Source organism: Coptis chinensis, chromosome 9 (assembly GCF_015680905.1).
Source record: "Coptis chinensis isolate HL-2020 chromosome 9, ASM1568090v1, whole genome shotgun sequence".
Taxonomy (NCBI): domain Eukaryota; kingdom Viridiplantae; phylum Streptophyta; class Magnoliopsida; order Ranunculales; family Ranunculaceae; genus Coptis; species Coptis chinensis.
This window is the reverse complement of record NC_141464.1, coordinates 67,320,922-67,393,010: the sequence shown is the minus strand read 5'-3', so window position 1 is coordinate 67,393,010 and position 72,089 is coordinate 67,320,922. Positions and strand designations below refer to the sequence as shown.

General features: G+C 37.3%; 2 protein-coding genes, 2 long non-coding RNA genes and 1 pseudogene across 11 annotated transcripts; 1 reads left to right on the top strand and 4 right to left on the bottom strand.

The window, feature by feature from the left end:
* Nucleotides 1-16,327: 16,327 nt before the first annotated feature.
* LOC147477532 (uncharacterized) lies at nucleotides 16,328-19,856 on the bottom strand. Of its 6 annotated transcripts, XR_015208404.1 has the most exons (6): nucleotides 19,379-19,856; nucleotides 19,038-19,086; nucleotides 18,136-18,209; nucleotides 17,803-17,929; nucleotides 16,840-16,856; nucleotides 16,568-16,758 (listed from the first exon to the last, which is right to left on the bottom strand). It is a non-coding gene; the product is annotated as an uncharacterized LOC147477532 (long non-coding RNA). The 6 variants fall into 6 exon arrangements; XR_015208403.1 differs by having other exon boundaries at nucleotides 16,328-16,856; nucleotides 17,265-17,929; XR_015208402.1 differs by having other exon boundaries at nucleotides 16,328-16,856.
* A 13,655-nt stretch (nucleotides 19,857-33,511) lies between these two features.
* On the top strand, nucleotides 33,512-37,382 carry LOC147477531 (cysteine-rich receptor-like protein kinase 10; annotated as a pseudogene). Its single transcript, XR_015208397.1, has 7 exons — nucleotides 33,512-34,362; nucleotides 35,094-35,231; nucleotides 35,408-35,529; nucleotides 35,635-35,845; nucleotides 36,050-36,291; nucleotides 36,443-36,597; nucleotides 36,770-37,382. The product of XR_015208397.1 is annotated as a cysteine-rich receptor-like protein kinase 10 (transcript).
* An 11,440-nt stretch (nucleotides 37,383-48,822) lies between these two features.
* Nucleotides 48,823-52,513, bottom strand: LOC147477530 (uncharacterized). 2 transcript variants are annotated; one of them, XM_086584693.1, is made up of 4 exons: nucleotides 52,436-52,513; nucleotides 52,278-52,349; nucleotides 51,924-52,202; nucleotides 48,823-49,348 (listed from the first exon to the last, which is right to left on the bottom strand). In XM_086584693.1, exons 1-4 carry the CDS (start codon nucleotides 52,484-52,486, stop codon nucleotides 49,106-49,108), a joined length of 645 nt encoding a protein of 214 aa, XP_086440819.1. In that variant the 5' UTR covers nucleotides 52,487-52,513; the 3' UTR covers nucleotides 48,823-49,105. The 2 variants fall into 2 exon arrangements, 1 of the variants encoding a protein (XP_086440819.1); XR_015209279.1 differs by lacking the exons at nucleotides 51,924-52,202; nucleotides 52,278-52,349; nucleotides 52,436-52,513 and adding an exon at nucleotides 50,910-51,835.
* Nucleotides 52,514-52,720: 207 nt separating this feature from the next.
* On the bottom strand, nucleotides 52,721-58,890 carry LOC147477529 (uncharacterized). The gene is made up of 4 exons (XR_015207254.1): nucleotides 58,782-58,890; nucleotides 58,637-58,692; nucleotides 53,269-53,340; nucleotides 52,721-53,179 (listed from the first exon to the last, which is right to left on the bottom strand). It is a non-coding gene; the product is annotated as an uncharacterized LOC147477529 (long non-coding RNA).
* Nucleotides 58,891-67,791: 8,901 nt separating this feature from the next.
* On the bottom strand, nucleotides 67,792-68,454 carry LOC147477528 (putative 1-deoxy-D-xylulose-5-phosphate synthase, chloroplastic). The gene is made up of 2 exons (XM_086586030.1): nucleotides 68,287-68,454; nucleotides 67,792-68,151 (listed from the first exon to the last, which is right to left on the bottom strand). The coding sequence occupies exons 1-2, from the start codon at nucleotides 68,452-68,454 to the stop codon at nucleotides 67,792-67,794; spliced, it is 528 nt and encodes a 175-aa protein (XP_086442156.1).
* Between the last annotated feature and the right edge of the window lie 3,635 nt (nucleotides 68,455-72,089).

Below are 72,089 nucleotides of genomic sequence, written 5' to 3'. Positions count from 1 at the left end.
TAGAATGAGTGAAGAAAGAAGAAGAGAAAAAACTTATGTAAACAAAAATTAGTTGGTTCTTGAAAAAGAAAATAAGTTTCCATCCAAAGAAAAGAAAAGAAAAAAGAAATATAGAAATAAATAAAAACTCCAAAAATAGAATAAAAAGGAGTCAAAAGCCAAAGAAAAGAAAAAGAAAAATATGGCTAAGGATGGAAACAAAGTATAGAAGCAAAAGAAAATAACAAGGTTTTTCTAAGTTATATAATATGAAGACTCTATTATCTCGGACTTGTCCTTTTGTATATCCATTTCCTTCCTTCTCAAAACCATCTCCTAATCCCCGCGAACACCTAATAAAGACCTCTAGCTCAATTAGGAATAGGTTAGTGTGATAGTAAGTGGCGGATGTGTTTGATCGACTCGGCTTCCTGTTTGTCATTGAGATTGTAAGGTAAAGTGTGCTTGTTTGCTGCTTTGGAGTAGTGAAAACTTGAGTGGAAAAATCAAAGTGGTTTTTGTCTTGACATTTATGTGAGGACCTACTTAGGGGGGCTATTCGAGTTTTCTAAAAACGGACACGCTATTACATTTCATAGTATTACTCATTGTTATATGTTTATTTTAGATGATTGATTATTATGCATATATTAGCTTAGGGTTTTGATTTGGGTTATTCTTATGTATTTGCTAGTGAGATGTATAGATAGTTGAGACATGAATGAGGAAACAATAGTTTTATTTCTTAGTCGTTGTAGTATAGATGAAGTTTGTGAGTACCTTCACTAGAAAACTCTCCGAGGCTATAACTTCGTCCACTAGGGAATTCCTAGTGGTTTAAGGCCTTGTTGCATATGGTCAATGCAATCCGCACTTTCAATAAAGCGAGTAGTTAGAACTTCATTTTTGGTCACTTATTCTAATTTCTCATCTTTTGCTTGAGGACAAGCAAAATCTTTGTTTGGGGGTGGTTTGATAAGAGCCCAAAACTGTAGTTTTAACCCCTTAATAATCATCTTGTTAGACCAATTATGTGAATAATAAGTAAGAGTTAATACCGATTACGTGTTTTTATGCATTTTGAGGGCTTCAAAGTCCATTATGTGCGAGAAATGTGCGCTTTAGCGAGATAAAGGAGCAAAAGTCAGCAGAACTTCCGAATGCCATATCTTTGGACTCAGACCTCGGATTGAGGCCTACCTTATGTCAAAACGACCGACTCGGAAAGAGCTTCGCAATGGTCCAAGCCTTGAGCCAATCAGAGGAGCAGAAGTGGACGAAAAGTCTGTGGAAGCCAACTGCAGCTGAAGAGGCCTTTTTGGACTGAAAGAATTGGGTTTTGGGCCTGATTCTCTGGCCCAAAACATGGCTCCAAGCCCATGCACGATTTTTGGATCTGGATGTATAAAAAACAAAAGCTTGACTCAGGTTAATGGCAGTCAGGGGCAGTTAGGTTAGGAAGCTAATGTAATGGAGTTTAGGGTTTAGAAAAAGATAGATCTAGATTAGTTTTTAGATCTAGATCTAGTTTTGAATCTCCATTTTTATTAGTTTTCATTTCCCTTGTTTTAATTTAAAGTATTAAAATATTGTTATTGCTTCATTAGATAAATCAAGTAGTTTATTATTGATCAAATTGATTTTGTCATTTATCTATTGCTTAGATCTAATTTCATTTCTTGGTTGTTAGTCATTTTAAGTAGTTATTGATGTTAGATTTTAATTATTGTTTGTTAAATTTCATAAAGTTAGAATCTTTAGATTTAGTTGTCTTAAATTTATAATTAGTTTTAGTTTAAACACCAAACACATCACTCTACCTTTGTTCCTTGTGTTTGAATAATTGAATTCTATTTAAGTCTTGAAGGTTTAAGAGTGGAGCAAATCCTTACTCGTTGTATTGCATGATTATGTTTCGAGAGTAAGAAGAATTGATTTAAACGTAAGAACGGTAGGATTACGTATTAGTGTTCTTGTAGCATTAATATTTAGGATTCTATTGTTTTTACGGGTTATCACTTTCATGCAATCATTTATTCCCCTAACATTCTAACTACTAACTCTAATCATTGGGATGGATTATTGGCCTTTCTTCTTACCACTCCCTTTGTTCTTCCCCCTTCCTCTCTTCCCTGACTGAGGCTGCGTCTTTTGCGCTGCCTTTTGCTTCTGAGCTCTTGTTTGCATTGCAGACCTCTCCACTTCTTCTGTTTCTGGTCTAGGCGTTGCTACCTTATCCCCAAACAACTCTGGCTCAACATCGGAAATATCATCATCTTCCAGGTCTGCCATTCCTCAAAAATATTTCTCTCTGCACAGAATAAGTTTGCTTCAGGGTGTAGACCTCTCATTTGTTGTATAGGAATTTACATAGCACCTTGGGCCTGATCCTCAGAAGGATGGTCGCCAAAGTTACTCTCTACACATCCTGGGGACACTAAGTTAATATTACTGAGTGACAGGATCTCGTTCTGGCTCTGATGGGCCTGCTGCCCATTTTCCTCCATAATACATAGGCTCATATATCCACTGTCGTCATTCCCATTCACCAACCTTCGGTCAGAATTTATAATAGCAACTGCTAGAGCCTCTGTTCCTTCTCTTTGATTTTCCTGCTGAGTTTCAGTTACATTTCCCTCTTGACTCAGATTTTCTCCTCTTATGCTTTCAGTTGTTATTGTTTCACCACCATTTCGCTGAACTACCCTTTGTCTCCATACCCTAGTCGTTCTACCATTGCATTTATCTGCCGCATGCCCAAACTTGTTGCAATTTGTACAAGACTTCGGTTTCCATGGATATTCCAAAGGTATAACAACCTCCCGGTTCCCAGCCTTCACTGTTATAGCTTCTTTATATTCATAGTTCACAGGGAACTCAATGCAAAATCTTGCGTAAGATAATCTTTTCCTTTTTGCTGTTGCGTCGTCCATAAACATAGGCATGCCTCCCACTAAGCTCGCAAGGTACGAGAGTCCATCAAACATCCACATTTCTTTTGGTACATCCAACAGCTTGACCCATAGGGGGATGGACGCTACCTTGTTTTTGTAGTTATCTACCTCGACTGTCCATGGCTTAACTACAAACGCTCAACCCGCAATAAAGATCGGGCCTTCATCCAACACCATTTGGCGATCTTCCAAGCTCGTAAAACTCATATAGAAGAGTTCCTTGTCTGTAGTGATATCAAACGACCCTTTCAATTTCCACTTTTTCTCCAGAACATCCTTTACAGTTAAAAAGAACAATCTTTTATCCATAAAATACCCCACCAGATAATCATCCCATTCCTTTATACCTTGTTCTAGTAAATCCGACGGGAACTGAGCCACTCCATCAACAAAGATGGGAGAGAACGATTTAAAGGCCACTGTGGACTCTAAAGACCCAGACCGATCAAATAACGAGCTCCAAGAGGTGCCACGAGTATCCGTAGCCCTATTTGGGTTGCTTGAGGAAGCCATAGGCTAGTTTTAACACAGCGTCCTGTTTTAATCAGCAACAACCCAGATACCTCCTTTATACCTCTGCGAACTCAATCTATATGTAGAGGAGGATTTTACCAGCAGAGGACGAAACACCTTTAAACTGCCACTAATAAACTCTCTCTGTTGATAGAGGAGGATTTTACTATTAGTGGGAAGAAAGCAACGAAAAAACTAGATAAGAACCTACGAAGGGTTTTGTTTTGTCTAATTTTGGTAAGAAAAGATGACACCTGATCAAGACAGCAAACTATGTTATATTACTACCAATCGCCCTACTACAGGTCCCCATTAGCCAAATGTTAAGTACCTTGCAAGTTGATGCATTAACGCATTCCTTTTAAACTTAACACTTCATATAATTCAATGACAACAAAAATTTAAAAACTACAATGCAACAAAGCATAAAATATTTAATGAAAGAAAAAAAAATAAAAAACTCACTTTAAAATTGGTGTTGAAGCGTGCAATTGGAGGATGCAGTCTGCAAGAGAATTCGATTTTTATAGTGCAATTTGAGAATGTTGGAGAATGCGGTCTGGAATGAGGTGAATTTCGGTGCAATCATGTGGTGGTAATGTGGTGGGGTAACTTGGAAATTATAGGTGAAGGAAATGAAGGAGACAAAGGTAACTAATTGGCTTTCTCAGTTTCTCGGTTCTTTGGATACAAGTACATACCCAAATTGGGCCAGGGTCTGCCCAACACAATTGGGAGGGTGTCAATAGTAGGACCCAATAGAAAATTGATAAGAGCTCAAAACTGTAGTTTTAACCCCTTAACAATAATACTTTTAGACAAATTATGCAAGTAATAAATAAGAGTTAATGCTGATTACGTGCTTTTATGTATTTCAGGCATTGGAGTCAATTATGTGCAGAAATGTGTCACTCTGGCGAGATAAAGGAGCAAGGGTTGGTTACTAAGAAGTTCTGTGATTAAAGGCCAAGATTCAAGGAGAAAAAGCCTTTTTAAAGCCCAATCAAAGCTGAAAAGTCGAAGTCAACGCAAGCAGAAACAGTGCACAAAAGTCAACAAAACCTCTAAAGGCCATATCTTTGGACTCATACCTTGGAATTGGGCCTACCTTATGTCAAAACGACCGGCTTGGAAAGAGCTTTCCAATGGTCGAAGCCTTGACCCAATCAGAGGAGCAAAAAAGGAAGAAAAGTCTATTCAAGTCAAATCCAACTGAGAAGGCCTCTGTGGACTGAAGAAATTGGGTTTTGGGCTCGATTTTCGGCCCAAAATATGGCTCCTCAGCCCATGCACGAAAAAGTGGATCTTGTCTCCTCCATTTCAAGACACAAGAATTAACTCTTAAGCAATCTAGTTTTTAGGTAGCCATTAGCCAATAATTTTAGATCTAGTTTTAGGCTCCATTAATTAGTTTCTATTACCTTATTTTTAATTTAGTTATTGAATCATTGATACTTCTTCATTAGATTAATAAAAGTAGTTAGTTATTCATAATTTTAGTTTTGGTTTATTAAATTACTTAGATCTAAATTCAGTTATTGTTTGTTAATCATTTCTTAGTTGTTAATTTAGATTTGAATTCTTGATTAGATCAATATAGTAAAGTTATAATCTGTATATCATGTCTTGCTTAAATTCATATAGAAATGATAGTGTTATGAATCTAGGCTAAACCTACATTAGAGGGGGTTGAAAAAACCTTGATGAAAACTTGATTTTGATTAGCGTAGAATAGATGTAATAATCCATTCCATTTTAGAACACAATTAGTTCACCATGAGAATGAGTTTGATTGTTTCACATGCTAGTTGTTAGTTGGATAGAGATTACCATGAACAACTAGGGTTTAGAAAGACCCAATTGTTATGCGAAAGCATTTCAATTCGGATTACGATAATTCTTCGTTAGTAAATTAAGTCGAGTTAAGGTGGAATCAATCCCCCCTAATTCCTTATCATAGTATCAATTTAGTATTCCGTAGTTGAATTATCATATCTTGTTAGTATAATTTCCATCGTAGTATAATTTTCGTTTTACTCTCATTAACTTTGATATACTGATAATCTTAGTAAATGTTAATTCTAAAGAACTAGGAGTGGAACGAATTCTCTACTCCACTTAGTACAATAGCATCGAGAGTGTAGGAAACTTTGATAACCTAAGCGTGAAATAGTACTAGTTTTACTTGCGTTGAGTTTAATCGTTTATTCGAAAGTAAAACTACTCATTTTACTTTTATCAAATGGCGCCGCTGCCATCTTAGTTCCCTTTAGAATTGTTTTCGTTAGTATTGTTAGTCTTCCCAAAGTCTCATTAAACCCACCCACCCTTGTTTTATTCTAACTGTGGTTGTTTGCTTCAGAACTGAATTTTTCTTCACAAGAATACACGGAGCGCACCCTGCACCCTTGGTAGGCAAATTTGGAATGCACCCCGCGCCTAAAACACTGGACATCAGCCAAGCTTGAGTGCCCCCGCGCCCTACCAAGGCAATGTTCGAGTGCCCCCGCGCTGAAGCCTTTGGAACTCGAATTGGACTTGAGCGCACCCCGCGCCCTACCAAGGCAAAGTTCGAGCTCGCCCCCCACTGAAGCGCCTGGAACTCGAGTCAGACTTGAGCGCGACCCGCGCCCTCCCAAGGCTTAACCAAAGCGCACCCTGCGCCCTCATCTGAACTGATTTCCACGGGTTAGTTCAAATTTCCATTACTTCAAGTTATTCAGTGTTTCTAAACTTGTTACACACACTGAGCTCGAGTAAACAAGACGTTATTCATAAGCGAAGCAAGGAGGCATTCAGGTACTTCTTTCTTCCACTCCTCACATCTCCTGTTAGAGCTTTATACTAGCATATCAGGATTGTTTTAAGTGTTATCGTGTTTAGTTAAGATTGGTCTTAGCCTTGCATGAGATTAAGGTCAGACAGAAGAAAAACACCTAACGTAATCAACTGGCAACGTCAACAAACACGCCTTTCTAGTATACCACTCACTACACCTCTAGCTAGCATACCACACACTACACCTGATATAATGGCTAAAGAAAGAGAGTCACCTCTCTCTGACTTTTACAAAGCCTTGAACGATAGCCCAACATCTTGCATCGTTCTTGCAGACCCAGTGGGGGATTTCCGAATCCCTCCAAATATATTTAATTTGTTACCAGTTTTTCATGGGTTAGACCATGAAAAACCTTATCAGCACATGTGGATTGAACAAGTCCTTACCACATTCCACCATCCTACGGTTGGTGCTGAACAAATTAAGCTGAGGGTGTTTCCTTTCACCTTAGCTAATAAGGCGGCGTCTTGGTTAACTGCTGGCGCTAAATTTCGTGGACTCGTGGGCCAAACTTGTTCAACTATTTATGGAACATTTTTACCCACCACTGAAGACAGATGAAATGCTTTCCAAGATTCATTTCTTTCGACAGAATCCTCGTGAATCATTTTCAAAGGCTTGGAATTGTTTCACCGATCTTCTTATAGAGTGTCCACACCATAACCTCGCTAAAGACACGTTAGTTCGTGCCTTTTTCAAGAGATTGTTACACCACCACAAAGATGTGCTTAACATAATGAATGGGGGTAGTTTCCTCAGTAAAGGAGCCTCAGAGGCTTATAAATTTTTAGAAGATCAAACAAAGCGTAATAATAACTGGGGGGGGGGGGTAGTGACAATATCTCCCGTTCCGCTAGTTCTTCTACAACAGTTAAGGCAGCCGGTATGTTTGAGATGAAACCCGATCCCGAACTAAAAACTTTAATCGGATCTCTAACTAAAAAGGTAGAAGCTATTTCTGTTCAACAAAAGTCTATCCCCGTCATGAATGTCAACTCCAATCCATGTAATTTTTGTTTGAGTCCTGAGCATCCCGACTCCTATTGTCCTCTCGCTTATGAACAACAAACATCACAACAAGATAACATTTGCTCAATTAATAGTTATCCTATTCCTAACGTCCCTTGGAGACAACATCCCAACTTCAGTTGGAGAAATAATCAACAAGTAACACCTCCAGAGTTTAATAATCAAAATGTTAGGCCAGCAAACAATTACAACCAAGCTCCACCATGACAAGGACAAGGTCAAGGATAAGGTTAGGGTAATTATAATAATTATAACAATAATAATTATAATGCTAATAGAGGTATCGTTCTGGTTAATAATAACTATCACAACCCACCTGTTAATAATCAACGTGACATAGTTCCTGTGTAACAAATACTACTCCACAACCGGATCATTTCGACGCCTTTATGCAAACCCAATAACAGATTTTACAAGCCATCCAACTTTCCTTACAGCAGTTACCACAAGAGAAAGTACAACCAAAAGGTGTGTTTCCAGGTCAAGCGATACCTAATCCTAAAACAACAAACACAGCCTTTGAGGTAAACGGTAATACTAGTAACGAAAATGGAAACGTAGGTGAGCTAAATGCCATCACCACTCTCCGTTCTGGCAGAGTGGTTGATAACGCCGTAACTATGCTTATAGTTATCCCACCAGTAGTCCCTACACTTGATATTTTACTAGATACCGAAGTAGTAACTGAAGAACCTACATCTATAGAAGTACCAGTTAAACCACAACCTAAGAAACAAAAGGCTAAGGTTAAACATCTTGTTGGTCCATATGCTAAATTTAGAGAGAAACCACTATTTCCCCAGAGATTAGCTATGTTAAACAAGGATACAAATTTTGATGAGATTAGGGAGGTTTTTAAAAATCTAACGATAAACCTACCTTTTCTTGAAGCGATTAAAAAGTTACCTCACCATGCTAAGTTTCTCAAAGAGTTGTGCACTATTAGGCGTAAGACAAATATTTCTAAAGACGCATTTTTAACTTAATAGTTTCCAACGTTATCTGAAAATAATGGTATCATTAAGTACAAGGACCCTGGTTGTCCTACTGCACAATGCACCTTAGGAGATTCCCACACGACGACCGCGCTATTAGACCTGGGGGCGCGTGTTAACTTACTCCCGTATTATCTATATAAACAAATAGGTCTACAGGAGATGCAACCTACTAAAATGACGTTACAATTAGCTGATCAGTATATTAAATATCCTAAGGGGGTGGTTGAAAACGTGCTCGTTAAGGTTCAGGATTTTTACTATCCTACGGATTTTGTTATCCTCGATACAGAAGTCGCTAACGACTCTGTTCCGATCATTTTAGGGCATCCTTTCTTGGCTACTGCCAATGCGCTCATAAACTGCCACGATGGTTCGATGTCCTTGTCCTTTGGCCATCTTTCTGTGGAGGTAAATGTTTTTAGGGTTAGTTAGACTTACCCCCCCCCCCCCCCCCCCATTACTAGTTGCAATTAGTATTACCCCCATTTGAGTGATCTAGCGATTGATTTCTTCATCTGAAAAAAAAATCATCTCATAACCGTTGGATCTTGCAATTGGGGGCGTATCACTAATATTTTTGAAAACGGGGGGTGGGGGTAACACTAATTGTAACTAGTAATGGGGGGGGGGGGGGGGTAAGTCTAACTAACCCATGTTTTTAAAATGACGAAACAGTTCCCAGATACAATTCCTGATGGAGAGGTTAGCATGATCGAGAGTTTAGCTCATGATTATTTCAAAACCACATTTCCAGATAATCAGATGAACAAATTCCTTTCCTTTGGAAGTTCCAACTTCGATGAGAACTCCCTGGAAGTCAAGGAAGATTTCCTTCATCTCTTTTGCAACTCTTTCTTGCCACCTCGCGAGTCCCACCCTGCCAACATCCATTCATCCCTTGACACTATGACGGAAGATGAATTTTTCACCCTCTATCCCAGTGATTCTTTTGACCCACCTATTAAGGAATGTCTGGCATATCTCAAGACTTCTAATGATCTAGACCTGAGAGCTCTAGCTGACACTCATTCATTTTCCATCAACAATATTCCCCACCTTCCATCTTTTTAAAAGAACCTGAAGTTTGCACTTGACCCTCTTCCTTCTTCTGTGCTTAATGATTTTCTAAATCCTCCTAATACAGAAATAATTTCAAAGGGAAAGGCACTTGACACGTTCATTTTCAGAATTGAGACAGTTCCTACCTACACCATGAATGACTTTTGTGCTAAACCCACATTCTTATTTTTTCCATTCTTTCTTTCTAAAACTTATCTATAGCCAACATATCTTCCACAAAAATCCATTTTCTCATGATTATTCACTTGGGCACCCTCTCGGTCAACGATGAAGAAGAAGGATCATGCTCGGTTATGTTCCAGGTCTATCAGACTTCGCTATCATTTCACTAAGTTGCATCATAGAAAATCTTGGTGCTTGATTCTATTTAGGGGTACATTCCATGTTATTTATTTATGGAAAGACCCACAGCTCTTTAGGTTGTTGATATATGGCAAACTGCAGGGTATTATATATATCTAGTTATGTGTTAAAGTCTTGAGTAATTGACTATAAACGGCTCATTTTGATGATTGGTGCACTTCCTTTCATTTCCATATATTGGTAAGTGCACCATTCAGGTAACTGGGCCCTCCCTATGGAGTGTGTGGCTGTAAGTACCGGATCCTAAGTCCACGTTTAACATAATTCACGTATTCCACTCTTGCATGTTTCCTCGATTTTTGAGTCATGTTCCTCTATGGTGTGAATTATGCATTTATTGCTTTTCATTTTAGCTTATATTAATCCGTATTCATAAAAATAAATAAATATTAAAATCATAAAATAGTAATTTAGGAAGTCTCGGGAATCTGATTTTAAAAAACCCACATTTAAAACAAATTTTCTAAACTCTGTTCTATAAAATTTGTTTGGGGGTGGAATGTTGGTATTTCCATCCTTGATTGTTAAACTTACCATTTTTGTTGTTTATGCCAGTTAATCGTATTTTGATTTGGGTTGACATTTTCTATGAATTTAGATTTCATTTGTTCGCATAACTTACGTAATTCATGTACTCTAAGGCATTTTCCACCTTTTTATATGTCAACCTCGGTTAGATAAGAGTGTTTTATGGATCATTAGATTGGAAATTCTCTCCTAATTGTTTTCATATCTCATTCGCAAAAATCGGTCTGGTAACGAGTCGAGAATTTCAATTTTAATTTTGCGCGCATAAGGACAAAAATGGGTATTTAGGAAATTTGTTGTTTTGATATTGTTTTTATTATTTTTAGTATATTGGATATTAAGTTGTTAAATTCAGTAGGTAAATTTAAATTCTGTAGTTAATTGTTATTTGAATTTCTATTTTAATTTAAATTGGGTTTTGTCTAAGCATACGATGATTTTTTTGCGTAAATACCACCTTCCCGAATTGTTTGGGGGTGGTATTATTATTTTTAGCATCGCTTTTATCTGATCCACCATTTTAGAAGTAATTTTGTGATGAGTTGTTGGGAATGTTGCCGATATTGGCATGGCTTAGATTAGATATTGTGGTAGGATGAAATTTCAATGAGTTAGGAAGTTGCTATTCTAAATTCAATCTAAAATATATTAGGTTTGTTTTGGAATAATGAATCTAGGTTGTTTCCGTTTTAAGTTTTGGAAATATTTTGTTTCCGGCAATTGCCTTAAATTTTTTTTGGCAACTTGTTAATTCGTTTTAGAAACTAAAATCCTATATATACTTCTTTCATTCTACACTCAAAACCCACACATCTCACTCTCATCTCTCACCTTGAACCTCCAACTTTTTCCTTTTATTTTTCACTTCATCCTGCTCAGCATACACGGAGCGTGCCCCGCGCCCTATATAGGCTACTTCAGAGCGCACCCTGCGCTGAAAACACTGTAACTCGAGCAAGACCAGAGCGCGACCCGCGCCCTACCAAGGCTATTTCGGAGCGCACCCCGCGCCCTGACCTTCGCAGCCCCATTAATTTTCTGATTTTTTGTGAGTTTTTGCAGGGTTGTTTGCAGCTCTTCTAGAAAGTATCTATTGTGATGACATCCCCTCGTATCATACCGGAGCAGTCTTTTGAAGACTTGTTCCAAAGTGACACCTATGGTGTGTGGTTTCACGAGGTGATCATACAAGCAGGTTGGGAACCGCTAATGGTAAGACCTGATGAACTTTATTCTCTTGCACTTACATCTTATTTTTATGATAATTGTAAGTTCTTTGATAGACCAAATGGAGAACAAGTGTTCTCCATCACCAATGAGGATGAAACGATAGAAATTACCAGGTTCTTGTTAGCCTTTGCTCTCGGACTTTTTATGCCCGCTGAAATACAAGACTCATGGGCCTATTTGGTAGATAATACGTACCTCTATAACTATGAGGATTTGCATGAGCATTATGGGGTAGGAATATTTTGGATAGAGGACCAAGGGGAGTACAATGTCGCCCTTGGTAGCCTGTTCATGAACGTGGGCACTGTTATGTTTTGGATCATGCTAACCATTAGAGGGGAATGGCGTTATTCTTCTGGGAATGACGAAACTTGTGATATTTTCCTTGCTTTAGCTGGGGGACGTATTCTCTATGATATTCCCCAAACCTTAATGTCTAATTTAGCACAAGCCCATAGCATGAGGCATAAGTACCTTCTTATGCCTGTTTTAGTTTGCCGTATTATACTATGTTTCTTCCCTATTTTTTGGGCCCATTTCACGAATTGGGTTGGGGTCGACATTGTGAGACCCACAAATTGTATTATTCGATCTTTCCGTGCAATGACTTGGCCGGGGTGGAGGCTACAACCTCATTTGGTTGCCCCCTACACCCAATCTGACCAAGTGGCGCTAAACAGGTTAGCAATTGTAGATGATAAATGGCATGAAGCCTGGCAAATCATCATGGCGTGGCAGGATGCGAAGGAACCTCATTTCTTTATAAAAAAGGATGACGATGATGATTAAACGGGGGAGAGGAGGTAAGTTTTTAGTTTCAGTTAGTGTCTGCTTATGTCCCAAGCAATTTAATTCTTGTTATCCCCATAACGTGTGGAACTCCTATAGAGTTGCGTTAGTTTTTTTATTTTCTATATTAATATGTTTAACCTTATTTTGTAGATGTTCTAGAATTTCACGCGTTTCCATGGTATTTTTCTACCCTTTTTATTTAAATACTTTGATGACAAAGCATGCTTCTTGTTTGGGGGTGACATAGAAACACGTGTAATTAAGGCATCTGTTAGGATATAGATATGTACAATATGTACTTGTTTTCTAGTTAAAATTTCAAAAAAATAAAAAAATATAAATAAAAAGTTATGTTATACACTTAGGAATATTGGTATTGTTTTCTTTCTCTATGTTCTTAATAATCTAAAAGTCTCATGTTAGTTTTTGTATTAGAATAGTTTTTAGAAACTTAGGTTAATATGTAGGTAATAATCTTTGCATCTATCTATAAATATATTACATGAGTATCTATGATTGTTTGGCAGTAAGTTTCTGAAATCTAGGCTAGAGTACTTATTCTACAAATCCTGTGAGAATATAGTATAAAGCCTTATATGAGTGAAACATTTGAGAAATGACACAAGGGAGAAGTAAAATCCAGATAGAGAAATCACACGTCCACTTGCTTGATCATTATACCATATCCTAAGCGAGAATTTAGGCCCTCTTTGGATCGATATAGACAGAAATTCAAACCTTATGAAATTATTTTCCGCTAGTCACCCCTCTGAGCCTTTCTTTAGCCTTTCATAAACCGCAAATCCTTTAACCTTTTACAAAACAAAGTAAAAATAAAAATCAGCCTACCCATTCTTTGAATGAGTCTGAGAATAGAGATGAAGAATAGAAAAGAGAAAGACCTTGAAATCAAGAATTTGATTAGTCGCTTCAAATAAGAAAAGAAAGTTTCCATCCAAATAAATATATATATATATAAATAAATAAAAGAAAATAAAGAGTTAGAACTCCAAAAATAGAATCAAATGAGTCAAAAGCCAAAGAAAAAAAGAAAAATATGGCTAAGGATGGAAACAAAGTGTAGAAGCAAAAGTAAAGAACAAGGTTTTCTCTAATTACATAATATGAAGACTCTTTTATCTCAGACTTGTCCTTCTTGAATATCCATTTCCTTCCTTCTTAAACCATCTCCTAATCCCTACAACACCTAATAAAGACCTCTAGCTCAATTAGGAATAGGTTAGTGTGATAGTAAGTGGCAAATGTGTTTGATCGACTCCGGCTTCCTTGTGTGTCATTGAGATTGTAAGGTAAAGTGTGCCCACTACGCACTGGAGTAGCAAAACTTAAGCGGAAAAATCAGAGTGGTTTTTGTCTTGACATTTATGTGAGGACCTACTTAAGGACGTTATTCCGAGTTTTCAGAAATGGACCTGCTAGTGTATTTCATTGTATTACTCATTGTATATATGTTTATTCGTAGATGATTGATTATTATGCATATATTAGCTTAGGTTTCGACTTGATTATTCTGTCTTCATTGCTAGCGAGATATATAGATAATTGGGAGCATAAATAAGGAAACAATAGTTTTATTTCTTAGTCGTTATAGTATAGATGAAATTTGTGAGTACCTTCACTGGAAAACTCTCACGAGGCTATAACTCGTCCACTAGGAATCCACTAAGGGAATTCCTAGTGGTTTAAGGCCTTATTGCATATGGTCAATGCAATCGCAATCGGCGAAACGAGATTAGTTAGAACTCCATTTTTGGTCACTTATTCTAATTTCTCATATTTGCTTGAGGACAAGCAAAATGCTGTTTGGGGGTGGTTTGATAAGAGCCCAAAATTGTAGTTTTAACCCCTTAACAATAATACTTTTAGACCAATTATGCGAGTAATAAATAAAAGTTAATGCTGATTACGTGCTTTTATGTATTTCAGGCATTGGAGTTAATTATGTATAGAAATGTGTCACTCTGGCGAGATAAAGGAGCAAGGGTTGGTTGCTAAAAAGTTCTGTGATTAAAGACCAAGATTCAAGGAGAAAAAGCCTTTTTAAAGCCCGGTCCAAGCTGAAAAGTCAAAGTCAACGCGGGCAGAAACAGCGCACAAAAGTCAGCAGAATTTTTGAAGGTTGTATCTTTGGACTCATACCTCGGAATTGGGCCTACCTTATGTCAAAACGACTGGCTTAGAAAGAGCTTTCCAATGGTTCAAGCCTTGACCCAATCAGAGGAGCAAAAAAGGAAGAAAAGTATGTTCAAGTCAAATCCAGCTGAAAAGGCCTCTGTGGACTAAAGAAATTAGGTTTTGGGCTCGATTTCCGGCCCAAAACATGGCACCTCAGCCCATGCACGAAAAAGTGGATCTTGTCTCCTCCATTTCAAGACACAAGACTCTTAAGCAATCTAGTTTTTAGGTAGCCATTAGCCAATAATTTTAGATCTAGTTTTAGGCTCCATTAATTAGTTTCTATTACCTTGTTTTTAATTTAGTTATTGAATCATTGATACTTCTTCATTAGATTAATAAAAGTAGTTAGTTATTCATAATTTTAGTTTTGGTTTATTAAATTACTTAGATCTAAATTCAGTTATTGTTTGTTAATCATTTATTAGTTGTTAATTTAGATTTGAATTCTTGATTAGATCAATATAGTAAAGTTATAATATGTATATCATGTCTTGCTTAAATTCATATAGAAATGATAGTTTTATGAATCTAGGCTAAACCTCCATTAGAGAGGGTTGAAGAAGCATTGATCAAAACTTGATTTCGATTAGCGTAGAATAGATGTAATAATCTATTCCATTCTAGAAAACACTTAGTTCACTATGAGAATGGGTTTGATTGTTTCACATGCTAGTTGTTAGTTGGTAGAGATTACCATGAATAACTAGGGATTAGGAAGACCCAATTGTTATGCGAAAGCATTTCAATTCGGATTACGACAATTCTTCGTTAGTAAATTAAGTCGAGTTAAGGTGGAATCATTCCCCTTTAATTCCTTATCATAGTATCAATTTAGTATTCCGTAATTGAACTATCGTATCTTGTTAGTATAATTTCCTTCGTAGTATAATTTTCGTGTTACTCTCATTAACTTTGATAGACTAATAATCTTAGTAAATGATAATTCTAAAGAACTAGGAGTGTAACGAATTCTCTACTCCACTTAGTGCAATAGCATCGAGAGTGTAGGAAACTTTGATAACCTAAGCGTGAAATAGTTCTAGTTTACTTGCGTTGAGTTTCATAGCTTATTCAAAGGTAAAATTACTCATTTTACTTTTATCAAAAATCAATCTATCTAATAAAAAGACTTGGTGTGGAGCTCGCAAGGCCCCATATGACGGCTAACATTGTATTTCACAAGTTGTGACATGGCACTTTCAAGTGAGCTCAAGTAGAGTGATGGTTTAGCTAAAGGCTGCTCGGTGACATTGGATCAGACTTACACGTCAACAAAGGCTAGGTAAAAGGCTTAAAGGGGGTCTGTGTCTTGACTGTTCATCGCCGGGCAACCCCTAGTATTGAACAGCACCAAAGGCTTAATATAATACTGATGACCGCCGGGTGGAAGAGATTTTATATCTACCATAGCATCTGTAATTTCCGATTAGAACTTTTTTCCTGATAGCATCAATCCAATAATAATTATTGTTCAATTATGTAGGCGAGAATGATATCAGGGGAGAAGAAGTCCTTGCAATTTGATTTGAATATGATCAGGACTGCTACAAATGCTACAAATGCTTTTTCTAATGCTAATAAGCTTGGAGATGGCGATTTTGGCACAGTATGCAAGGTTACTAAATTCATTTACAAGGTCTGATTTTTATCAAATTTGAGATTTGAGAATTTTTTTGAAGGTTTATGTGGCAACTATATATAGTTTGATCTCTTAATACTAGCAAAATGGCACGCGCCTTGCGCCTGCGAAACAACAATTAGAATATCTGGAGAACATCTATCCATTTTTTTTATAAAAAAAAAGTAGAGAACAGAGACAGCACTTCAGCACAATTTCAGGAACTTTATTTCTGATTTGAACATGATACATCCAACTGAAATTGCAACACACTGTCTACCCAATGATTACCAAAAGGTGATGCAATCTTATAGGAAACAATAAGATCATTCATTGACTCCAATAAAAACAGGGCAATCCAAAGAGATCTACTACTCTATATTCACAATAGCACCATTTTCTTTTCTGGAGAGAATCATGCATTCCAACTGGTATGTTCAATTGATAGAAGGAAGCAAGTGAAGGAACTTGTTGAAAAACTTCTGAGTTGAATAGTTTCTTTTTACATTAAAATTAACCAAATAGCCGTTCTCAACCATCAATATAACAACGTTGCCAATCTGATATAATTTATTTGTTTAGCAACCCATCCATTCTAGCAGTATCAATTCTGTGACCCTTGGCTCGCAATTGGTTCTGGATACAATTACCAAATATTATGAATATTGTTTGAAGTTGGAGAAATTTAGGAAAACAACCTGAATCAGCTGGCACAACCTTTTCCAATTGGAATCCTGCAGACGGAAAAAATTCAGAAAACATAAATGTGGTATGCACAACTTGAAGTATGTTAAATAATAGTTGCTATGTAATTATGAAAATGAACGTGTTAATACCAGAAATCATTGTTAGTTGTGTTTTTGAAGCGAGTAGTACTTCTATACATACCACATTTTTAGTGTAGGTTCAAGGGAGATCTTAGACTGAACAATTAAGATCTTTATACTGTCTTGTGAAACACTTCTCAACATACCAACAACCACGACAGAAAACGGGTTCTTGCAGATTTATGGTCTACCCTTGTGATTTATTAATGGTTAAACCAAAACTCAATCTTATCGGGAGTTGCTTCATAATAAACTCGAACAGTAGGTTAACATTTTCTGATGGTTTCATTGGAATGTGTGGTATAAATTCCTGACCTATTTCCTGTCGCATAGCAGTTACAATTTCTCCATAAATTTTGTCTCTGGTAAATCCCAGAAAAATCACCCTTGTCCCACTGCACAAATCACTTGCAGCATCAAGGTTTCTCAATAACATAATTAGTGCTTCAACTTAAGTCGAAGCTTATGTGCTGGTAAGCTTCCTTGTAAATTGGGTATATCATCCTCAAATGAGTCAAAACTGAGAAAAAAAATTACTTCTTCTACAAGGAAAAAAATTAGAACACGCTCATTCAATTTATTGACATATTCAACTCAATGGAGTCAACAACACTCTTCCGACAATGTGTTTTATATCACTTGCATTATCGCATGGGTTACGAAAAATATCATGTATTAAATGAGTAATGGAGCCTTCATCTTCCTATGGGATTGTAATATCACCTAAAATTGTAAGCATATCATCGTTAACATATGGATCATCACCATTTGCAATGCTTAGCAGAAAAGCAGAATAAGAAGGATAACCAACATTTAGACATATATAACTTTAGAACAGATAAATGTCTCCTACCCATTCTTAGAAAAGTTCTGCCACCTGCATATGATTTTATGCCCACATGCAAACACCCTCCATTATCCTAGTGCCTGTTCGAGACTTGTATCCCCCAACCAAACTCATAGAGTTAACAATGTGTACCCTAATTAAGGGATATTAGTATTGACCAGGAATAACTCATAGGTATAAGTATAAAAGACCTAATTTGTTGAAAGGTAGAACTCTAAAAAAAATTAGAGTGCTATGGTTTAAAAGTATCCCAACACTCTAAGAATCCTAACTGGACTACAAAATGCTTTAGGAGAAACTTATAAAAGAGTTGATATGAAAAATAGAAAAGAAGACTACCTGCAGCCAAAAGTAACAATTAGCAAAAGCCATGCAGGATGCATGAATCTTCAGAGTGAATGTATAGCTTTTCCCTGCGAAAGAAGGTGGGGCGTTATTAAAAAAGAAAAAGAATAGAAGAGCATAAACATCATTTCATAATTAGAAAGAAAGCAATTAAAAAAATGACAGGACACCAAGACAACAAACTAACTACTACATATCTTAAAGCAAGTACAGTAAAATAAATTGGTGAAAGAAGCATAGAGATCCAAAAGAAAATGGAAGCTCCGTGTTATTAGCGAGTTCAACATTAAGAAAGACTGCATTTATTGAAGCACATAAATGAAAACCCCCAAAAATGTGGAATTCTTGAAAATGAAAAGGCCGCGTGAAGAGGCCCTTTCAACATTTTACAAATTGATTGACCAACACATCCCTACACACACGGAAAAAAACTTCAAATCAAAATAAAAATGGAAACATCCTTTGCACATATTCTTTGAGTAAAAGCTTAAGGACTTGGTGAAGTACAGAGAAAAGTTGGCATAACATAATATTGATATGCGTCACATAAAGCAAGCCTTTACAACTTGGTGATGAAAAGACGATCGCAACCTTTCTAAGAATTTTGAGGAAAAAAAGCACAGTATTGAAATTGAGAATTGAAGTAGGAAATTAATAGGCAAAGTAGTGAAATAAAAATAAAACCAACGTATTAGCCAGTGAGAAATTAAACAGAAGATTGATCAATGAATTTCATTATTAACAGATTTGATCAGTGAATTCCAATTTTTGACATATTAATATATCTTAAGCAGTGCATTTCTTAAGAATGTGTTCACCAAAGAATACGGTGTGTAATTCAACATAAATTACAATAGATAAAATCCACCACTGAAATGAAAAAAGATTTAACTTACATGATGCTAGAGTAAAGGGACTAATGTGGTAGAAACGGTTGTTCCTTTCCTGTCAGTAAAAACAACATTTTGTTAGAAAGAGAGAGAGATTTGATGATGAAATTCAATGTCTAAATATGTACACGAAATTCAAATAGGAAAGAAAAAAAAATGAAAAGTATGGAATTGAAAAAGTTAAAGAACAGAGTACGTTATAATAATTAAATAATTAAATGACGGAAGTGCCTTAAATCTTTAGCCAAATTCCAAAGATCGGTTTAGACTAATTAATAAACTGGATGAAGAGATAATCAGAAAAGAAAAAAAATCAAAATAACAGAGACAGCCGATGTAATACTCACACATCCTCCAATCTCAAACATAAGGATACAACTCTTAGAACCGCGTAAGACATCCAGTATGACTTTTGTCATTTGCCATTCTTGAGTGCTTTGTAAATAATGGAGATCCAAATGATGATAAGAACAAATGGAAATAGAGCGACCGGGAATAGATCGGGTCGAGAGAACCAAACTCTTCAATCTGCAACTAAATATGGAAGGCCGAGAGAAAAAAACCCATTAAAATTCAATGTGTTGCATTCGTTGAATGAAGGAAAAGCCTGACATGAGAGGGAGAGATGGAAGAGAGAGAGAAAAAGAGAGGCGCACTGTTTGGAAGGAAATAGTGGGGAAGAAAGCCCGCACCGTTCCAAGCCGAAGGGTAGCATCATTTTCGGGTAGATAATTTGGAAAATATTTTCGGTGGATAATAAGGAAATGTTTTTTATCATAACTTGTTGAACCAAAAAAAACGGGAGTTCGCTTTCTTATTAGAACTAAGAACTATAGCATTTTGGGTACGCTGTATGAGCGTGAAATTGAGAACTGTCTAATTAATCAAACCACAAAAACAAATCCAACAAAAGCCCAGTCAATATGGTGAGGTTGATTTTTAAAAAATTTGCAACGGAAGCTCACTCAAAATAAACCCAACCAAATTGCAACTGAAGCCCAATAGCAAAAAGTCCATCGAATTCCAACAGAAACCCAACCGCAATTGTTGACCAATTCAATTAGAGTTGAATATTATATTTACACAAAAAATCAGATTATAGCATTGTAGATAGAAAATATGAATGAAGGCAAATTTGGAAAACAAAAAATCCAGTCGACCCAAAAAACACTGTTGCTTGGGAGTTTTCTTTATAAAGTAAAGATAGATATACCGCATGTTTACAGGGTGAGCTTCTTTATGGGCAAGAAATAGCAGTGAAGAGGCTCTCTAAGAATTATTTACAAATACGTTCCGAACAGAAGCCTCGACAAATATAAAATATATATCTAGTTTGTCTCACTGACCTGCTATGCTTTATTTGTATCTCCTAGGATATACTTATACTGTACTAGAGGAGGCCTTCTATAAAGATGATGTAATGTACGTGTTTTGTTAATTACTTCGCTACTCCTTGAACTGTTCCAGCTAGAAAGGCAGATTTGGATTTGGAAAGGGCTACAAGATTGTAGGAGGGATTGCTCAGGGACTACTTTATCTTCATGAGAATTCTCAACTCTAGATCATCCATCCGCACCTAAAAGCTGGAAATGTTTTATTAATAATTAGATGAGAAGACGAATGCCAAAATTTTAGATTTCAGGATGTCAAAGCTTTTTGGAGTAGATCAAACTCGAGGCAATACAAGTACAATTGCTGAGACATTACAAGTATTATTGGCCAGGACCTCAAACAAGCATATAGCTAAATTTTAAGAATGTCTTCTAAATTTGATAAAATCATTGAAACCTCGGTGTTAAAAATTGATTAAAATCTATGATGAAATGCAGTGGATACATGGCTCCAGAGTATGCTTTCCATGGATTATTCTCAATCAAATATGATGTTTTTAGTTTTGGAGTTTTTCTTTTGAAAATTGTTAGTGGTCGGAAAACTAACAATTTTCATCTATTTGGTTCTTTAAGAGACCTTCTAAGTCATGTAAGTATGATTATTTTTTAGTTAACACTTTATTGGCATAGTATACAATGTACTATACATGTTTTTGCACTTTGGATACTATACAATTTTCCAAGCACTAAAGTACATTGTACTATCAAAAAATTATCACTTTGCGACTTGGAAGTATTTCCGGTCAATTTTTGTTGATGTGGCCACCGTCCTATGCCACGTGTTCGGCCATCTAAACATGTGGCATTTTTTGAAATACACGTGACCTGGTACCTCAATTTGAAAACTTGAAACACTAACTCTCAATTGCGAGTTTAACCTTCTTCCTCCCTTTGAAAACCCTAACTCTCAATTTGAAACACTAACTCTCAATTTGAATAGTTCAAAATGTCGTCCACCTCTATCAATTCGAATCATTCATGCTTTTGTGGAGAGCCATCTCCTTTGGTAATGTCAAAGACTGTTGAAAATTTGGGAAGAAGATTTTTTGGTTGTACAAATTACAAAACTCACGATTGTGGCTACTTTGATTGGGAGGACAAAGTTCCAAAATCAACAAAGCAAAGGTTCATTGATTTGTACAAAGAGGTTGACGGATTGAAAGAAAGTTTGGAGGAAGCTAACATGAAAAAGGTGGAGTTGCAAGGAAAATTAAATGTAATTGTTCACTCTGAGAAAAAGAAGAGAACATAATTGAAGAAAAAGGTGACAGCTTTGGAATGCCAGAATTATAAGATGAAGAAAACTTGTTTGATTTTGGTCGTTGTATTCTTGCTTTACAAGTATTTGTTTGGTTAATAAGTGATGTGCATTGTGTTTCTGTAATATTCTGTAACATGGCTTTTGTAATGTAATGAGTTGAATGAAAATGAAAATGGAATAAAATTGTAGAGTTCTCTGGTTTCTGTGTTTCTGTCACTGTATGTATGTAATGAAAAATGCATTTGATAATTTAACATAGCAAAAGCAAACATTAAGCATCACTACACTACATCATGACTTGATAATTTAACATAGAACAAGACAACCAGGCTAAAAAAACATCAAAACATAGAAACAAGACACAAGACACTGCCTAGATAAACCTAACAAACACACTTCAAACATCATTTCACTTCAACACATACACTAAGACATCACTTCTTAGACTTAGACTTCTTAGACTTCTTGGACTTCATACAAAACCCAGGATAAGCTGCAGTAGCAGCAAGACCCAGGATAACCTCTTGAACTTGTTGCTTGGATGGTGTTAGTGCTAATTCCCTCACTGCTGCTTCATTTGCAACTGCTGCTTCATTTACTGCTGCTGCTGGTAACCTTGGAGATTTCCTGAGCTTATGTTCGAATCCAGGTGGAACTTCTGGACTTGGTTCTCTAGGTCAACTTGCCTCTCCCTCTTCCAACAGCTCAATGATGCACACCCTTCCACAGTCATCATAAGGTTTCAGATTAATGGCATCATTCTCATAAACAACCTCCATGAATACTCTCTTCCCCTCCTTTGTTTTGATGAGGTCCCAAACTGCAACCAGTGCTCTTTCAAAAGTTTTGGGTTCTCCCTTACCCTCAACATGGATAATCTGACCCTTGGTCATTATTTTTTCGAATCTAAACCTATTGCATACAACCTCTACCCCTCTAGGATGGTTTTATAGATTGCATACCAAACACCATTAATTATCACCAACTATAAAGTCAAAAATTAAAACTATAACACTATTTACAAGACATTAGTCAAATCAATTTTCAATATGTTCATTAAAGCATTCTCCTTGACCAAAAAAAAAAAAAATTGTTTCCTTACATTCAAAATATGACACTTGTTCTTTGCATGACCATGTTTGAGAGAAACATACAAAACATGACACTTGTTCATTAAAGCAACAAGTCTGAAACCATTAATACACTCTTAAAACACCAAAATGAGCTAGATCAATTTTACCAAATAATTCATGGGATGTCTTCTGCTGTACTCTTTGTAGTACTTGATTCCTGAGTTCCAAGTGGTGTATTATTTGACCCTTGACTACTTCCAACTTGATCACTTGCACTTGAAGTCTTCCTTTGTACAACTCTCCTTTCTTGTGGTGGCTATATAAGAAATAAAGAATAATGAATAAAAACTTACCAAACTAAACTAAAGAATAAAGACATAAACTAAACTAAATTTTAAATTGCAGACACTTAAATGAATAAAAAACTTAAAGTAATAACTTACATGAAAATATTTTCTTCCAGTTGGAGGTAATATGTGTACTCCATCACCCATTGACACAGTTACTCTTGGTGCAAGTGGAACAACTAATCATGAAGCAGTCTACATAGTCATGCACAATGAATAAGCCAATGGACTCAAACTAATTTATTGAAAAAACTAAACTAAAACACTCACATTGATGTCAGCTTCTCCTTCAATAGTATTAGTGTTTACACCAAGTGGAACGGTAATTGGCTCACTGCTTCCTTTTCGTCTTTCTCTTTCACCCCTAGCCCTTGTACCTTTACCCCTTGTACCTCTACCCCTTGTACTTGGTTGCTGATTAGTTGCACTCTCATCTGTTAAAGTACTTGGCCTTTCATTACTTGGAGATGGTTCATTTGAATTCAAGGGTGTCAATCTTGAAGCAGTCTACACATAATGCACTATGAATAAGATAATGCACAAAACATAATAAATGAAAAATACATTAAATATATTAGAAGACTCACATTGATGTAAGTTTCTCCTTCAGGACTAGTGTATACTCCAAAGCCTATAGGGACTAGTTCCCTTCTTCCTCTCCCTCTTTGACCTCTACCCTTTGTACCTCTGCCTCTTGTACACCTACCTTCATTACCGGCATTCTCAGCTATTACATTAGTTGGCCCTTCATTAGTTGCATCCTCAACTGGGACATTATTCACTTCTCCTTTCTTCTTCCTCACCTAATGTTATATTAACATATTTAAATACAATCAAAACCACTTGTAAAAATAACTTATAAAAGTAAAAAAATAAATGCGTACTCACTTGTTTCTTTCTAAGTGGTGGGTCTGTAGACTTGCATGACCTTATGTTATGTTCTTCACTATTGCATCTAGAACAATGCATTTTCCTACCCTTCCTGCATAGTTGGTGAGAAGCCTTGTCTTCTGTCACTCTTCCAGTTCCCACTGCTACTCCTTCCTTCCTTCTATTCTTCTTGGGTCTGCCAGGCATCCTCCTTGCTATGGGAGGCAAAATAGTAGGCCTCTTTGTCCTATGCCACATGTTTTGACCATTCAAAGGCTGTAACACATGACTATATATCTTCTTGTACTCTGCCACACTATACCAACTAGATACATGCTGCAATGGATCAATGTTTAGATAATACATAACTGAAATGGCATGTGGACATGGGATGCCATTCATTTCCCACATTCTACAGCTGCATCTCATAGCAGTTGCATCCACAGTAAAGGCCTCATATTTGTTCTTCCTGGCCTCAAATGAGTTGCTTCCATTGTAATGTGCAGCCCAAAACCTATGATCTTCTTTATTTTTTTTTTCTAACTTTTGCATTATAATAGGACAAAAATCAGCCTTCCAGTTAGCCATTGCTGCAATCTTCTTTTGCATTCTAGCCATTACTTGCAATCTGATATCCTCAAGCATTTCTATGATGTTCTTTTCCCTTGCTTCCACTATTGTTGAGTTAAATGTCTCACATATGTTGTTGTCAACAGAATCCGAACAAGGAAACATACTAAAAAAAGCTCTTGACCACTGTCTTGGGTTTTGCTTCACCATGCAGTGGTGATATGCATCCTCAGAATACTTTTTCATTTCATCCATGTTTTGTTCAAACTTTTGAGGAGTTACACATTTGCTAGCCTTCCAAAACAGAAACTTATACTATAAACCAGGGAATGTCTTCTCGAAATTGGCATATACATGTCTGGCACAATTTCTGTGCTCAGCAAAAGGCAAATAGTCTTTTATCACTTGTACAAGACCCTTTTGCCCTTTTGCTGGTCACTAATAATAGTCAACCCAAGACCCTGACCCTCACTATAACCCAAGTCTTGCATCAGAAAATCCAAAAACCACATCCAACTATCTGAGTTTTCCACTTCTATAACTGCCCATGCTATTGGGAACATTTGATTGTTTGCATCTCTACCAATGGCTGCCAGTAGCTCCCCCCTTGCAAGCATTACCTCTTCAAGAAACATCCATCAACTCCAATAACTGGTATGCAACCACTCTTCCATGCATTTATAAGTGCAGCAAACCCTATATACATGCACTTGAACACTGCAGGTTCATTAGGTGTAGGATGAAATAATTCTATCTTAATAGTACTCCCAGGATTACTCCTTCTTAGTTCAAATTGGTAGTCCCATAACTTTGCATATACACCAGCCAACCTATTTTCCACTGCATCTAGAACTTTGCGCTTAGCTCTGCTACACTGACACAATGTCACATCAAGCTTAAACTTGTGCATAATATGCTCTTTCAAATCCTTCAATTTCATTTTAGGATACTTCAGTATCTTCTCTTCATATATCCTAGCAATCCATTTACAGTTAGCAATCTAGACATCAAATATCCTTGAACACTTATGTTCTTCTATATAAGACTTTATCTGGAAGCTTCTCTTGCTTGTCATCCAACTAGAATATAGTCTAAATGGGCAATCCTCAGCACATAATGCAAGGATTCTTTTCTGGTTGTTTAACATCAACCAAAGTTGGTACCCATGAGCAACTGCAAAATCCTTCAAACAATCTTTGAGCTGATTAGGGGATGCAAACACCATCCCTAGTCTTGGTTGTACATGAAATACATCAGTCTTGGGATCAAAACTAGGGTACCTAAACTTCTTGGTTTTTCTAATACCATCATCCTCATCAGTATCTGGACTTTCATAATCACTTGAATCTATATAGTCACTATCAACATCCCCATGGTCAACTTCATCATCACTAATAAACACATTATTGGCTTCATCAACATAAAGCCTATCCACTGCCACAGCACCAATACTGGCATTCATTGCTTCAACATCATCATCACCTTCAGCATTCATTGCTTGCTCAGCTCCAGTACCATCCACTTTAGGTTCATGATCACCATCATCCCAAATTGATTTCATTCTTTCAAGTCTTTTTCATTTTTTCCTTTCTTCTATCATTTTCCTAACTTCAATAAGCTTCTCATCATTATCAGACAATTCAAGCAAATCCTCAAACCTAAAATCTTCCTCATCTGATTCATTATCATCTAAAATACAAACCTTATCACTCTGTAACTGAGTTTGTATCTCAATGTCTTCTCCATTCTCTAACTCAACTACTTCAATATCATGCACAACACTTTGTTCACTTGAATCCACCTCAACATCATGTTCAATATATACCTCAATTCTATTCCCAGCCCTAGCTTCTTGCAGCATTTTCATAATGCTAGTATCATAAAAAATTAACATATAACCCTAACTGTTGGCTTGACCATAGTGCATTTTACTCACATTATAATACCCCAACTCCTCCACCATTGATTTTTAATCAAAATACCCTAACCTATCTGGATCAATATTGTCCAAGCACTCTATCCTACCACCAAGGTAATGAAGGTCTGGACTAGTAACAAATGAACCCCCATGATGGAGATTAATTACAACTGTTTCCACTGCAGTAATTTAGCAACAATATATCAATAATATAACAACAATCATAGTATAATATTCATGTATACTAGCCGACAACAATATGACAAAAAACAATATAAAAAACATTAACTTAAAAATAAAAAAACATTAACTTACTTTAATCTGGACCAGATTCCTATGGATTAGTGTTTTATATAGGTTAGGGTTTGTGTGAATTAGGTAATTTAATCTTAAAGACAACGAATTTTGGTCAATTAGGGTTTCTGATGAAATCCCCAATTTTTGGTATCAAAAAAAGAGGGAAAAGTTGGAGAGGAAAATGCGGGAAATGACATTCAACTTGTTGGCTATTCAGCTTGTGTGGCAAATGTCAACACATGTTTTTATGATAAATAAAATGACATGTCTCCACGTAAGATTATAAAACCTCCAAATTTGGCCACGTCAGCACATTTTGGCCAGAATATTTGCCCAGGTCGCAACCTGAATTTTTTTTGATAGTACAATGTAGTTTAGTGCCTAGAAAATTGTATAGTATCCAAAGTGCAAAAACATGTATAGTACGTTGTATACTATGCCAATTAAGTGTTTAGTTAACTTCGCATTTATTTATTTTTGTTTTTTACCAGTCAGTGACCGTTTTCTCCTCTATTATATAGTTATAAGCTCTCTGACAATTATACAATACTTGTGTAACCATTGCAGGCTTGGAAACTTTGGTGAGAAGGTAATGCTCTACAGTTGATCGATCCAACTTTGATGGATAGTTTTTCGGCAAATGAAGTAATGAGATGCATCCACATTGGATTGTTGTGTGTTCAAGAGAACGTAAAAGATAGACCACTGTGAGGGACATATATTGTCATCAATATATTTGCGACATGTGTCATTGTCATTTATCATATCTTGAGACTAACTTATTGGATCATTGCAATTGGTCATCTCAAGAGTCATGAGTTACCAAATGGTAACAAAATGAACATGAATACACAGATAGAGCAATAATAGCTATCAATGCAATACTAAATGTCATTAACCAATGGAGCACCAAAGTGGGGAGAGAATTCTATATATTTCCTCTCCACTCTCTAACAAAGGGGAGAGGAATTCTATGCTTCTTCTCCACTCTCCATCTCCTCTGTTCTCCATCGATCATTCGATCATAGAATCCAAACAATGAACTACGTTCGACTTGATTCCAGTTCGTCAGAGAACTGGATACGTAGGCAGTTCAATCCTTCAAACTCAGTCACAACATCATTCTCCCCAAATTTCCTACACACGTAAGGTTTGCCCTATTAGAACCTTTTCAACCACCATGTCGTCAGTTATTTTAATGCTCAACAGTACTCCGATCCCTTACCCTCGTATCTCCCTCAGCGCCTTCTTTTATCACAGAGACTAGAACTGGTGCAAAAGTATATATCCGAGACCAATCACTCCACGTTTTTCGGTATTGTATAAGACAATGATCTATTATCGAAAAAAAAAGTATAAGACAATGATTAGAAAGAAAGATTACTATTAAAGTTTTTTGCTAATCTAGAGCATCTTTAGGAGTGATATCAACTTAGCATCAAACACCAAATTTCCAATTTTGTGTTTTTTCAACTTTAGGAGAGACACATGTTGATGAAAAACCCAAAAAAATACCAAACCAAACACCGTACCAAATCTGCCAATATTTGGTTCCAGCTTTGGTGATGTATCAAATCACTCACGCGGTTTTAGAAAAACCGCACGGTTTTGCCAACACCGCATGGGCTTGGGCTGCTAAATGGGCTTCTATGGCGCGGTTTTTGCCAACACCACCTGGGCTTGGGCTTCTATTGGCACGGTTTTGCCAACACCGCGTGCGTTTTTTCTAAAAATTAGAACTGTGGTGCATAGAACTTAAGAAATTATGAATTGTGCATAGAAGTTAAGAAATTAAGAATTGTGCAATTGAAGAAATTAAGAATTGTGATCCAAAATCGAAAAAATTAAAGAAATGAAAAAATTAAGAATTGTGCAATCCAAAATCTATGATTATGATATAATATCCAGAATGATCCAAAACCTATCATATTACATAATTTATTTAGCTCTCTTCTTACGCCCCTTACCACTCAATGCCTCTCCTCTCTCTATTTGGATATTCCGAAGCTTCTCCTCTAAGTTCCTAACCTGATAAATCAAGATTTTCTCTGTCTGCACGAAGGTTAACTACCTCAGCCTGAAGTTCTTCATATCCCTGATGTTGTTGTCTGTACACCTGCTGAATATCCTCATACGCTTTTCGAGTCTCGTCATACGCACGTTGGGATTGCTGATATGTCTGAGAATATGCCTCCTCCCTTTCTTGGCTATAATGATACACGGCAGTCCTCATCCCATCAAACATACAAATCTGGTTCTCATATCTTTCCCGAATCTCAGCCTGAAAATCCAAGAAAATACATTGTGAGTACATATTATATATATAATGAATAAGAAAAATAAAATAACTAAACTCACCGTGGTATACTGATCAATTTGCGGCTCTAACTCATGGCAACGAGCACGAGGCACCTCAAGAATGGAAATGTAAGTAGCCTCCCCATCAGGTCCACACACGGCAAACATCTGAGGATTACTGGCAGACACAGGAGCTAGATGATATGCATTCAGAGGTTGTAGGTTGTAAACAGGCTGTGGCGGATGAGAAATACGTAGCTCCGTCTTATCCCTTCCAGGCCCACAAACTTGAAGTTGCTAGCCCGACCAATAGGGGGCAACAACGGACCCATGGAGACACGGTTCCACCATCTATAATACTGATCAGCAGTCTGCTCAACAACAAAAGAAGACGCATCTAGCCAAGGACCACCACTGGCATGAACTTCATGAACTTGAGTTCTACCCCACGACTTCGCATCACTAACATCTGGCATGGGAGCACATGGAACTCCATAATGTCCAGTCATCTGCCTCCAACATCTGTCGCCACAGTACCAAACTTTATAGTCACGTGCAGCAAAAACAACTCTGTGACGTGACAACACACAAGCATGCTGCACAACTGGATCGTCAAAGGCAGTAGACAAACGCCAAGGTCTCCACTCAATAGATGACAATGATCTAATATCAATCTGAGCACGAGCCATACAGACATTATTTCTAATCGCCTTATTTATGAGTCAAGTCGAAGTGAGGCCCTGACTAACTACCAAATCTAGGGCAAGTATCAGCAATCATGTCTATGTTAGGACAAAGAGTTCGAAAGTACTTATAAAACCAGATCTCTAAAAGTCCTGTGAATTCTGCAATCTGAGGACTTCTACTTCCAAATGTCTGTGAAGTTTTATCTAACACCGCTATCAATGTGGCATATACTGAGCTACCCAGGTCATAATCTCTCATAGCATGCAAATCATATACATAAGCATAATATCCCAGTCATACTGTAGAATGACCATTGGGAAACAGAACATGCCCAATAAAAAATATCAAAAAAGCCCTTACATACACATCAGCACCCTCACTACCAGGTAGAACAGTCAAAGCTAACTCCGCTCGTGTATCAGGATCCAAGAGGGGTTCCATATATACAGTCTTAATATGAGATAGCTTAATACTAGAAGAATCATAAGCATCCGCATCCAAGCGAGGAAAACTCAGAAGCATACTATCCATATTCTCATAATTTGTATGAAAATGTATCGGTTGGCCTATACCGATACTCAACCCAGAAATCATAGTGAAGTCTAGTGGTGTGAACCCTAACTCCGCACAAGGGAAATGAAATGTATGAGTTCTACTCTACCAATCTTTCTACTAAAGCTGTGACCACTGCCTAATCAGCCTTCTCATAATCCACATCAACCAAAAGACCCAAAGGTGTATACAAAATACTATCTCTAATGTGTACAAACTCATCTAAACTCTTAATAACCTTCCACCACTCTCTAACACCAAGTAAAGCCGATCTAACTCGGTAGTCAATAACATGCTGATATTATGGAAAAAAAATAATGCGTATAAGATAAATAATTAATTAGTCCAACTCAACTAATTAATTCATAATATTCAAAATATTTAATCAAAACTAATTAATTACCTCGAAAGTATTAGCCATCGCGACTTTCGACCGTGTTTTGTATCACGTGTAGAAGACACAACTTCCATATCAAGTGTTTCACCGGGTGCAAATTGCCAATCGAGTCGTTCATTTGATACTCCAGTACATAGGGATGTCTATTAGTCGGCGCGACATCCTCGGGTTCTTCTCCCCTATCGCCAATGTCGTCTGTGTACTGCCAATCATCACCCTCGAAAGGTTCAAAATGATCCATATAAAATTTCAAGAGTTTAGGTAGGTTTTTGTTTTTTTTTTACTAAGGAGAGGGTTTATAATTGAGAGAAGAGTTGAAAGTGATTGAACCGCGCGGCTTTGGTCCTGTTTATATAGAAGAAGCACGCGGTGTTCAGAACACCGCGCGGTTTTTTCAAAACCGTGTGGGCTTGGGACTGTCAGTTGGGCTTTAGTGGCGCGGTTTTAGAAAAACCGTGTGAGCTATATAGCGCAGTTTATCCAAAACCGCGTAGTTTGATGTCGAAAATTTGGTGTTGCTCCTAAAGATGGTTGGTGTTTTTTTTGTTCAAAATTTTAGTGTTTTTTTTTGTTGCTCTCCTAAAGATGCTCTAAGCTATCCTAACTGATAACAAATTCAGATTAAGATTATGCACATGTAAGACAAATTATAGAGTAATAGATGATGAAAGAGGAATCACCCTTTACTAAGGATAGGAGTGGATGAGCCATCAGCAAGACATACGTCATATTGATGATAAGTAGTCGATGCAGTTGATGTAAATAGATTTGAGTCACCCGTCATATGATCATTGGCCCCAAAATCAAGGACCCTACTAGGTGTTTCATGAGCCAACCTAGCATGAAAGGTTGTGGATGCACCCACGACAATTATAGTTGTAGGTGCACCAATACTTTTGTACAAGAGAATTTTGAACCAAAGATAGTACTTGGTTAACCTTAGAGCTTAGTTGACTAATGTCTGTAGAACCATGAGGATTAGTCATCTAGTACTAATCACTCCAAGAAATGCAGCTGCCAAATAACCAAAAAGATTATGGGTGAACTAGTGTTACCCCCCAGATGAGCCAATTAGGATTTCCCCCCCACTAGATGGGAAATTAGGGTCTTCCCCCTAAATACACTGTCAACTTGGTTTGACTGTTAACTTTCAAGTTAAACAACTGAAAATGACATAAATGCCCCCACCTAATTAAAATTGAACATTTTCTTTTTGAAAATAATGAGGGCATTTGTGTAATTTTCAATTATTTGACTTGAAAGTTAACGGTCAAACCAAGTGGGGGGGTATTACTAGTTAACCCAAAGATTATTACATACCCAAAACAAAGTGTAGAACGTCTCAAAAAGACACCGAGAACTCTGTTGCACTAAAAACTAGTATACTGCTATACAGTGGGGGCGTGAGCAGGGAGAGGGGAGATTGAGAGGGTGTGGAGAGGGAGAGATTGAGAGGGTGTGGAGAGGGAGAGAAGAGGGACGAAGAGATAAGAAATGAGGACAGACAGAAAGAAACCAACCAATTCACAATTTGGGCCACATCCCCCTCCCGACCCAGAACGTTCACTCCACTCACTTGATTAGCTGAAAAGACCAGCCACCAACAATGCTATCGGACCACCACAATTGCTATAAAAACACACAAAAAAAAGTTGTTATAGTGATAATTGGCTCGAGAAACAAGTATTGATTATGCCACCGGATAACCACGGAATCCAAAAAACAGGTTAAAAACCCTTCAAATGGATCAAAGCCAACTCAAACAATTCAACCAATAAGTCCGTGAACTATAATTAATTGCAGTTAATAAAAAAAGACGGAAACCAATGGAGCAACTGCTACTATCTCATTTATTTACTGAAGAACATGCAATCTTTGTGGGAGAATTGCTAGCGTCCTGACCATAAAGGGGTAGGACCGTTCTAGTCCGGTCAAAAACAAAAAACAGTAACTTCACAATTATTAAGCCGGTTGAAACTTAAGAGTATTTCAATAAGTCAACAAAATCACCAAAAACAAAAAAAAGAAACAAAAAAAAAAAAAAATAAAGAAGTAAACATAGGAAACGCAAACAAGTAACAACCACTCAACCATTAGAGTTTCTCTCCGGAAGACAGAGTGCGGGATCAAATACTCAAATCAATGAAATATGAACACGATTCGAAGAGCATGACCTTGCCATTTATAAAACTTATTGAAGTTTATAGAAAAATGACAATAACATGGGTTTTCTTACTTTCCTTCCTTCTTTTTGAAATTTTGATTCCACACATAAAGATTTGAACATTGTACACGGGGTGTTTTTTTCTTCCTTTTGAAATTTTGAACCAAACTTGTATGAGAAGGATGAAAGTTTTGATTTTGGCAATGGGTTAATTTTCTTTGGATCTTATTTGGCAGTTTTACATCAATTAAGATGTTTGATTATCAACCATAGCAAAAAAGAAGATCTGGAAAAAAGAAAAAATAACTACTTGAATTGAGAATTTAGGACATTGGTCATTCTTGATTATCAAATATAAACCAATATAGTGTTTGAGATAAGGAGAAGCGACACGAGAGTAGAAAGAGAGCAAAGTTTACTTTTTTTTTGTCAATGAGGAAGAAAGAGGTCGTCGGCGGTCGGTTTCAATAGATGAGAGAACCGGTCGGAAGTGGTGTGAGAAGATGAGAGAAGTTGGTCTTTCTTCCATTTACTTCTTTAATAAAAGAGAAACTGGATAATTAAGTAATCAAGTAGCTTTTCTTGTCTTTGACCGGGTAAGAACGGTCCTACCCCTTTATGGGGTCAGGAAGCTAGCAATTCTCCTATCGACATTATGGATCATACAAAATACAAGTATATCTATAACCCCCAACCCCTACAAACCATTATCACTGGTACATCTTTGCAAACCAGAAATCTCAATGGATTTCTTTGGTTTGTTATTCCTTGCCTTTTCTTCTACACTGGTACTACACTTGAATCTCAGTACTGCCCAACAACAAATAGTTGTACACTGTTTAGGAGGAAATTACACAACAAACAGCACATTTCAAACTGATCTCAGCATCCTACTTTCATCTATATCCAATAATAGCACTCTTACAAATAATACAAAATATTTTAACAACACCGTGAGAAGTAATTCAGATGGAGTTTATGGGGTTTTCCAATGCAGACTTGATTATACCTTGGAAGACTGCAAGAAGTGTGCGAAAAATGCAACTGAACTGGTCACAACTCGGTGCCCGATGAAGAAAGAATCAATTATTTTTTACGATGAGTGTTGGCTGCACTACTCCGATCAGCCTTTAACTATGCAGGATCAACCCACTGACTATTATTTTAACCCAAATAATATAAGCAACCCGGATCAGTTCAGTCTGTCACGGGACGTGTTGATGGAAGAACTAGTGCCTCGAGCTGTTTCTAATTCAAGTTTGTTTGCGGTTGGTGTATATGAGAATATATATGGACTTGTCCAGTGCACTCAAGATTTAAGTACAACTGAGTGTGGTAGATGTCTTAACAGATCTCTTTCTGAGATTCATACATGTTGTGATACGAGACGAGGTGGAAGAGTTCTTAAACCAAGTTGTAACATAAGGTTCGAGATTGACAACTTCATTCAACCGGAAGCAATCATTCCTCGAATAACAGCACCACCAAATACGAATACAACCAGCGGTAAGCTATCAAACTTATATTAAGCGAATTTTCATTCAACGGAATTTAGTTTGGTAACTTGATTTTCTGAGATAGGGCTTTGCTGCAAGCCTGCAATGCAGCTAGATAGCTTTATTGATGCAAGGTTATTTTGATATAAGATTATTCATTTAGTCATAACAAAAGGGTTCGCTCAGCCTTAATGATAAACTTGATTATCATGTGAAGTGATCGCTCATTTGTTGCACTTGTCACCAAGAAGTAGTAAACAAAGTTGTTTTCAAAGTGCACTAGCTCTATAAATGTAATATAACAGAAACATATTTACTCTATGTTCTAAAGTCTAATTCCTTTTGATTGAAATTGATGTTTATGTTATCTGAGCTGAAACGTTGAGATCGAGTTTTACCAATAGGTGCAGTGGCTTGCTTTGTGTATGTAAAGAGGACTGCAATTGAGTTTGTGAATTAGTAAAATGCTATGTCTTACCAAGTTGTGTAGGCCTTCATTCAATTCAGTTAGTCCAGTGAATAAATTGATTAGAAGAAAACGCATGGAGATGGAGACCGAAAGAGATTAAGGGAATTATATATTACAGAGTAGGGTGGTAAGGCACACCAAAGCATAACGTAACTGGGATATGCAAAGTATAGTATATAACACTCGAACAAACAACTAGCAGAATATTTTTGTACAGTAGATGTAAATTTTTGTATGTGTTCACTTAACCTATCTGTTTTATCTTTTCCCAGGACAGGGGAAGAAATCATCTAAAAAAAAATGTCGTCATTATAGCAGTTCCTACAGTAATTGCGGTGGTACTGCTGCTTCTATCCATGATCACCATTTGCTTCTATTTTGCAGAAAGAAGGGAATCCATATAGTCCAGGGTAAGCACAGCTTTGATTCTTCTTTTTTCTCAATTAGTTTGCGGGGAAATTAATGATCAAGAAACTAGTCAGCAGGACTATTTTCTTTATTTATTTATATAACTTTTTTTCTCATTGAAGTGTCTTCTTCTATATATTATTTTTATTATGATTGTTGTTGATGCTTACTTCGGCAGATGTGGATGAGATAAGTAGTGTTGAATCCCTGCAATTCGACTTTGGAACAATAAGAGATGCCACAAAGGACTTCTGCGATTCTAATAAGCTTGGGGAAGGTGGCTTTGGTCCTGTTTACAAGGTTATGCAATATTTTTATACTCAATAAGCTTAACAGGACTAGTTAAATGTATGCTAAAATATTTCATTTTGTACCCCCGCCCCTCCCCACCCCCTCTATCGACAGGGTAAGCTTTCTGATGGGAAGGAAATAGCTGTAAAGAGGCTCTCTAGAAACTCAGGTCAAGGGATAGAAGAATTTAAGAATGAGGTTTTGTTACTTGCCAAACTTCAACACAGGAATCTTGTAAGGCTTTTGGTTTCTGCTTGGAAGGAAATGAAAAGCTTCTCATTTACTTAATATGTACCAAATGCAAGCCTTGATCAGTTCCTATTTGGTTTGCTCAATATCTCTACTTTGTTCTCTTTTACATGCACACATATACTAACACGCACACACACACCACTTCATTAGCATGGATGAAACCAGAACACTCATTATTAATTCTATAAGGGATTCTATAGTAAGCCAAATGCATTTTAGTATCATTGGATGCAAGAGCAAGTTTCAAACTAATTTGTTATACCATTTGTATGTTCAGCTGTTGATCCGACCAAGCTCATATTTGGACTGGGAAAGACGCTATAAAATCATTGGAGGGATTGCTCGTGGCCTTTTATATCTTCATGAGGATTCTCGTCATAGAATTATTCATCGAGATTTGAAGGCTAGCAATATTTTGTTAGATGCCAAAATGAATCCAAAAATTTCTGATTTTGGCATGGCGAGGCTTTTTTTGGTGGACCAAACTCATGGCAATACAAGAAGAGTTGTTGGAACATAGTAAGTATAACAAATATGAACCACTTTGTTAATTTATTTGAAGAGGCATATTACATTTTGGAATCAAAATTACACCTTCGATTGAGTGCTCTAAAATAGGATGCATTCTTGGTTCCCATGCATCTAAAAAGAAAACTAATTGTTGATGTAGCGGGTATATGGCTCCAGAGTATGCACTGCATGGACAATTCTCAGTGAAATCAGATGTCTTCAGTTTTGGTGTCTTGGTTTTGGAGATAATAATTGGTCAGAAGAACAATTCTTTCTCACGATTCAGAACGCTTGAGGAAGGCCTTTTTAAGCTATGTGAGTATGGCCATGGTTTTTATTTATCCTATTTCTTTATTCTTTTTAACCTACAGTCCCTCAGTGTAAGAACAACAAATAGAGTTGAGAATACGAAACTTAAATACATTCTGGGACACAGTCCAAGATACCACCGCTTTTACTGAAATAAACCTATGATGAATTGCTGCAGGCATGGAGACAGTGGGAGGAAGGGACTGCTTTAGAGTTGATAGAACCGACACTGCGAGAACGCTGTTCAAGAAATGAAGTGATGAGATGCATACACATTGGCTTGTCATGTGTTCAAGAAGAAATAGCGAGACCTACTATGGCATCGGTTGTTCTAATGCTAAACAGCCACTCTGTCGCCCTTCCATTGCCTGCTGCACCTGCCACAAACACAGCTAATGTAAGCCAACCAATTCTGCCAGACCGACCTACTAGTGGTTCTATACCAGAGTCCATTAATGAAGCATCGATTACCGAGTTATACCCTCGTTAATACTCGTGCATGGATGAAGAGTACTATGAATTAGAATGAGTTGGCTATTTGTTATGGTTGCCTTTCAAAACGTATTTGTTGTAGTAAATTTTGCTTGTGATCCTATTTCCTTTGTTGTGTGCGATCTTCTTTCCTTTTTTCCTTGAATGTAAGCTAGGATATTTTAGCTAGTATATTTCTATATTGTAAGACGGAGCCATGATTCGGGGGGGGGGAGCTAGCCACCGCCTGCCACCATCCCCTCAACAATCATCATCACTATTTTTACGCTGCTGTAATCAATCACCATTGTTCATCATCATTATTGTTTTAGAGTGGAGCATTGAATATATGTAGAAAGCAGTGAAATTGTAGGATTTTTTTTTAGGGTTAACGAATATTAACCCCCACTAGATGAGCAAATTAGGATTTCTCCCCACTAGATGGGAAATTAGGGTCTCCCCCCAAATGACCGTGTTTTTTTAATGATGAATAGATAATCACTCTACTCAAACCCAGTAACATCTCACCTTTATGATTTTTCATTTGAAGTCGTGATGGTACAACAGTACACCAGATAAAATTGCTAGCGTCCTGACCCCATAAAGGGGTAAGACCGTTCTAACCCGGTAAAAGACAAGAAAAGCTACTTGATTACTTAATTATCCAATTTCTCTTTTATTAAAGAAGTAAATGGAAGAAAGACCAACTTCTCTCATCTTCTCACACCACTTCCGACCAGTTCTCTCATCTATTGAAACCGACCGCCGACGACCTCCTTCTTCCTCATTGACAAAAAAAAGTAAACTTTGTTCTCTTTCTACTCTCGTGTCTCTTCTCCTTATCTCAAACACTATATTGGTTTATATTTGATAATCAAGAAGGACCAATGTCCTAAATTCTCAATTCAAGTAGTTATTTTTTCTTTTTTTCAAATCTTCTTTTTTTTCTATGGTTGATAATCAAACATCTTAATTGATGTAAAACTGCCAAATAAGATCCAAAGAAAATTAACCCATTGCCAAAATCAAAAGTTTCATCCTTCTCATACAAGTTTGGTTAAGAAAGAAAAAAACACCCCGTGTACAATGTTCAAATCTTTATGTGTGGAATCAAAATTTCAAAAAGAAGGAAGGAAAGCAAGAAAACCCATATTATTGTCATTTTTCTATAAACTTCAATAAGTTTTATAAATGGCAAGGTCATGCTCTTCGAATCGTGTTCATATTTGATCCCGCACTCTGTCTTCCGGAGAGAAACTCTGATGGTTGAGTGGTTGTTACTTGTTTGCGTTTCCTATGTTTATTTCTTTATTTTTTTTTTGGTTTATTTTTTGAGTCGTGATAAGGAGAGATCATTCTCTCTAAATTTAGTGCGCACTTCATATCGGCCGCTGGATGACATGATCATACGGTTTGGTGTGGTTTGTCAGTTGTGGGCCATGCAACAACCTCGATCTCGAGAAGGAATTTCTCCATCCAACGGCTATTTGCCTTGATCTCTCCAAAATTTAGAGAGAATGATCTCTCCTTATCATTTGCCTTATTTTTTTTGGTTTTGGTGATTTTGTTAACTTATTGAAATCCTCTTAAGTTTCGACCGGCTTAACAATTGTGCAGCTACTATTTTTTGTCTTTGACCGGGCTAGAACGGTCTTACCCCTTTATGGGGTCAGGACGCTAGCAATTCTCGCTGGGTAAGTGGGTAGTCAAGAAGAAAAGTCACAACAAAGTCGAAGACCTCGAAATTTAATTCTCATCAGTGATACTTCTCTTGGTACTGTTGGTAGAGTCAAGAAAGACTTTGAAAAGTAGTGAGTAGTGACCAGAGTAAAGACATGGAGAGGGAAGTAGGCTTTATTAAAGGGCCGCAGTATTGACACCGCACAAGTGGGACTAGCACCCCTTTGACCAATTCAAAGGTACTAGCACCTCTCCATTAAACACACAAAAAACACTAACGGCAAGCAGCTGCCGCGAAATCGCACAATCCACGGCATCGGGTTGCCGCGAGATCCCATATCCCACGGAAGGTGGTTGCCGTGGGTCTTTTTTTCTTTAAAATTTTTTTTAATAGCCACTGTAAAAAAAAGTTAGTTGCCACGAGATGATTTTGTTTACTAAAATAGAGTATTTGCTTGTGTTAATTATCAAAACTCTTCTTAATTAATTTGATCACAAAAATTTCTTATAACATATGAAAATATTTGCAGTGAGATATCAAAATTATGGCTCGATCGTACATTTTTTTTGTCATGGTTTTGGTATTGTTCTTGGAGTGTATAAAAAAACTTTAAAAAAAAAAAATGAGATATCCATATGTCGTGTGTGTTTGGGCATATGGATATCTCATTTTGAAGTGTATAAAAAAACTTCAAAGCAAAATTTGAAGTGAAAAAAAACAAAAAAAAATATGCCACGACAACTGTCTGCCGTGGGATGGGATCTCGTGGCAACCCGACGCCGTGGATTGTGCGATCTCGCGGCAACTGCCTGCCGTGGATTGTGCAATCTCGCGGCAATTGTCTGCCATAGAATTTTGGGCATGTGGGGTGTAAAAAGACATATAAGGAATAATCATTATTGTTTTACTTTTTGTCAAAGGGGTGCTAGTCCCATTTATGGGGGTGCTAATATCGCGCCCCTTATTAAATGAACCTTATAAAGGTGACAAAGACCCTTTTTGACTTTGTAGTTGACACTTTTGAAAATATGGTATAACCATATAAATAAACAACAAAAATGTGGAGTAATCCCATGTACTTAGAGTATTCTTTCACCTCCACGTACAACTATTTTTCCTCTTTACTACTTTTTTGGTGAAAAACTGTTAGAAAAATTGATTTGCTTTGCACAAATGCATTGAGATATGAATGAGTAATTTGTCTCCCAAGTTACCCCACTTGAGATGAAATGGGTTTCTCTTGAAACAATACGTAAAGTGAGAAAAACATTTTCAAAAGGATGCACTAGTTCGAAACAGTGCATTATGCCGAAAAGGTGCGATCTTTCGAAATGTGCACTGGTTCAAAATAGTGCATCATGCCGAAAAGGTGTGACCTTTTGAAATAGGCACTGGTTCGAAACAGTGTTTTATGCCGAAATAGTGTGTCTTTTCGAAACATGTGACTTTTCAAAGAGTTGCTTACTTTTTCCCAAGAGTCACTGTGTTGTTTCGAAGAGGCACAACTCACCTATAAATAATGGATGAATTTGGAGAGAAAGACACACAAAATCACACAGAGTTCTGATCTTTCTCTTCTCCCTCTATTTTTAGTCAAATACTATGTTGTGTTCGCTGATTCTATAGAATTGAAGTGCTAGCTTTCTATAGAAGGAAATCCGTTTTATCTTGGGAGACAGTTTCCCATCAATCTTCAAGCACCGTGAGGGGCAAAATCTTTCTTAAGGACATAGTGTATCTACACTAGGCTCAGATTTAATTAAGAAGTACAAGACACTTACAAGACAAAAGGTTTGTATAGTTTGGTAATTAGTAAAGAGTAAGTACAATTAAGTTCACTAGTAGAAAAAAGGGCTTTTGTGACTGTTTTAAAATGTTATTTGTGACTTTTCAGTTCGAAACGTTCACAAATGGCAGAAAAGGGTTTTTGTGACTGTTTTGAAATGTTTTTTGTGACTGTCGGATCTAGAACCATCACAAATCCTTTATTCTTGAAAAAAATTCGTGTATTCACTACAATAGAAAAGACATTTAAAATCACTCCATAAGTGATGTCAAAAATATACGACATCACTTTTGAAAAAGTCAGGGTTTTCTACATCACTTTTCTACATCACTTTTTAAACGATGTCCACAAGTGATGTTACTTGATAAAAGTAAAATGAATAGTTTTACCTACGAATAAACGATTAAACTCAACACAAGTAAAACTAAAACTAATTATTGTTTAGGTTATCAAAGTTTCCTACACTATCGATGCTATTGGACTAAGTGGAGTAGAGAATTCGTTCCACTCCTAGTTCTTTAGAATTAGCGTTAACTAAGATTATCGATCCTACCAAAGTTAATGAGAGGAACACGAAAATTATACTACAATGCAAATTATACTAACAAGGTACGATAATTCAACTACGGAATGCTAAATTGATACTATGATAAGGAATTAGGGGGGATTGATTCCACTTTAACTCGACTTAATTTACTAACGATGAATCGTCGTAATCCGAATTGAAATGCTTTTGCATAACAATTGGTCTTCCTAATCCCTAATTGTTCATGGAAATCTCTACCAACTAACAACTAGTATGTGAAACAATCAAACTCATTCTCATGGTGAACTAATTATTTTCTAGAATGGAATGGAAAATCATGAACTATTCTACACTAACAAAAATCAAACTTCATCAAGGCTTCCTCAACCCCCTCTAATGGAGGTTTTAGCCTAGAATCATTATATTATCATTAATATATAAATCATAACAAGACATGATATAAAGATTAGAAATTTGCTTATTTGAATTAAAATGGAAATCTAATCATGCAAGATTTAATTGAACTAGTAATGATTTATAATTAAATCTATGAATTGAAACTAAAATGATTAATGGAATGAAACTAGATTATGAAGAACTAACTAACTTTATTGATCTAATGAATAAATAACAATGATTCAATAACTGAATTTAAAACAAGATAATAAAAACTAATTAATGGAGTCTAAAAACTAGATCTAAAAACTATTGACTAATGGCTAACTAAAAACTTCATTCCTTAAGAGCTAAGTCTTGTGTCTTCAAATGGAGGAGACAAGATCCACATTTTCGTGCATGGGCTGAGGAGTCATGATTTGGGCCGGAAAATCGAGCCCAAAACCCAATTTCTTCAGTCTACAGAGGCCTTTTCAGCAAGATTTGACTTCAATAGACTTTTCGTCCCCTTATGCTCCTTTGATTGGGTCAAGGCTTGGACAATTGGAAAGCTCTTTCCAAGCCGGTCATTTTGACATAAGGTAGGCCCAATTCCGAAGTCTGAGTCCAAAGATACGGCCTTCGGAAGTTCTGCTGACTTTTGTGCGATGTTTCTACCCGCTTTGACTTTGACTTTTTAGCTTTGACCGAGCTTTAAAAAGGCTTTTTATCCTTAAATCTTGGCCTTTAATCACAGAACTTCTTAGCAACCAACCCTTGCTCCTTTATCTCGCAAAAGTGACACATTTCTACACATAATTGACTCCAATACTTGAAATACACACGTAATCAGCATTAACTCTTATTTATTACTCGCATAATTGGTCTAAAAATATTATTGTTAAGGGGTTAAAACTATAATTTTGGGCTCTTATCAAACCACCCCCTAGCAGCATTTTGCTTGTCCTCAAGCAAATATGAGAAATTAGAATAAGTGACCAAAAATGGAGTTCTAATTACTCTTGTTTCGCCGAGTGCGATTGCATTGACCATATGCAACAAGGTCTTAAACCACTAGGAATTCCCTAGTGGACGAGTTATAGCCTCGTGAGAGTTTTCCAATGAAGGTACTCACAAAATTTATCTATACTACAACGACTAAGAAATAAAACTATTGTTTCCTTATTTATGCTCCCAATAATCTATATATCTCACTAGCAATGAATACAGAATAATCAAGTCGAAACCTAAGCTAATATATGCATAATAATCAATCATCTACGAATAAACATATATACAATGAGTAATACTATGAAATGCACTAGCAGGTTCGTTCTTGAAAACTCGGAATAACGTCCTTGAGTAGGTCCACTCTGATTTTTTCACTCAAGTTTCGCTACTCCAATGTACAGTGGGCACACTTTACCTTACAATCTCAATGACACACAAGGAAGCCGGAGTCGATCAAACACATATGCCACTTAATATCACACTAACCTATTCCTAATTGAGCTGGAGGACTTTATTAGGTGTTGTAGGGATTAGGAGATGGTTTAAGAATGAAGGAAATGGATATTCAAAAAGGACAAGTCTGAGATGATAGAGTCTTCATATGATGTAACTAGAGAAACCTTTGTTCTTTTGCTTCTACACTTTGTTTCCATCCTTAGCCATATTTTTCTTTTTCTTTGGCTTTTGACTCCTTTGATTCTATTTTTGGAGTTCTAACTCTTTATTTTATTTTATTTTTATTATTATTATTATTATTTTATTTGGATGGAAACTTTCTTTTCTTATTTGAAGCGACTAACAATTTCTTGATTTCAAAGGTCTTTCTCTTTTCTACTCTTCATATCTATTCTCAGACTCATTCAAAGAATGGGTAGGTTGATTTTTATTTTTATTTTGTTTTGTAAAAGGGTAAAGGAATTGTGGTTTATGAAAGGCTAAAGAAAGGCTCAGAGGGGCGACTAGCGGAAAATAATTTCATAAGGTTTGAATTTCTGTCTATATCGATCCAAAGAGGGCCTAAATTCTCGCTTAAGATATGGTATAGTGATCAAGTAAGTGGACGTGTGATTTCTCTATCCGGATTTTACTTCTCCCTTGTGTCATTTCTCAAATGTTTCACTCATATAAGGTTTTAGGCTATATTTTCACAGGATTTGTAAAATAAGTACTCTAGCCTAGATTTCAGAAACTTACTGCCAAACAATCATAGATACTCATGTAATATATTGATAGATAGATGCAAAGATTATTACCTACATATTAACCTAAGTTTCTAAAAACTACTCTAATGCAAAAGCTATGTAAAACTTCTAGATTATTAAGAGCATAGAGAAAGAAAACAATACCAATATTCCTAAGTGTATAGCATAACTTTTTATTTATATTTTTAGATTTTTGAAATTTTACTAGAAACAAGTGCATATTATACATATCTATATCCTAACAGATGTCTTAATTACACGTGTTTCTATGCCACCCCCAAACAAGAAGCATGCTTTGTCCTCAAAGTATTTAAATAAAAATGGTAGAAAAAATACCATGGAAACGCGTGAAATTTTGGAACATCTGCAAAACAAGGTTAAAACATACTAATATAGAAAATAAAAACTGACGCAACTCTATAGGAGTTCCACCCGTTATGGGGTTAACAAGAATCAAATTGCTTGGGACATAAGCAGACACTAATTGAAACTAAAAACTTACCTCATCTCCCGTTTAATCGTCATCCTCCTCATCATCCTCTTCAAAGAGATGAGGTTCCTTTGCGTCCTGCCATGCCATGATAACTTGGCAATCCCGCCGCCGTGTGTCATCAACTCGTGCTAACCTGTCGAGTGTTGCTCGGTCTGATGGGGTGTAAGGAGCAACCAAATGAGGTTGCACCTACCAACTCGGCCAAGTCACAACTCGAAATAAACGAACCACCCAATTGGTGGGTCTCATGACTTCAACCCTTTTCCAATCCGTGAACTGGGTACAGAATAAGGTAAACAACCGCGCATGATGCGGCAAACCAAAACAGGCATAAGAAGATACTTATGCCTCATGCTATGAGCTCTCTTTAGACTAGCCACTAATACTCGGGGAATGTCCCTCAGCTAAAACAAGGAAAATGTCACCAGCGGTACTATTTGCAGAAGTAAACTGCCACTCCCCTAAAATATTCATCATGATGAATAACATTGTGGTGCCTACATTTAGGGACAGGCTACCAAGGGCTATGCTATATTGCCCTTGGTCCATTACACGAAACACCCCTCCCCCATAATACTCATGGAATATGTATAGTCATAGAGGTATGCATTATCAGTCATATATCCCCACGTGTGCATAGGATCAGGCAAGGGCAATCCCGAAACTAACGCTACAAAAGACTTACTGAATTTCATTGTCGTGTCATTAATTACAAGGGAAAATTTTTGTTCTCCATCTTGGTTACAATAGAAAGTAATATTATTGTAGAAAAATGTAGTAAGCTGAGGTGAATACAAGTCGTCATCACTTACCAGTAGATGCCGCCATCCTAACTGCAAGATCCTGTCGCAGAACCAACCTCCATAAGTCTCGCTTCCCAACAAGTCTTCGAAAGATTGCTCAGGTATGACTGTAGGAGATGTCATCACAAAACTACTCTCTAGAACAGTTGCAAATGATCCTGGAATAACCCACAAAAAATTGGAATTTTTCGTGCCTACGGATGCCAGAGCGCGGGGGGTGCTAAAACAATGCCTTGTATGGGTGCGGGTCGCGCTCAGGAGCAAATGGAGTTACAATGTTTTGGGCGCGGGGTGCGCTCATATTTGGTCTGGGTAGGGCGCGGGTCGCACTCAGGTGAATTTCAAGTTACAGGTGGTTCAAGCAGGTGGCTCAAACCGAGGGGAGAGAACTCCGTGCGACTTTAGTCTTTGAAGTGAAGAAGAAAAGAGGAAAAATTGGGAGTGAAAGGTGAGAGATGAAAGTGAGATATGTGGGTTTTGTGTGGAGAATGAATGAATTTTATATAGGGTTTGAGTTTCCAAAACAAATTGGCAAGTTGCCAAAAAGCTTTAAGGCAATTGCCAGAAACAAAATATTTCCAAAACCGAAAACGGAAACAACCCATATTCTTTATTCCAAAACAAACCTAATATCTTTTAGGTTGAATTTAGGATAGTAACTGCCTAACTCATTTAGATTTCATCCTACAACAATATCTACTCATAGCCATGCCAATATCGGCAACATTCCCAACAATCATCGCAAAATTACTTCTAAAATTGTGGATCATATAAAAACCATGCTAAAAGAAATAATACCACCCCCAAACAATTCGGGAAGGTGGGATTAACACAAAAATCAACGCATAATTTGAAAAGAACCACATTATATTCAAATTCAAATTCAAATACAATTAACTACCGAAATCAAAATTTAACTACTGAATTCAAAAACCTTAACATCCGAACTAATAAAATCAGTAAAAACAACATCTATCAATAAATTCCCTAAACCACGCGCTACTGGTTGAAAATGGAACATGAGATGAAGATTGGGCCTGAGTTCCCGATGGGCCCGAGCCATCCGTCCTTCGCCGACGATGCTCGTGCCTCACATACGCCTCCTCAGAAGAAGAACCCCCATGGGGTGTGAAGCGTTCAAACATATATTCTCGGAACTTGCGTTATGCTTCCATCTAGGCCTTCATCTCTTCCTAATGCTCATCCTCGCGCTGGGCACGAGTCTCATAGTTATGATGCATGGTAGTCTGCCGAGTCCGGAGATCTTCACAAATAGTATTAAGAGAACGCATGCCATTATGAAGCACTGACATGCGTTCTGCATCAGTAGTATATCTCTCCAAGGCATCGGCATCAAAACATGCCGTGCCCTCCTCATCCTCATCATCCAACTCAGTCTCTTCTACTACCCTCTCTCCAGGCAACCTCCACGTCTTCTGGATACACTCCATATAAATAGTAGGATTTGAGTGCCTCTTCAGCCGAATCCGATCGGATTTCGGAGTAGCTCTCAAGGTCATCATGATCTTTGTTATCAAAACAGGGAGAGGTGCAATACTCTTCCCAACTCCTCGAATCATAGTTATCAAAAACTCGAGGATAGAGAATTTATACTTCCTCTCCTGGAGTATCCATAGAATGTGAAGACAATTCAGGCTGATGTCACTGACTTTCTCCTTTCCGATGACATTCCTCTCAATCCACTGAGCTACAGCCAGCTGGTTGGTTCGCAGAGACGACTGGCGAACACAATGCGAGCTCGCATTGTAGTTACCCTCCAAAACCATCTCGTTCATCAAAGGCTCGATCCCACTAACTTAGGATTCCTGTAATGTGGCTACTAGAGTGCGTCCTTCCTCCATACCGAAGATACGAGCCAACAAATTTCTACCCACTTCTCTCCTTACTTTATTCACCTTCACAAAAAATTTATTCCCAACCAACTCCCTCGTCCTATAAAATTGTTTGACCAAATCTTCGTGATAAAAATCGTTCGTCGTATACCACAAATGCCTCCAATCCCTAGGAATCATCTCCTCACTGTAAAACGGCTCAAAGTGGTCGGTAGTAAAAGCTTGTTCCGGCAAAATTCGTTGTCTTAGAGCCATTGGAGTTTTGAAACTATTTGTGGGTTTGAATAAGGTGAAGGAGACGAGTTTGAAGCAAACTCACTAAAAACAATGGGAGGTGGCGCGGTGGTGTTACAAAATTGATTGGATTTTGTTATGTTTTGGTGGTGCAAAAGGATGGAAATGGTGTGTGTGTGTGTGTGTGTGTGGGGATGTTGTGGAGAAGATTTCGAGTGGGTTTGACTTTTTGAAAGTGGTTGTATTTGGTTGTTTTTTTTTTTTTTTTGGTTAAGGTTTAAAGTTTGGTAATGGCGGAAATGAGAATAAAAACTCCCGAACGATCTGTTTTGTTTGAAGGAAGGAGACGCACGTGCGAGATTTGGGCCCAAGCCCAATTCAATTTTCAAAAATTTTCAATTTTTCGCACAACTTCAAACTAAAATTGCCGCTTCGTTACCGGTCCGATTTTTACGAATGAGATATGGAAACGATCAGGAGAGAATTTCCAATCCAATGATCCATAAAACACTCTATTCTAACCGTGGGTGACATATAAGAAGATGGAAAATGCCTCGAAGTGCGTGTGTAACGTAAGTTATGTGAACAAATGAAATCTAAATTCATAGATAATGTCAACCCGAATCAAAATACGATTAAACGGCATAAACAATACAAATGGAAAGTTTAGCCATCACCGATGGAAAGCCCGAGACCCCACCACCAAACAAATTTTAAACAACAGAGTTTAGAAAATTTGTTTTAAACGTGGGTCTTTTAAAGTCAGATTCCCGAGACTTTCTAAATTACTATTTTTATGGTTTTAATATTATATATATATTATTTTTTTATGCATGATGTTTACTATAAGAAAAACGAAAAATCAATAAAGACATAATTCACACCATAGAGTAACATGACTAAAAAAAAAACCGAGAAAACATGCAAGAGTGGAATACATGAATTATGTTAAATGTGGACTTAGGATCCGGTACTTACAGCCACACACTCCATAAGGAGGGCCCGGTTATCTGAATGGTGCACTTACCAATATATGGAAGTGAAAGGAAGTAAACCAAGCACAAAGGTCAGTCCTCATAGACAGGGTCCTATAAAAGGACTTCCTCCACTTCAGGGGACAATAGCTCGTGAAAATGGTTTAACCGTTGGCCATTAACTTGAAAGGTACTGTTGTCCTTGGGATTTACCAAGGTGATTGCCCCGTAAGAGGTGACTTCAGTAACCATAAAAGGACCAGACCAACGGGTTTTTAATTTCCCTAGAAAAATATGTAGACGCACTACAAAGTAATCGACATATACCGACGGACAAAAACCGTCCTGGTAGAGCTACGCCGACGGATGCAAATCGTCCCTAGGCCGTCCTAATTTGCTCTGTCGCCATTGCTTTAGTTATGGACAAAAACCGTCGGGAAGGATTTTATCCGTTGGTATAAACTATCTATGCCGACGGTTGTGTGTGGGATTTTATTCGTCGGTATATAATATCTATGCCGATGGTTATGTGTGGGATCTTATCTGTCGGTATAGGTCACCTTTGGCGACGGTTACGTGTGGGATTTTATCTTTCGTTGTATGGCACCTATGGTGACGGAACAATACAATCATTGTTGATGTCAGCTAGGGATTTTGTTCGTAGGATTTTGATTTTTTTTTTCTATTAATTTTTTTTTAAAATATTCATATTTTGCTAATTCAATCAATGTTTACCAAATCCTATATTTGAATCCATGCACAACTGTCTAACATGAACTCATGGGTATCAACATACATATATATATATATAACTTGTGTTCATAACACAAAAAAGATGTTTAATTCAATTCTCATCTTACAAAATAAGTTCACGTCCTGAACTTAAAAGAGATCCAATTCAGTCTAGAAAATAAAACCATATTCATGCGATCACTTAAGTACCTATCGAGTTCACGTCTTCCACCACATCAATTTAATTTGTTAAGTTACATAGCGAAAGAAGTCAAAATAAAGATCACTAACTACTAGTTTTAGACAAAAGAGAAGTTGAATAAACACTTCAAGAAGACGAACTGCGGGATGCAAACACCAAGAACTCTTTAGGCTAGATGACAGCTCCTTGCACAACTTGACCAAGTGTTCTTTGCCATGCATTGTGAGGGAAAGGCAGGATAGCATCAGGCCTACGCACGACCTGGACATAGACTTTGAAGTTCCCTTCTTCTAAAGTCCTTTCACCATACTCTTTATTAGGGTCGACGTCTTGCACAATGCCTCTAGCAACAACTTCAAGCGGCCAACCTCCACGCAACTCACAATCTTTGCCAATATAGTAGGCATTTTCCAACTGAAAAGAAAACCTTTTAATTAATAAAGATTTCACGTTAAAACAATACATACACGCAAAGACATACTAAACTAGACCACTAGACCACCCACCCACCTACACCTCAAGTTATCAAGCTGATGAAGCTCATAATACTCTAATCAACATTTGAAAATTACTTCTATATAACACGCCACAGGACTAAGAAATCAGTGGCAGCAAGATATTCAAACACAAATTGAACCAGAATATTTACTGAAAAGTTGCTTGTATCCATAGAAAATCTGACGTGTCATAGATAACACTAAAAAAAACCAAGTGCACGTCAGTCCTCTTAGACTCCACCATTAATGCGGGCACACAGACACTTGCACGCACGAACAGACAAAACAAACAAACACAAAGAAAAATACTTAGAAATGCTTCGACTAATTAATGTTGATCATTGCTTTTTCAATACTTAGAAAAATACCTATCAATATCCTACATACTTATTGCCTGAACTAGCAGTGTTTCCCAAAACAGAGCAAATTCAGAGTGTGCTGTGATTAGTGAGAAGACTCAAGAGTGCGCAGGGTAGTGAAGGACAAGCTCTCTAATCAATCAACAAACGAACAAGGAGAGAGTGTTGCAATTCACAAAGATGCTCTCCTTGCTTTCTCTGAAAGTGCCAGAATCTTCATCCATTATCTCTCTGCCACGGCGAATGATATATGTAAGGAATCAAAACAACAAACAATCAATGCTGACGATATTTTAAAAGCAATTGAAGAGATTGAGTTTCCTGAGTTCGTCGGACCTCGTAAGGCCTCCTTAAATGATTTTAGATGGAAAAATGCTGGAAAGAAGTAAATGAAACTAAGAAAAGAAAAGGAGCAGCAAAGGTAAATGAAACTAAGAAAAGAAAAGTGAAGATGAAGAAAAGCACTCAGAGCAGACCTAAAATGAAGAGGAAGCTGGAGAGAAGATAAATGGACGAAGAAGCCAATGAAGATGAGAATGTTTGGCAAAACTATGGAAAGGAATAATTGTATTGTTGAGTGGAGTGTATTAGTAGTAAGTTCCTATTTATCTATTTCCTTTCCTTTCCCTGATGACACAAAACTTTTCCATTTGTTCCATATGGAAAATCATCTGCTTTTAAAACTGTTATTTTCCTTTCCTTTTGATTTCTTTCCTTTCCATCATGACAAGATCTTTCAAGTTTTTTCATGTACATATAAAACATTTTAATTAATAACAAGTAAACCAGCTAGAACCAATTGCAAGATTAGAACTTAGTTCATATGTATGACTGCTGTAACACACCCGACACTGTTGGTCTATTGCAGTCACTCTCTCTAAAAGATAAAGTACAAATTTTAAAACAGCAATAGCTAAATCAGAAGCCCTGTATCTTTCTCTTTTCTCAAAAGGACACTATCAGCTCTAAATATTAAAGACAGCACGATCTTACATTAAGTAGCTTCAGAGAGAAACTCATATATCTATATAAATAGTCTCCCTAATTAGTTTAGCACAAGATGAGTCAACTTGGAACAAATTATAAAGGAAAATGTTCTTGATGCATAAAACTGAGTACCTGCAAGAGCATGTAACATGTAGTAGACCATCAGTAGAAAAACCAGAACATTTATCCAGTTTAAGTGACTGGAGCATCTGACCACGAGAACGAGCAAGAATCTCCAAATCCTCATCCATTACAATCATCCTCCGAAAATGCAAACACTTTAAACAGTTAAACCCTTCCGCAATCTCCCTAATCCACGGTCCAGAAAATCCTCCCCAATCTTCTGGTATGAGATTAAACATAGAAGCCCTAGGTTTCCCTTTCAATTTAAGTGATTCAAGACGTGGAAATCTCTGCCTAAGACAACGAGGCGTAGTTGTATAACAAAATGCAATCGTTACATGCTTCCTCGTTAACGAATCAATCTCATACCATCTACGACACACCAAAGAAACCACATCTCGATCCCTTGCATCGTCTATATATCCCATAATACATTCTAATGCAACATCTGATATCCCAAAACTCATCATCCTATTCATAGTCCTATTATTATTCGCCATTCATCTATTTCTCGAGAATCAGGGACTTGAATTACCCAACAATTTAAACAACCCCACCCCCAAAGACTGAAAACAAATCACAAAAATAATAGAAAATAAAATTGGACCAAAGAACCAAAATGGGGATGTATATAGAGTCTAATCCACTATGACACTATAACTGCTTATATAGTGTCTTGAACTGTTAGCTGAAAGAGCCGTAAATGAGGGGCAGCTGAACCTATGGATATGATAGAAGTAGACTCTACTGCTGCAATTCATGGTTTTGGTTGTAAGGAGATCCCTTAGAAGCTAAGCAGCAGTGAAGGACTCCCAAATGATCTACTTTAGATTGAATAACTAGTATCTATTTGTTTCTTTGTCAGCCCGTAAAAATATTCAAAATGCAAAGTGTCACATGGCCCAACACCAAACAAAATCAAATAATGCCTAGCTACACTCTACAAAACCCAAATCTCCACATAACTCAACTCACAAAAACAAGAAAGTTATTAACTAAAAAGAAAAGCAACTTGATAGTTACCGGAGCAGTACTGTGATGACTGGCATGAGAATGTGGCGATGGAACATTGTCGTTGAAAGTTCCCCTTTGGCTCATAAACATGCCTCTAACCTCTTCCATGTGCCTAGACATTTTAGCATCCATATTCGCCTCCATAGTCTCCATCCTCCTCTCAAGGAGAGTATTTGCCTCCATTAAGCCATCATTTTTTTTCATCAAAGAGTCTCCCTTTCGCAGTACAGTTTTACAAACCCCTGTACCTAGACCTCGGAAACGACCTCTTTTATCTGGCCCAACCACCTGTTTTCATTGAGCAATTAATAACAAGTACAAAAACTAAAATAAATATCTATCATGATATTGAAACAACTATACCGTAGCAATTGCGTCTCCAGACAAATCATATTGCGACTCTGGATGCTCAGAGATGTGATTCTTAATCGAATTCTGTTAAAATTACAAAAATAAGATGAAAGTCATTCATGTTAAACTAAAGATGTATATATAAGTTAAATACATACTAAAACACTAACCAATACTTCCTGGCTTTGTGGAACAGTTTCCTTTGGTTTGTGAATAAGCATATAGGAGTCTGCCCTTGAAATCTCTGATTCAGGAATACCTTTCTCAAAGCTAGCTCGTTAGAGCTATAGCGGTGAAGTTTCGCCAAGAGATGAAGGCATGATCCGTTGCTTTCATGATTCAGTTTGTTCCTTGCACTCATGGCCTACATATTTAAAGCAATGTCAAATCAAACTAACATGAAGCACTACCTATTAAAACATTGACACATACCTTAAACTTATCTGTATTGCAATAATCAACAAATTTGTGCCAATCCTCCAAGGGAATGTTATGCGGCGCAACTTCTTTCACCAAGGAAGGATCTTCATCTTCGACAAAAGTTTCATACAACGTGTGCTTGTAGTTCCTCCATGCTTCATTCAATTTCTACCTTGTGTAGTCAGTATCTATTGTCTTCTCATATTCAAACACAAATTGGCGTCCCAAAGTCTTAACAACTTTGTCTTTGAGATCTTTACCAATATGTCGCCAATCCTCATAGCATACTGGAAAGTCTCGACGAGCAATGTATCCCAATCTTGTGCCAAATTCACTAACAACATCTATGGGTGTGACTGGTTGGCCTTTTCGATTAGTCTGCATTACAAGTTTCGGACGTGGTTAACCCTCAATTTCTTCGATGCCAATTGAAGAGCCTCTTTTTTTAGAAGATGCAGATACGGATGAACCCGAAATGTTTGTGGCATCATCACCTGCACAAACAAACAACATGCCACAATTAAGCTTGTACCATATCATAATTATTAAAAGAAATCTTAAATGTTAAACTAAAATTAATTACCCATGTCTTCATTGAGCTGATCATCATCCAGTGAGTTTGAACGACCAGGTGAGTAGTGAGTGTCCATGTTCACTAAATAAAATGTGGAATTTCATGAAGCAAAAAGCAAAAAAAAAATAAAGAAAACAGTGACATTTCAAAGAGAGCATACAGTCAAATTATAAGATTCTAATAACATAACATAGGGAAAAAGAAGTTATTAATCATATACTTGTGCTGATTTTTTGCTCCCATGATGACACTTCACAATCAATTATAATAGTTTAATGACATAAGGACATAACCAATGACATAAGGACATAAGGACACAACCAATGACATAAGGACATAAGGACACGACCAATGACATAAGGACATAATGCAATAACCAACAAAGAAATACACAAGTCATTGCAACCAACAAAATACATAGCATGGAAACAAAACAGTCCAAAAAAAAGACAACGACCAAGTTATGGTCTAGGGTCTATTAGATCTTTGTCTCTTTTTATTTCTCCTATTCTCAACAACCACAAACGCATCTTCTGGGTCATTAGGTACTAGATCATCCTCCACGGTTTCCACATTGGAAGGCCCTCATATATCAATATTAATATTTATCGTTCTATCATCTGATAGCAGACATACTTCATCATGATCAGAATACAACTTTTTTGGAACCTCTATGACTACATGTCAATCAAGAGCCATTGGATCCCTCGAATAAAAAACCTGTGCAGCACGCCCGCGAAAATAAACGGTTCATCAGCCATACAGTCTGAACTCATTAGGTTAGACAAGTTCACCAGTTTGAGGTTTGCTTCTACATCTATTTTCACACCAGTTTGGGAGCATTTTACCCAATCACACTTGAACAAAACAGGCTTGTACCCCTCTCTATACTGTAGTTGAACAATTTTCCGAAGAACACTATAGTATTCCACATAGTCTTCAACTGGATATTTTTCCTTAGCACTAGACCGAAAAGTAGTCATGCATCTTGTGCTAACACCGCTGTTTTGGTTCCTTCGTGTTCGTTCATGATCCTTGGTGACAAAGAGAAAACCATTTACACAATACTTTGTGTAAGTTGTTGCCAAACCTGTAGGTCCTCTCACAATATCTTTGAACTGGACATCATTTGACTCTATGTACTCAACCTGTGTTTTCAACCATGATGTGAAATTATCACACAAAGGTATCCTTAAATGGCCTACCCTCTTCCTCCCGGTTCTTCTCCGGTCATCAAGAAATTTGGTGTACTTCCTACACATTATTTAACATGTTAGAAAGAAATTGCATTTGATTAAACTAGTATGCAATTCCAAACAATATGTCAAGGTATACTTACTCCTGCCAATAATCATATTTAGCATGACTTTTTAATACCCAATTCCGTGCCTGTTCATACTCAACACCTTCTAACCCATAGCCATGACCCACACCAATTGGCCCAACCTCCTTGATAGTATGATGATGAATCTTATCAAACAAATCAGGTACAAGTGGAGCTTCATTTTCAGCCATCCTATCAAGTTTCTCTAGAATACCACCCCCTCCTTTATAGCCTGCATAATGAATAAGAGTCTCTTCTTTCAAGTAGCGCTCCGCAATACAGCCTTCGGGACGTGCTTTGTTTGAGACGGATCCCTTATAAGTCTTCATCATCCTTTAAACGACAAGTAACACATTATAGGAATAACATTAATAGGAAACAGAATTTGCAAGACAACAATTACAAAACTAATACCTTTCGAATGTATACATCCATCTCGCCCAAACAGGACCACATTCACGAGCCTCCTGAGCAAGGTGAATGGGCAAATGCATCATGATAACAAAAAGTGATGGAGGGCAATGTCTCTCGAGTGCGCACAATGTCTTAATCATATTTCTTTCGAGTACATTGAGTGTTTCGACATCTATTGTTCTAGCACATAAAGCACCAAAAAAAGTACAAATGCTTTTGATGATGGATCGAGCTTCCTTTCTGCTGCCATCTCTATAGGCATGTTGAATCGCTACCGGGAGCAAGTGCTGCATCAAGATGTGATAGTCATGTGACTTCAATCCCTTTAAATCAACTGAATTAGCCTTGACAATATTAGACCAATTACTACTAAAACCAACGGGCACACTCAGATTGCGCAATGTATCAAGAAAGCATTTCTTCTCCACTTTGTTAAGCCAAAAAATTCCCGGCTTCATAACAGTTTTACCATTCACCTGGGATAACCAATACCTCCTTTTAATTTTCAAAAGCTTCAAGTCTTTGCGTGCCTTGTCATTATCCTCGGTCTTCTCTTTCGAATTAAGTATCATTGCAATTAAGATTTCACAAAAATTCTTCTCAATATGCATGACATCAAAGTTATGAGGGACTGGAATGTACTTCCAATAATCCAACCCAAAGAATCCCGACCTATTGGTAAAACACGATTCACCTTCATTTTCTCGGTTATCATTGCACTCAGTAACATTGTGTTTCTGTTTGCCTTTCCCAACTTTTGCTTTTAAGTTCATTGTCATAGTATCAACCTCGATCCCAGTTAGCCTTGCTGGTGGCTCCTCTAGCTCTTGAGTTTTATCATAGGTGCTTTCTCTTGTATCATTTCTGGCTTCATCTAACAAAGGCAACCAACGTCTGCTTCTCATGTACACATGCTTACCTCCATTGCGAAGCCAAAAAGAAGCAGTCTTTGGACCACAAGTTGGACAACCAAGTTTTCCTTTAGTCTTACAACCGGAGATATTTCCATAAGCTGGAAGGTCATGTATTGTCCACATCAAAACAACCTGCATTTTAAATACGTCTCCTTTTGATGCATCTTTTACCATTACCCCTTCATGCCACAAGTCATTCAACTCCTTGACCAATGGTTGCAAAAACACATGAATATCTTTACTTGGCTGTTTTGGACCTTCGATGAGTGTTGTGAGCATGGTGAATTGGGGTTTCATGCACAACCAAGGTGGAAGGTTGTAAGTTACACACATCACAGGCCACGAACTATGCAATGAGCTTAATGACCCAAAAGGATTGAAGCCATCAGTTGCTAGCCCCAAACGGACATTTCGAGGCTCGGTAGCAAAATCTGGGTATTGTGTATCAATTAGCTTCCACACCCCAGAGTCAACTGGATGCCCCAAAGTACCTGGAGGGGACTTTCCAGTTGAATGCCAACGCATAGCCTTTGCTACCCAATCCACTCTATATAATCTCTTTAACCTATCTGCTAGTGGAAAATATCTTAAGATTTTCACAAAGACCGGACTGACCCCTTTCTTTCTTTCCTCAATGCTTAAAGTTTTAAACCTCGAGACCCCACAAATATGACAAGAAACCTTAGATTTGTAGTCTCCCCAGTATAACATACAATCATTTCTGCACGCATAAATTTTATCATACTTCAATCCTAAATCTTTGATTATCTTATCCGCATGATACATATTTTTTGGTGTGTTATTCCCACTTGGAAGCACCAACTGGAATAGTTGAAGCAATGCAGTAAAACTTTGGTCAGTCCACCCATGTGTGATCTTCAAATTAAATAATTTCACTACAAATCTAAGAACGGTGAAGTCCTTATTTCCAGCATACAATTCGCTCATCGCCTTACACAAATTAGAACTAAACTTAACATCTTCAAATAAGTCATTTTCACATAAGTCATTTTGTTCATTATGTTCTCCCATTAGCGTGTCCAAATTATCACCACCAAGTTCCCCCACCACAGTGTTAAGGGCATTAGCCATGTCCATTTCATTATATACATTATCACGAAAACTTGATCCTTGTTCAACATACTGATTTTGTGCTACTTCACCATGCACGAACCATACATTATATGTTTCATCAAAGCCATGCCTAAAACAATCTACTTTGACGTCATCATGGGTCTTGGCCGGGCTTTGGTTTAGGCATTTGCCACATGGATAGGGTATGACCTTTTTATTACGATGGTGTATCTTCGTGAACTCCACAAATTTCTCTAAACCAGCTATAAAACGCTTATCTGGATATTTTAAGGAAATCCAACTCTTATCTATCGATGAAGCGAAAGCATCCATACCACTATATATAACAAAGAAAAGCTAGTAAATCAAATAATTAGGCACAAGGAAATCAGATGAACCAGTTTATATAGGCGAAAATCACGAGACTAGCATACTTTCTCATTCACAGACATTGATCACTCCATTAAATATCATTCTAGTTGCACTACACATATATCAAACCATACAACACTCAGACAAGTATATAAAGATTGCTCATTTATAATATCGACAAAAGCAATACACAGAACATTACACAGACAAATACCCTTGGATAAAAAATTCATGAATTCAAATATAAACTCCATCACCCAATTTCTACATTAAATGCAAATAAATAAATAAAAATATATACCTATACTCCCAAGTTTGGAACCCAGATTTATACAACACATAATGAAGAGGTTCCCAATAATTGAAAACTTCATCACAATCACTTATAATATTAGAAGTAGCACTCCAGTATCTCAACACACCCAAACAAACAAACACATCAAAACAACTCAATTTCTTTTTATTCCCATTTTCTTCTTCTGAGTTTTCAGGTTTATCTAGTTTCATAGTAGTGGTTTTAAGTAATGAATAATAATCGGCAGTGGATAGATAATCGGCAGTAGAGAGGGGAGCTCTGTTTTTTTTTTTTTGGGCTTTTAGTTTTTTTAAGAGAGCGAATGAGGGGAGAGATTTACGAGAGATAAAACTCATTAAAGAGGAAGATGTTTGGTGTCCTAGCAATTAAATTCGGTATAAAACGGTAATAAAATCAATGGAAATAAACCACTAAAATCAAGCACCCAAATTATACTGAAGAGGGTAATACTAAGTCCATGCGTGTAAAGTCATCGGGAGATAAAAGTAAGAATTCCGAAGAGAGAGGAACAGGAACAGGAACAGGATGCATAAGGACATCCGAAGAATCAAGTTATGGATTTGAATCTAGTGGTCCTAGAGTCTCACAAGACCTGAAGGATGCATTGGCCTCGCTTCAACAGACATTTGTTGTGTCGATGCAAACTGGACTGCATTTGTCCTATAATGTTCGCTAGCTCTGGCTTCTTCAGTATGACAGGGTATTCTTCAACGGAGGTCATTGGAAGGAACTTGTATGCATTATTATTACTTACTACAACTGTTGCAAATAAGACAGAATTTCAGGTGTTTAAGTATTGGCTATAATAAAACTGTATCCATGTTGCAGTCGCTTTCTACAAGGAGCGGAGACAGACCGAAATGAAGTTGCAAAGATACGAGAAGTTGTAAATTAAAACATGCCAAGGAAAAACAAATAATCGATTTTATTATACTAAACCAAATTAAGAAGTGAGAAGGTCACCACAATTGCAGAGAGAGAAGGAAAGTTTGTGTTTGAGATTGAATAATCACTCGAACCTAGACAGAAAATCAAGTTGCAAAACCAAACTATTTAAAGTTTATTCATTTTAAATAATTGAATAATCAAGTTTGAGATTGAAAAGTACCGTCTTCAAACTCACAGCGGAATCGCGGAATCGCCGTCTTAAAAAAATTAAGGCAAAACTTTCTTTTCTTGAAACAATAGAGCTACTGAGAAGAAATTTTTGGGGGGAGATTTTCAGCGCCTAAATGTAAGCCGACGATTTCCTGATTTTTTTTATTGTCTAAATAACAATAGAGCCACCGAGAAGAAATTTGGGATTTTAGGGTTCAATTTTGCTGCAGATTAGATCCCTAAGAAAACCGTCACCGGGTTGGAATAGATGAAAAGTTGGCTGTGACGGGCCTGGGCTTTTTTGCCGACGGATATTGTACATCAGCAATAGAATTATGGACTGGATCCGTAGGTATATCTATTTTGGATCCGTCGGGAAATGTCAATTGTTTAGTAGTGACGGGAGTTGTAAAGCAGGACCTTTTGACCTACCACAAACTCTTTGCGCAAGATTTGCTTATCATGAACATGTTTCATGTTAGCTTTATAATCCTTCGCGAGATCATAAGAATCGCTACGGATTTCTTCAAGCTCATTCAATTGCAACTTGCGCTTGATACCTGCCTCATCGAAATTGAAGTTAAGGCTTTTTATAGCCCACATAGCACGATGCTCCAATTCAACGGGCAAATGACAAGGTTTCCCAAATACAAGTCTAAAGGGAGACATACCTATAGGAGTTTTGAAAGCAGTCCTATATGCCCATAAGGCATCAGATAGACGCTTCGACCAGTCTTTCCTATCAGGATTTACAGTTGTTTCTAAAATCTTTTTTATTTCCCTATTAGAAACTTCTACTTGTCCGCTAGTTTGTGGATGATACAGAGTTGCTACCTTATGTGTAACTCCATACTTTTTCATTAGAGATGCAACAATTCTGTTGCAAAAATCGACAGAAAATGTATTCCTTAACAAAAAACACAACTGTCTTATGGTCATTGCTAAAGCAAGCCATGGCCTCAATCCATTTAGACACGTAGTTCACGACAACTAAAATATAAATGAAACCATGGGAAACAGGAAAAGGACCCATGAAATCAATGCCCCATACGTCAAAAAATTTTACCGCCATGATTGGATTTAATGGCATCATATTACACTTCGTGATTCGTCCAAGTTGTTGGCAACGAACACACGTCTTGCAATGCACTTGGGCATCTTTAAAGAGAGTAGGCCAATAAAACCCACATTGAAGAATTTTAGCAGCTATTTTCATACTACTAAAATGGCCACCACACTCTTTGTCATGGCAGAATGAGAGAACCTCATTATATTCCCACTGAGGAATACAACGACGAATAATCTGATCCGCACAATACTTAAAAAGGTAGGACTCATCCCAGTAGTATAGCTTAACTCTGGCCAAGAATTTCTTACATTCATTTCTTGACCAATCATCAGGAATAATATCAGAAGCTAAATAATTTACAATGTCATCATACCATGGTGCAGAAAAAATAGCATACAAATGCTCATCAGGAAAAGAGTCAGGTATGGACTCAGAATCACTATCATCGTCATTTGTAAGTCTAGATAAGTGGTCGACAACTACATTTTCTACCCCTTTTTTGTCCTTTATTTCTACGGTTAGTTAGACTTACCCCATTTTCAAAAATATTTGAATTACAAGATCCAACCGCTACTGAGATGATTTTTTTTTTTTTTCAGATGAAGAAATCGACCATTGGATCTTACAAAATGGGGGTATCACTAATATTTTTTTAAATGGGGGTAAGTCTATCTAACCCTTATTTCTAATGTTAACTCTTGCACGAGAAGAATCCATCGGATTAATCTATGCTTAGCATCCTTCTTTGTGAGAAGGTACCTAAGGGCTGCATGGTCCGTGTAAACTAGAGTCTTAGAACCAACCAAATAAGGATGAAACTTATCTAAAGCATAAACGACAGCTAAATTTTTTTTCTTCAGTAGTTGTATAATTCCTTTGAGCATTGTTTAAAGTTTTACTATCATAATAAATAACAGTGGATTTATTATCTAGTTTTAAATCCCAAAGGCGGCACAAAGTAAAGATAATCACTAGCATCACACATGAGTTTGAAAGGTTTAGACCAATCGGGAGGCTGTATAATGGGTGCAGAGGTTAAGGCGGCTTTTAAAGTTTCAAAAGCCTGTTTACAGTTAAAATTAAAATCAAAGATGGCATCCTTTAAAAGCAGATTAGTTAAAGAGGCCTAGCTATTTTCGAAAAATCTTTAATAAAGCGACTATAAAAACTTGTATGGCCTAGAAAGGCTCTAATATCACGAACAGTCTGTGGTATAGGTAGAGTCGCTATCTTATCTAGTTTGGCCTTATCTATTTCGATGTCATCACTAGATACAATGTGACTTAGCACTATTCCCTTTTTCACCATGAAATGATATTTTTCCCAATTCAAAACCAGACTATTCTCTTCACACCATGTCAAAACCTTAGATAGGTTAGATAGGCAGTTAGTGAAAGAGTCTCCATAGATAGAAAAATCATCCTAGAATACTTCCATGAAGCGTTCTACCATGTCACTAAATATATGAAGCATACACCGCTGGAAGGTACCAGGAGCATTATAAAGGCCAAAAGGCATTCGTTTATAGGCGTATGTTCCAAAAGGACATGTGAAGGTAGTCTTTGCTTGGTCATCAATATCAATAATAATTTGAAAATAGCCAGAGTAGCCATCCAAAAAACAATAAAAAGCATGACTAGCTAGACGTTCAAGCATCTGATCTATAAAGGGTAAAGGAAAATGATCCTTTCGTGTCATGGCATTTAAACGTTTATAATCAATACATATCCTCCATTTCATAGGACCATACGTTGCAACATATTCACCCTTGGCATTACGTACCATGGTAATCCCTAATTTCTTAGGAACTACATGAATGGGACTTACCCATTCGCTATCAGAGATTGGGTATATGATACCCGCATTGAGTAACCATAAGACTTCTTCCTTGACCACCTCTTTCACGGCAGGGTTCAAGCAACGCTGAGGTTCGCGAGAAGTCTTTGCGTTATCCTCCAAATGGATACGATAAGTGCAAATATTAGGGTCAATTCCTTTAATGTCGGCTAGGGACCAATCAATCACAGAACGATGTTCCCTAATCACCTTAATTAAACGTGCCTCTTCCTCCTTAGATAACAAAGAAGATATAATTACCGGATGACTACCATCCGTATCAAGTTGAATATATTTTAACTCAGAAGGAAGAGGTTTAAGCACCGGGGTGGAATGAATGTCGATAAATGCTTCTGGAGGGTCCTCATCTTGAGTAATGAATACTTGCTTAGGCAGCAGGTCTTCAAACTCAGTAGATGGAGCAACAGAAGGGTTTACGATAGGTGTAGACTCAAAGATGGTGTTGACTTCCTCTAAGTAGGAGTCATCAACAAAATCTGAACTTCCAAAAGAAAGCAATTTATGCATCTGGTTTTCGAGAAGCGTGTTGTTAAAATAATCTTGAGCTAAGCTCTCAATCATGCTAACCTCCCCATCTACAGACGAATCTGGTAACAGTTTCATCATTTTAAAAACATTTACCTCAACAGAAAGATGGCCAAAAGACAAGGACATCGAATCATCGCGGTAATTTATAAGTGCGTTGGCAGTTGCCAAGAAGGGACGCCCTAAGATGATCGGAATAGAGTCGTTAACGACTTCCGTATCGAAGATAACAAAATTAGCAGGATAGTAGAAATCCTGAACCTTAACAAGCACGTTTTTAACCACATCCTTAGGATACTTAATAGACCGATCTGCTAATTGCAACGTCATTTGAGTAGGTTGCATCTCTTGTATACCTATTTGTTTGTATAAATAATACGGGAGTAAGTTAACACTTGCCCCCGGGTCTAATAAAGCGGTCGTCGTGTGGGAATCTCCTAAGGTGCATTGTATAGTAGGATGACCAGGGTCCTTGTACTTAACGATTCCATTATGTTCTGATAAAATTGGAAACTGTTCAGTTAGGAAGGCGTCTTTAGGAATATTTGTCTTACGCCTAGTATTGCACAACTCTTTAAGAAACTTAGCGTGGTGAGGTAACTTTTTAATCGCTTCGAGAAAGGGTAGGTTTATCGTTAGATTTTTAAAAACTTCCCTAATCTCGTCAAAGTTTGTATCCGTGTTTAACATAGCTAATCTCTGGGGAAACGGTGGTTTCTCTCTATATTTAGAGTATGGATCAACATGATGTCTAACCTTGGCTTCCTGTTTCTTAGGTTATGGTTTAACTGGTACCTCTACAGTGGTAGACTCTTCAGTTTCTATTTCGGTATCTAATTCCATATCCGGTGTAGGGACTACTGGTGGGGTAACTATAGGCATAGTTACATTGTTATCAACCACTCTGCCAGAACGAAGAGTGGTGATGGCATTTAGCTCACCTACGTTTGCATTTTCCGTACTAGTATTACCGTTCACCTCAAAGACTGTGTTTGTTGTTTTAGGATTAGGTATCGCTTGACCTGGAAACACACCTTTGAGTTGTACTTTCTCTTGTGCTAACTGCTATAAGGAAAGTTGGATGGCTTGTAAAATCTATTGTTGAGATTGGATAAAGGCATCAAAACGATCCGGTTGAGGAGGAGTATTTGTTAAAGGTTGTGTGACAGGAACTATGTCACGTTGATTATTAATGGGTGGGTTGTGATAGTTATTATTAACCGAAATGATACCTCTATTAGCATTATAATTATTATTGTTATAATTATTATAATTACCCTGACCTTGTCCTTGATGTGGTGGAGCTTGGGTGTAATTGTTTGCTAGCCTAACATTTTGATTATTAAACCCTGAAGGTGTTACTTGTTGATTATTTCTCCAATTGAAGTTAGGATGTTGTCTCCAAGGGGCATTAAGAATAGGATAACTATTAATTGAGCAAACGTTATCTTGTTGTGATGTTTGTTGTTCATAAGCTAGAGGACAATAGGAGTCGGGATGCTCATGACTCAAACAGAAATTACATGGATTGGAGTTGACATTCATGATGGGGATAGGCTTTTGTTGAACAGAAATAGCCTCTACCTTTTTAATGAGAGATTTAATTAAAGTTTTTAGTTTAGGATCGGGTTTCATCTCAAACATACCGGCTGCCTTAACTGTTGTAGAAGAACTAGCGGAACGGGAGATATCGTCACTACCCCCCAGTTATTATTACGCTTTGTTTGATCTTCTAAAAATTTATAAGCCTCTGAGGCTCCTTTACTGAGCAAACTACCCCCATTCATTAGGTCAAGCACCTTTTTATGGTGGTGTAACAGTCCCTTGAAAAAGGCACGAACTAACATGTCTTTCGCGAGGTTATGGTGTGGACACTCTATAAGAAGATCGGTGAAACGATTCCAAGCCTCTGAAAATGATTAATGAGGATTCTATCGAAAGAAATGAATCTTGGAAAGCATTTCATCTGCCTTAAGTGGTGGGTAAAAATGTTTCATAAATAGTTGAACAAGTTTGGCCCACGAGTCCACAGAATTAGGCGCTTGGGTAGTTAACCAAGACGCCGCCTTATCGGATAAGGTGAAAGGAAACACCCTCAGTTTAATATGTTCAGCACTAACCGTAGGATGGTGGAATGTGGTAAGGACTTGTTCAATCCTACGCATGTGCTGATAAGGTTTTTCATGGTCTAACCCATGAAAAATGAGTAACAAATTAAATATATTTAGGGGGATTCAGAAATCCCCCACTGGGTCTGCAAGAACGATGCAAGATTTTGGGCTATCGTTTAAGGCTTTGTAAAAGTCAGAGAGAGGTGACTCTCTTTCTTCAGCCATTATATCACGTGTAGTGTGTGGTATATTAGCTAGAGGTGTAGTTAGTGGTATACTAGAAAGGCGTGTTTGTTGACGTTGCCGGTTGATTACGTTAGGCATTTTTCTTCTGCCTGACCTTAATCTCATGCAAGGCTAAGACCAATCTTAACTAAACACGACAACACTCAAAACAATCCTGATATGCTAGTATAAACCTCTAACAGGAGATGCGAGGAGTAGAAGAAAGAAGTACCTGAATGCCTCCTTGCTTCGCTTATGAATAACGTCTTGTTTACGTGAGCTCAGTGTGTGTAACAAGTTAGAAACACTGAATAAACCTGAAGTAATGGAAATTTGAACTAACCTGTGGAAATCGAGCGGTTTAGAAGAGGCGCGGGGTGCGCTCTCGTTAAGCTTTGGGAGGGCGCGGGTCGCGCTCAGGTCCAACTTGAGTTCTAGGCGCTTTAGCGTGGGGGGCGCTCGAACTTTGCCTTGGTAGAGGGGCTTCAAGTCAAGTCCAATTTGAGTTCCAGCGCGGGGGCTTCAAACTTTGCCTTGCTAGGGCGCTCAAATCAAATCCAATTTGAGTTCCAGTGCTTCGGCCGCGGTTTCGAACTTTGCCTTGGTAGGGCGCGGGGCGCGCTCAACCTTGGCTGATGTCCAGTGTTTTGGGCGCGGGTTGCGCTCCAAATTTGCCTACCAAGGGCGCAGGTCGCGCTCCGTGTATTCCTGTGAAGAAAAATTTAGTTCTGAAGCAAACAACCACAGTTATAATCAAACAAGGGTAGGTGGGTTTCATGGGACTTTGGGAAGACTAACAATACTAACGAAAACAATTCTAAAGGGAACTAAGCCGGCAGCGGTGCCATTTGATAAAAGTAAAATGAATAGTTTTACCTACGAATAAGCGATTAAACTTAACGCAAGTAAAACTAAAACTAATTATTGCTTAAGTTATCAAAGTTTCCTACACTCTCGATGCTATTGCACTAAGTGGAGTAGAGAATTCGTTCTACTCTTAGTTCTTTAGAATTAGCATTAACTAAGATTATCGGTCCTACCAAAGTTAATGGGAGTAACACGAAAATTATACTACGATGTAAATTATACTAACAAGGTACGATAATTTAACTACGGAATGCTAAATTGATACTATGATAAGGAATTAGGGGGGATTGATTCCACCTTAATTCGACTTAATTTACTAACAAAGAATCGTCGTAATCCGAATTGAAATGCTTTCGCATGACAATTGGTCTTCTTAATCCCTAATTGTTCATGGCAATCTCTACCAACTAACAACTAGTATGTGAAACAATCAAACCCATTCTCATGGTGAACTAATTGTTTTCTAGAATGGAATGGAAAATCACGAACTATTCTACGCTAACAAAAATCAAGCTTCATCAAGGCTTCCTCAACCCCTTCTAATGGAGGTTTTAGCCTAGAATTATTATGCTATCATTAATATATAAATCATAACAAGACATGATATAAAGATTAGAAATTTGCTTATTTGAATTAAAATGGAAATCTAATCATGCAAGATTTAATTGAACTAGTAATGATTTATAATTAAATCTATGAATTGAAACTAAAATGATTAATGGAATGAAACTAGATAATGAAGAACTAACTAACTTTATTGATCTAATGAATAAATAAAAATGATTCAATAACTGAATTTAAAACAAGATAATAAAAACTAATTAATGGAGTCTAAAAACTAGATCTAAAAACTATTGACTAATGGCTAACTAAAAACTTCATTCCTTAAGAGCTAAGTCTTGTGTCTTCAAATGGAGGACACAAGATCCACATTTTCGTGCATGGGCTGAGGAGCCATGATTTGGGTCGGAAAATCGAGCCCAAAACCCAATTTCTTCAGCCCACAGAGGCCTTTTCAGTTGGATTTGACTGCAACAGACTTTTCATCTATTTCTCCTCCTTTGATTGGGTCAAGGATTAGACCATTGGAAAGCTCTTTCCAAGCTGGTCGTTTTGACATAAGGTAGGCCCAATTCCGAGGTCTGAGTCCAAAGATACGGCCTTCAGAAGTTCTGCTGACTTTTGTGCGTTGTTTCTGCCCGCGTTGACTTTGACTTTTCAGCTTTGACCGGGCTTTAAAAAGGCTTTTTCTTCTTGAATCTTGGCCGTTAATCACAGAACTTCTTAGCAACCAAACATTGCTCCTTTATCTCGCAAAAGTGACATATTTCTGTAAATAATTGACTTCAATACCTGGAATACATAAAAGCATATAATCAGCATTAACTCTTATTTATTACTCGCATAATTAGTCTAAAAGTATTATTGTTAAGAGGTTAAAACTACAATTTTGGGCTCTTATCATTACTTCACATCACTTTTTAATTGATGTCCACAAATAATGTTATAACTTTGCATCACTTTTTAATCGATGTCCACAAGTGATGTTATAACGTTTAACATCACTTTTTAAGTGAAATCAATAAGGCCGATTTACATAACTTAGGAAGTGACGTTTCATTCAGATTCCAAATTACTTGTAAAGTGATGTGAAATAACTCTATAAATCACTTTAAAAGTGATGTCCCATTTAACAAAATAATAAAAAAAATATAATAATAAATATAATAATAATAAAATAAAATTGCCAATAACATCCCAATATAATACCATTTTTCTGGTCATTTATCATCAAATAAAGATGAAACGTATCTTAAAATCACATTCATCACACAAATATCATCTCCAATTACAAATATTACACTATATACAAAAAATTGTAACGAGCCAACATATACCAACAAAATCTAATATGTAGTACCGAAATGAGCAAAAGAGAACCAGAATCACCCAACGAAGAACCTATCACAGCCTGGCTTGATGCAATCAATTTAATCCAAGAACCTATCACAGCCTAACAAATCACTCTGTTTTCTTTTTTCTACAGTATAAAATATTGTACTAGAAAATCAATGCAAATTTTATAAAAGAAAAATAAACAGACTGAACATCCACATAATATAGTACCTGAATGACAAAGGAAGTTCTACAGAAGATCAGGTCCAGCCCTGTGCCAAAAACTGGTTGGAGGTTGACTTAAAAATAAAAATGTTGTCGTCCATTTTCCTGCATCACTAGCGGAGTAATCTAAAACTTGTGTCTGCCTAGAAAAAAATATTTAAATAGCTGTTAATGATTTGGGCAATAACACCAATAGCATGTAAGCTGCACCATTGCTTTAGGAAGTGCAAGAGACCACCTCTTCATTACCTATCAACATGCTCAAAGACGGCATCCAAAATCCTATACAAGTCCTTGAATACAAACAGAATAACCATTACCTTGATTTTACCATCAAGCTGTCCATCAAGTGCAATAAACTTCGCAATGTGGAACGCAAATCCTCCCATGGATCCTTCCTCTACTGTTATCAAGAAGGTGTGTTCTTTGCATAGCTCCCTCACAAGCTTGATATCAAGGGGCTTGCAAAATCTTGCATCTGCAACAGTTACATGAATGCCAAGGCTGGCAAGAAGATATTGAGCCCTAAGGCAGTTCTGAACCATCACCCCATACCCAAGCAGAGTAGCATATTTACCCTCTACAAGAACCCTGCCTTTTCCAATCTGGCAACCAGTAGAACCAGTGTCATGAGCTATGCCAAAGATATTTCAGCTGTAAGTTCACATGCTGACACGTCCACACAAACAAACGTGTGTTCTAAAAGTCCATACATGAAAGACATAATGTACAGTAATTACCTCCAGGGGTATTCCATTGCATAAAAAGTTGTTCATCCCACCAACGACACCTCTTGGATAGCGGAAGCAAATGGGTCTATCATCTACACGGGCAGCAGTCACCACCATGTTTACAAGCTCAACCTCATCTGCTAGAGCCATGACAATCATGTTTGGCAAGCATGACATGAATGTGATATCAAATGCCCCACCAAGCGTGGGACTATCAGATCCAACCAGTCCAGCACTTGAAATTGCAAACCGTACTGGTACCTTCTGCCGATCCATGTCATGGACAACCTAAGACCACAAAAAAAAAGTTGAGGGAGGGAGAGAGAGTGTTACTTCCAACTAGAAGATTTTAAAAATATAGAACGGAGGGAATCAAGAAGTAACCATGCATTTTATATATATTTTATACAAGAAATACTTGTGTATCCATTTAGGATATTAAAGCAAATATGTTAAAGCACTAGAATATGAGGCATCATGATATTGATGTAGTGGATCCAATATGTGAAACTATCCAATATTTGTGCATGGAATTGTTCGTTCAGTATGGTACAAATTCTACTTGCATATGAAAAGGAATGTGGAATTTGGCTGTTTTTGGTTGGCATAGAAAGATCATATTATTACTTTTAGGATATTTGATTTATTTCACGACAGAAGTTACTTTATCCCTAATCATGACTTCTTTATCCCTCACCATAAGTATTTAATGAGGAAAAAAAATCATAGAGAAGGCAAAGTTATATTTTCTTGCCTACAGGCTCGAAAATGTTCCTACTGTTCCAAGTAGATTAAGTAGAACCAGTAGTTTAGCATAGATATAACATTGCAGATGTCATCGGAAGTTTCTAATTAATCAAACACATGCTCAAATTTAGATAAAACAGAGAACTCACTTACCATTCACCTCAAAATCAAATATTTACTGATCACGATGAACTATTTTTTCAGACTTCCAAGTGGAATCGAAGGGACGCCTATGGGGTGTTTCTCACAGAAATGGTCAGAACATGATTATTAAAAGTATGACCCAAACTATGCACCTTTCACTGTTCCTGAAGGCACTCTTGTGGGATGGAGTGCCAACTGACAGGCAACCAGTAATTATGAACTTTTATAATAGATCATATGCTCTTGTATTCTTAAAAATAAGTTTCTAATTACTCAATACCTTGAATTCAACTATATAGTTTTAAAAGATTTGATATAACAGCTATGAACAAGCCCCCCTCCTAAGGCCAAGTCTCAATGAACAAAATTGGGACAACCTGTAGTTCTGAACATATTTACAAACACAACTTAACAAGAGATCTTAAAGATCACTATCAAGTACATTAGCATAACAAGTTTTCCTGCATTCATCTTACACAAACAAAACCCTTGGAGACTCACAAGGTAGAATGATGTCAGTTTCAAATGTAGATGAGAGTTCTATCTTAGCTTCCTCAGCTGCTACCCAAAGCCACTGGAGAAATGTGTTTTCTGGATCAATCACTGATCGGAACTTGGCGTCATCTCCAAAACAAATCTTACCCTTTTGTACGAAGGCAACAACTGATGGAGAGGTGTGAATAACCTCGGCACAGTCTCCCTTCATAATCACTACACGTGTATTATTTAGGGACTCAGTCCCTCAAACACATGCTCAACGTCAGTACAATGGATCTGAAGGGATGTAGAGCTCGGGTATGTGACCTGCTTGAAGGGGATAGTTGGTGTATTCCTGATGTGCTGCAAGATGTAATGCAATGGGCCCATAAAAGCCCATCATCTGTCCTTAAGTGTAGTTCTGCCTTCGAAGACTATGCTATCTGGTGCCCTGATTTGAAGGGCAACTTTTCGACGAGGTCAGCATATGAAGAGATTAGAAAAAGAAAGTCGGTGGTTGAATGGATGACAAATATATGGAGGAGTTCAATCCACCCTCGGGTATCAGCTTTGGCGTGGAAGATTATACAAAGAGGAGTGCCAACCGATGACAGAGTACAGAAGAAAGGCATCTATCTACCCTCTTGTTGTAGATTGTGTGAAAACAATGTTGAATCCAACCACCACCTGTTCTGGCAGTGCGAGTTCACTCAGAAGCTTTGGAGATGGCTAATACAGGTTTTTAAAATCAACACTGACATTAATAGCTTCCAAGACACAATGAAGATCAACAAGAATTGGAGCCCTCTGCTTTGGGATCTGTGGAAATCGTGTGTTGTATCATGCCTGGTGAGCATTTGGAAGGAAAGGAATAAGGTGTACTTTGAAGACAAAAGCCAAAGCTCTGGGCATGCAAGTACTACGTGAGATTGCAGCTCATGACCACTGGTAAACTCTCGAAGGGTCACTGTTACAATAACCCATCAGAGTTTGACATTCTCAGATTCTAGAATATTGGTATAAGAATGAAAAAGCGCCGCAGGTTAAACAATGTACATGGATTCCACGAACCCGACATAGTGAAGCTTTAACGCCGACGGTTCGGCAATGGGAAATCCCGGACCTTACGGGATTGGCATATCTTTTCGAAGGAGTATGGGTCAATTCCTGCTCACCCTCAAAGATGAATATTGGGTTGGGTGATAACTACAGAGTTGAGTGTATGGCTATCCTTATCGGAGTTGAGACCGCAATCACTAAAGGATGGCTGAAGTTGTGGATTGAAGCCCGACTCGCTAAAGCCATTTGCTTGAGCGTTTGAAACTGGGAATGTCCCATGGATGATGCAACCACGGTGGTTAACATGTACAGAGAGGTTGACTAGATGGACAATCTCTTCTATATGGAGGGAAGGCAATACCACCGCGGACTTGTTGGCTAAACGAGGAATAACAATAGCTGAAGGAGAAGTGAACACCACGATTGGGCGACCAAGCTGGCTGCGTAAATGGGAAGCCCCATTTCAAAGCTTTTATAGATTTGTGTGAGATTTTGCTTCAACATACTTGTCTAGGATTACAGGCATGTTTAGGAGAGTCCTGAAATAGGGGGACAGCATGTTGCCCACCCTATACCATAATCCTTTTGTATTTCCGTTAAAGTTTTAATATATTTGACTTACCAAAGAAAAAAAAAAAGTGTATTATTTACACCAATATCAATACCAATGTGATCAGTGTTGATAAAAGTCTTTGAGCTGAATAGTCTTGCAAAAGCCCGGGCGGTATGCATATAAGATGAGCGCCTCAAAGATTTCAGAACAACCCCTTGATTTGCCATGAATACACTGTCCAGCAATAAAAACGTGAATAAAAAGAATGTTAAAAAAGGGTCACGCTCATTATCCATTATCTATAGACACTGAAACTAGCCAATCAGAGTCGCTACTCAAGAAGGTTGAAGTCAGAAAAGAATAATATATTTGGAATTAGGGGTGACAATCTGTAGCATCTCTAACATTATTTCAGAATCATAGATCTTATCTTTCATTTTAAGTAATAGGTAAATATTGGACAATGTTATCATAAATACTGTTTTGATACTGTGCTAAGAAATACTATGACAATCTGCAAATACTGTTTTGATTTAATATTATATTTGAAGATGTCATACTGTGCTAAGAAATTCAGCTTTCATTTCCAAAGTGAGAAGTTTCCTAATGAAAGAGCTGACAGCATGAACAGCATTGGGATCTGCAACCTCCATCATATCCATGATCTCCCCGTCTCCGTGAAGAGTAAGCACCTTTGCGATGAATTCCTAAAAATTATCAAGTAGTAGTTAGAACTAATGAGTAACAGTATTTGGTTTTGGCATAAAAGGAAATACAAAAAAAGGTGAAGTAAATACAGTGTTACAGCAATAGATCATCTGCTTCACTTCCA

Excerpts from the sequence above, each read along its gene's own strand:
- LOC147477530 (XM_086584693.1), bottom strand. The coding sequence starts at position 52,486 with ATGCTTATTCACAAACCAAAGGAAACTGTTCCACAAAGCCAGGAAGTA. Across the intron at positions 52,350-52,435 it reads CACAAAGCCAGGAAGTATTG|AATTCGATTAAGAATCACAT; the intron begins GTTAGTGTTTTA and ends TAATTTTAACAG. Across the intron at positions 49,349-51,923 it reads GTCATCACAGTACTGCTCCG|TTGGAAAATGCCTACTATAT; the intron begins GTAACTATCAAG and ends TTTTCTTTTCAG.
- LOC147477528 (XM_086586030.1), bottom strand. The coding sequence starts at position 68,454 with ATGTCATGCTTGCCAAACATGATTGTCATGGCTCTAGCAGATGAGGTT. Across the intron at positions 68,152-68,286 it reads GCAATGGAATACCCCTGGAG|ATTGGAAAAGGCAGGGTTCT; the intron begins GTAATTACTGTA and ends ACTGGTTGCCAG.